The sequence below is a fragment of the Hordeum vulgare genome, chromosome 5H (genome assembly GCF_904849725.1).
Source record: "Hordeum vulgare subsp. vulgare chromosome 5H, MorexV3_pseudomolecules_assembly, whole genome shotgun sequence".
Classification (NCBI taxonomy): Eukaryota; Viridiplantae; Streptophyta; class Magnoliopsida; order Poales; family Poaceae; genus Hordeum; species Hordeum vulgare.
In genome coordinates, this window is record NC_058522.1 from 198,799,926 (window position 1) to 198,872,014 (window position 72,089).

Genomic DNA, 72,089 nt, shown 5'->3' on the forward strand with positions numbered 1-72,089 from the left:
AGAAGCTGTTGCTCATCAAGCTGCTTCTTCAGCTCTTTCAGTTATTCTGGACCCAGTATATACGGCCGCTTGCAGACTAGTTCAATTCTGGGTTCAAGCTCAATTACGAGCTCAACTGCCTGGTGCGGAGGCATTCCTCGCAAGTCTTCTGGAAAGACATCTTCATACTCATAGACCAATGGAACTTGAGAAATTGGAGATATCTCACCCTTCTGATTCAGGGAAAATAGACGGATCGTGTCATCACGACCAGCGAAGATAATCACGTCCTCCGAAGGATGAGTCAGCTTGACTTCTTTTGCTTGACAATCAATATACGCCTTGTTCATCCCTAGCCAATCCATACCAAGGATCAGATCAATATCAGACTTGCCAATGCCAATTGGAGAAACCAGAAATGAATAGTTCACATCTTGACAGAGAAATAAGTTACCACCATGCTAGAATTCATGATTTTACCAAGAGACACGATTGACAGAGGCTTAAGAAAATCACAAGTTGGGAACCCATGCTTAAATGAGAAAGGCCTTGAAATGAATGAATGTGATGCACCAAAATCAAATAAAACCTTTGCAGGAATATCATTAACCAAGAGATTACCCATGATCATGTCTGAGGAGTTTTCTGCTTCAGCTGCATTCACCATGTTGAACCTTGCAGACTTGGTATTGAAGTTCACCATTGCATTGCCTGGAGGCTTGACTGAAGGAGGAGGAAGAAGACGCTGCTGAGTGGTGCACTTGTTAGACTAATGACCCTTCTGCCCACACTTGTGACAAGTCACCTCTTACAACGGACAGAATTGCACTTGAGGATTCCCTTGCTTCTTCTGTTGAAACCTCTGCTGGAAAGTTGGGTCGGGTGGGTGGGAAGAACCACGACCACCTTGAACTGCTGAGTCTGCCGAGGAGGAGGAGACACCCAATATTTCTGTTGCTTCTGAACCACCTGAAGTGAGGAAGAGGAACTAGAATCTCTGAAATGCTTCCTTCAGTTCTCCACTTTGAGAAAAGCCACTTCAGTCATGAGAGCCAAATTGTAGAACTGGTCGAACTCAAGAGGCTCGTTCAAGGCAAGGGCCAGGTACAACTCTTCCTTCAGACCACCTCTGAACTGACAAATCTTGCTCTTCTGATCTGGGATGTCCTGTTTAACATAACGAGCTAGCTCCTGGAACTCCACATTGTACTTGTACACGGATGAACCTCCTTGCTTAAAGCGCTTGAACTTCTCACGCATCTCTTCCACGAAACTTGCTGGAATATAGTGAGCCCTGAAATCCCTGCAGAAATCATCCCAGCTAATCATTCTGTAGCCTCTCGAATCCTTCAATTGTTGTGACCACTCTGCTGGCTGACCCTTGAACTGAAAAGTTGCAAACTTGACGAAGTCCTCTGGTCGCACATTACTGCACTCGAAGTACTTGTTCATGTCACGAATCCAGTCATCTGCATCGAATGGCTGGTCACAGGAAGTGAAGGACTTTGGCTGGTTCCCCAAGAATTGATTCAGAGTTGCAAACTGTTGTCTACCATTGTTGAAATTGCCCTGCTGCTGATGGTTCCTCTCTTGCAACATTTGGAGCAACATCTGAGTGTTTGCATTGGTTGTCGCCAGCAAAGCTTGCCATGCCTCAGGAGGAAGAGGTGGTGGAGGAGGGGGTGGTGGAGGGTCAGCACTCTCATGACCCGGATTCTGACGAGTTGGTGGAGACATCCTAGAGACGGACACCACGTTAGACCAGAGATGAAAATTCAAAGATTAAGCTGAATCGACAGACAGAAATATCTAAACAAGACTACTTAGAAATTGCACTCGAACTATAATTAGTAAGAATGCTTCCTCAAAATAACTGTCGACAACATCTCATTCAAAGCCACTTGTAAACCAAGTATGAGCTAGGATTGCTCAAAACAAAATTCTGACAGATATTCCATCCGATATTTTCGTGGATAGGATCGCACGAGCTCTATCCTATAGTAGCCATCATGTATAAGGCAGTGCACACGACATACCAAGCGTCCCCAAGTCGTAGCAAGCTACAAGGACTCTTTAAGACACAACAAGAACCGCTATAAGATGACCGTGAACAAACGAATCCACTGAATGATGAATCCCAACCTTACATCATGCATCTGTTGGAAGATTGTCCTAGAAGTAAATAATTGAATTCCCACCTAAGAACTCCCGAAATTTCTAGTAATGCAATCTGGTCCACACATACAAGGAGTAATGTATCACTCAACTCCTATACTAACCCGTCTAGTGTATCACATCCATCAACACATAACCAGAGACCTCGGAAACTCATCTATCTCAGATCCGCGCGATCACAACGATACCAAGTATGGCAGTACCCCCGAACTCTCTGCACCAGTACTGGGGATGTCGGGGTTATCTCGCCACTACTAATATTGAAGCAATTTCGAACATCCGCCGTCCTGAGATACTAAGAAATCTGAATGATAACGATGTGCTCAAGAATTCCCTCAAGCTCAACTCCCCGGAATAAAATCAACACAATAGGAGGTACCAAGACAGATCTCCGTCACATCGGTATCATATAGATTCCAAAATAACCGGGTGATCCTAAAATTTTTTGAGCGAGAAGAGGAGTAGAATTGAAGTTTCCTAAGTCGTGAACCTCACCACAACATAGAAGAGGTGAAAAAAGAAACCTACTCTTCGATATAACTAAGACTTGAAATAGTTTTGCTAGACTCGACTCGGCCAAGTTCAATCAACCAGAGGCTCCTATGGTCGTAAGGCTCTGATTACCAACTTGTAATGACTAAGATGCGGCACTTTCCTTATTTGGGGGCGAGGCCTCAAAAGGGGAAAGGGTCACTGCTAAGCGTATCGCAAGCAGTATAACATTGCCATTACATAAATAGAGAGATTAGTATAAGACTCGGTTTACACTTGCCACATGCTAGATTACAATCCACACAAGCATTCATTATTCATACATAAGACAGGGTCCGACTACGGACAAGGTAAACGGCAAAATCATGTTATCCCGCCTTGCTACTCCCACGATCACGACCATGCGCCTCTAATCCTCAGGATACTAACATACAGTCTGCCACTGTCTTCGTCGAACTCCCACCTCAGCTGTGTATCCTCGGGGACGCCTGCATCTGGAGTACCTGTACCTATGGGTGGTCGTATTAATCTGTGAGCCACAAAGGACTCAGCAATCTCATTACCTTGGTATCGAGTCTAACTAAGTTAATATGCGAGGTAGGGTTAAGTGTTTGAGTTTGGAGCATCCTAAGAATTTATGGTGGCTAACTTATGAAGAACATAAATAAGTTATGGTGGTCTACGTAAGGCGTTCGAAAACTAGAATGATCACAATGTGATCCTGAACACCTACTTACGTCATTCATAACCTCACCATGTTCTCAATCAGAGAAAGCGCTCTGAAAGAAATAGTCACGGTTACGCACAAAATTGGCAAGTTTTATTTGAATTACTTTAAGTTATCTAGAACTGGATGTTAACAAAATAACCATATTTGCCACATAACCACGGGCACGGCTTTCAAAAAGATTTAACCCTGCAGGGTTGCTCCAACTAGTCCATCACAAATTACCATAGGCCGCATAGTAATCCTCTAACACGAAACTCGTGATTACGTCAGATTACTTGGTGGAAAACCTCAACTACGGGAAGACACAAAGTCTCACCGGAATCCCAATGCGCAAGATATATCGCTTAGGTAAGACAAGTCCAGCAAGACCACCCGGTGTGTCGACGAACCTAATAGGAGCCGTGTATCTCGTTCTCAGGACACAACCGTATATGCATAGTGGACGATAACCAAACGACTCGAGTTGCCCCGAGGTGGCACTATCGACTGCTAGGTGGGTGCACCAACACTCATGAGGAGCACTGGCCTGGGGTGGGGGGGTTGATGAACTTCCTCGGAGTAGCTATTACCTACGTTTTTTATTAAGTATTAGCAAAATTAAAACCCAAAGTTGGGTCTTGTGAGAGAAGCCTTAACACTAAACGATTTATCAAGGGGGTCCCCATAACAACCCCGAACGTGTTAGGAGCTCTTAGTTATGGAATAAAACACTGGTAGCCGAAACTTAGGCGGCAACAACGGAGCAAATCACCCTGCAAAAGGCTAGGCCTTCCGCTATTTACCAAGTATATAGGTGCATTAATTAAATGTGATGATATCAAATGGCCATGTTATCAAATGGACCAACTGGCGCCTGCAACTAGCAACGCTAATAAATTAATGGTTGAGCAAGCCTAACTAGGCCAAACAATATTTTCTAGGAGGGGAGGTCTTTGAGGTTTCATGGCAATGTTTGATGGCCCATATATCATGTGGTATGCAGCGGAGATGTAACAAAAGAAACATAGCACTAAGCATTGCAAAGCTAGAAACTGTGTCAAGGTCACGACCATCTTGGATGTGATTTCTTCAGAGTGGAATTGTTCCTGATCTTCCTGCACGAACTCACCGGACTCTTCGAACTCATTTCCGGCCCCAGTAGCTATCCAAAAGAAACAAACAAATAATAAACACGATCAAATGATGATGCAACACACAAAATGATGCATGCACAACGTCTAATCATACACACAAACCTCCCTACACAGATAAAAACTAGTGCCACCTCACCACAAGGAGACTTTTCTACAGGAATACTCAAAACTGAATTCCAGTACCACCATTGTATTCCTTGGGATTTTCTAGCCCAAATCCATGTATCATACTGCCATGTTTGCATGCAGAAAAACACCACAAAAAGTAAAGGAAAAGTAGCACAGAACCAAACTACCTGTAGTCAAGAACAGGAGTTGTTCTTGAGCCTGTCCTATTTGGCCTATGCCAGAATAGGCAGTTCCATTTTAGGAACATTCTAGATTTGGAAATTCATCAAACAGATAAAAAACAATCACACATGCATCTATAGCGAGCGTCCCACTGGTCATACCACTAGGGTCCCTAGTGCATGACATGTGGGCCCTGGACCTAGTGTCAGTGACACTCACAGAAACACGTGCACATAAAACAAAATTGGGAGAGAGGGGAATCGAACCATGCACCTCCTTCTCACACACACAACCAACCACCACTGGGCTAGGCTCGGGTAGCTGCTCTACTAGGGGAACAAAACCTCCTAATCTGTCAACTTCAGGTGCAACACAGGGGGAAAATCCCAACACAGAATAAAAAAGGGGCGCGTTGGGACTCGAACCGAGGTCGCGCGTGCATGGCTTGCTCGGTTGCCAGTGGGCTAGGAGTGTTGGATCTGATCCGAGGGGGATCTCTCCCGAGACAAGGTCAAGGAGGTGCCCTCTCTGTTTGACAGAGAGGCGTCGGCGATGATGCGGGTCGCCGATGCACGCTGGCATGCACGCGCCTGCAATACACGGGGGGTGGGGTTTGGAGGCCATGCGCTTGAGCCAACCACTACGGTTGTCACTACCCTTGCAGCCTTGTTGCAGCTGCGCCGAGAAGCATGTTGGTTCTTGCTACTACACGGCTGCTGCTACTGCTTTGCTACTACCTTCATGTGCTACTTCTGCTCTACAACTTAAGAACAGAGCAACAACGGCGAGCTACACGGCGCGAGCGGGGCTGCAAGAAGGAGAGGGCTCGCTGGAGATGCGAACAAGGGTCACCTAGGGTTCACAAGGGAAGATGGCCTTCCGAACTGCTGTTGCTCACGAGCTCACCTAGCTCTGTTCATGGCGACGCCAGCGTCGAGTGGCACGCCCCGATGGTGCTAGGAGGAAGGGAGGGGGAAATGGGTGGAGGAGGAACCCTAGACACGGGGCATGGCCAAATAAGCCGGAGAGGAGCCCTAGGGTCCGTTTGATGAACGGGAAAAGGGATTTGGTGGTGGTGCTCTATTCGTACAGTAGTGACACACGTAAGGACAAAGAAGGGTCGTGGAGGTGGGCTTGTACTGAAAGTAACCTACTAGGCCTCTTCTCTCTCTCACGTAAGGAAAACCTTTTGCAAAAAAATGATAAAGCTGGTTTTTGAAATAATGTCATAGCTAAAAGAAAAGGAGAAAACAGAAAATAAAAATATAGTTGGGCTTGTAAAATCATGCTCCAATTTACAAAAATAAATTGGGCATTATTTAAAGAGTTCAAATAAAACCTTTTTATTTAGCATAGGCGCTGTTTTAAAATAAAACCAAAATGAATAAACACAAAATAAAACCAGAGGGCTGCCTCCACATTCAATAGAAGATATTTAGGAAAGGATGAAAATTTTGTTTGGGGAAAACAAAAGCTTTTAAATCTACCACAAAAATAAAATAGAGAAAAGAGAAGTGGTTTTATCCTATGGTGCAACTTGTGGTTTTTGACATGCACTTGTTGCACTCCACACCTCAACAAAACAAAGGCACAACCACCTAACACTTGCACATCCCAATAAGTTCACCCACATCAACACAACACAACAAAAGAAAGAAAATGCAATGCATGAGTGCATGATGCACATGAAATGATGACACAATGTTGGGCTCACACCACATCTCATTAACATGCCAAAGTTTCCATACAAAGAAATATTACGAAGGGGAGAAGAATTGCATTAGGGTTGTTACACATTCCGGCCCTGCTATGGGTTTTTTCACCAAGACATGAGCTACCTGCTGGATAGCAGCGTTGTTGGCTTGGTGTTCCTCTCGAAGAGCCTAGAGGAATTGAGCCATGGTCAGGTTCTCCGGAGGAGGCGGTGGTGGGGTAATGTCTCCTTGTGGCTGCTCCTGGTGAGCTCCAGCTTAAGTAGACCCACCGACTCCTGGCTCCTTGCTAGAGTCGTTAGTGCCGGGTGGTCAAAGATACTCGCGCGGGTAGTAGTCACCATCCTGTTTGGAGTAGCCAAGTCAATATACTGGAATGGTCGAGAGAATAGCATAAGGGATTAATGTTCCTATATAAGGGGGTTGGTATGGTGCAAGCGTGTCAAACAAAAGGGTCGAATAAACCTATGCAAATTCATTAAATAGGATAAGTGATGTAGTCGTCTACATGTTTCCTAGGAAAAAAATGTGGCTTGCATCGAGGTACACAAGAAGCACACATCGTTTCATATGAACTATTACACAAACTCGATTGCGCATGGGACTCATAGCCTGTCCTATCTTAAGGTTCTTGGACTTAAGTGGAAAATTGCTAGGTCTCGTACTCTTGCTCCTCGGGGTCTTCCTCCTCATCATCATCTGTGCGGGCATCACCTCCCAACAAGGTTGTGGGGAAATGTGGAGCTTACTCACGACGACACTTCATCGGAGCAGCGGTGAATACATTTCATTATACCTTGGCGCTCATGCGACGACTCCAAATAGGTGATCTAAAGTGGTGGTTTTTTTCCTCTGTATATGACAGCAGGTCATCCTCCCGGTGCTCCATACTTCTTGATCTTGCTCGTCTTCATCTTTGTTTGGTGTAGTAGTTCCTGAACATGATGGAGTTCTTGTGTCACACCCTGTTTTCTCTACCACTTTTTCTGTAATTCAAAAATCTGAGTTTATTAAAACTTTTTCAAAACTAGTGTTGTGAGTGCCATGAATGCCATTTTATGTTGGTATGCTTGATCATGTGATGTCACAAACCACATTTCTCATGACTTACTTAATTTCAAAACCCTTTTTATTATTTCTGGTTAAAGTAAAACCCTCATTTGGCATTGCACTACAAGTCCCCGATGGCAAGAAGTGTTCTTACCCAAGGTTGGTGATTTGGTTCTAGCACCATTTTAGTGCGCCAAAACCACAAAATAATTATTTTGTGAATTATTTTACTAATTTATTTGCATGTCCATTTCTAAGGCCAAAAATGGTAATCCTATATGGAAAAATACTTTTCTGCATTGGAAAAATCTGAGAAAATTTGGAGATAATCAGAAGGACATATATTTTCCATACATAAGATTTGTAACAACTATTTATATTATTATTAATTGAGTAAAACCCTGAAAACCATTTCTGTCTGTTTTGGCCTTTTGAAATATTTCTAAAGTAAATATTCTCAATAAATTCCTAGAAAATTCCACTCGTATCCCTAAGCCATATTTGGTGTACATATAAAGTTTCACCTTGATCCAAGAATATTAAGGACACCAAATAACTGCAAAACCCCTTCTGTCGAGATTGAAGTTAGATAACCTCTACATAGCAAAGTTTGTCCAATGGAGTTGAAACTTTGCAGGAGTGCCTAATACCTCAAATGAGGGTACCATACCAAAAATGGGATTTGTGGGACTTAATTTGCCCACACTCTCTTTGGAAGGAACAAATCTTGTTATTTGGTGAAGTTTTCAAGTTTACAAAGCTAAACTTGTCCAATGGAGTTCAAACTTGGTGAACCACTTGTTTTAGCACCAAACGCAATCGTGTTAGGTTGCACAGCTAGTGGTGGGGTGCAACCACCCCAAACCACTGTCGAGCACCTTCTGAGAGATGGGTAGAACCCCTCCTAACCTTAGCTAAACCCCAACCCTTTCTCCCGAACTCTTAGATTAGGTGGCCAGCATCAATGCCAAGCCCGAGTTAACTAGCCCCTCTCTGGTTCAAAATAGAAATGCCAAAATCTCCAATCTAAGCTTCAGCTCAAGGCTAACAGCACCTGTTTCTCTTGTCCCCCTTGACCGGCCGAAGCTCCCACGGGTCTCCAACGACTAGGCATCTCTCAGCCAGTGCCCAGGACATGCTAGACACGTCCAAGGGACCCAGAGCGCGCCAGCATGCCGTGGCATGCCAAAACTGCGCTCTGGGCACGCTACAGAGAACACCGAGTTGGGGGCGACGCTCTTGGCCAGTTTCAGCCTCCCCCGAAGTGTCTAACCTCTTCCCCGACAGCCCCTCTGCATCAGGCGACCATTAGTGCCCCTCCTCTCCGGCACTAAGAGCTGGTGCGACGCTTGCCCGCGTGCACCAGAAGCAGCCAGAGATGCACGGCCATGGGTGTTCGCCTCTCCTCTCTCTCCCTTCCTCGCACTCCAAAACCACGTCCTGAAACTGTGGTTTCGACCACAGTTCCTCTCAACACCCCTATGCGCGCCGCGGTGAATCACCGGCGCTCCCGAGTCGGTTCACCGTCGCGGGCCTATATATAGCCTCCCTCTACCCGCAAACCACTCCCCGTGACACTAGGGATATTTACCCTCTCTGCCTCGAGAAAATCCGTGCCCCTAGCTACCACCTCCACCTTCGCCCGAAACCCCTCCGCCGCGGCTTCCTCGTCGGTGAACCTGAGCCTCTTCGTCATTTTCTCGACCACCATCAGGTAGGCGACGACGAGTCGGACCCATTCCCGTCGTCGTTAGGGCCCGATGACGTCTATAGCCACGCCGGCGTGCTCCTCCTCCTCTCTGGCCAGAGGTAGGAGACGACCCGACACGTGAACCCCACCTGTCGGTGGCCCATGTCTCTCTCCCTCGCTGCCCCAGCTACTAACCGCAGGCGCTCGCGCGTCAATTTCAAACCTGACGACGCACGCGCCTGGGCAGGCTAGCTGGCTGGCCTCTGGGGCGGCCCAGTGCTACGCCAAGCCAGGCCAGGGGCTGTAGCCCTTTTCTGTTTTTTTAAAACTTGATTTTGAATGATTTTTATAAAAAGATTTAACCAGTGAAATAATATGATTTTTCCACTGTTATTTTCCTAAAAACATGTAGTATTAATCAGAACCCTTCAAGTAATTTTTGTAGCAACTATTATGTCTTATAATAATAAAAAGGATTAAATTGGAATAGTTTTGCTTCCGCTAAGTTGATTTTAAAAATATTCCTTCAATAAAATAGAAGCAATTATTTTAAAATAACAACCTGGATTTATCAGAAATAACCAACATTTTTAAAATGACCTTGTGATCTGTTTTGGATTGAGCTACTTATTAGTTTTACCTTATTACGACGATAGAAAACCCGTGTGACGAAGGAGTCGAAGCGGAAGACCTCGAAGACCCCGGATACCTAGCTGACCAAGGCAAGCAGGCCTTTGACCATGTGTGATCATATGCTATGATGCATACTAGTGTAGCAAATATTTCCGTTGCATATGATCATAAGTACCAGTGAATCATTGAAGTGATGTTAACGATGGCTCCTCCGGAGCACATGCATTGAGCTTGATCCTACCACCTATGAGGGTCATGTTAATATCATGTTGACAAGTAAAGCTAGAATAGGAGTAGCACGAACATTTTGTTGGTACAAATCAAAGGTTTATGAAAACTCCGTCGGGTGCCACTAATGCCCGAGGGTGATAATGAGTTAGGTGGCCACTTTTGGTGAAGTGGTGCACTGGGTATTTTGAGTGAGCATGGTTTCAGAAATGGGAATAGATTTATGATGTGTCGACCGTACCAACCTTACATGTACGACCACATTACCCCTTTATGGGACGGGGTTGTGTTGATTACTCTCGTCGGTGCTAGCAAAGAGCCACATTACTAGTGGCGGGAATGATGTGTCGTCACTCTCGTGCTGGGGTCATGCCAGCTAGGGCGGCTATGCCGTTTTTACGTGTTCCAGGCACACAGTTGGTCCCCGCATGGTTTATACTATCCAGAGTTGGTGCTCATAAGACGTACAACATGTGGGCTAGGTACCAATCGAGTGGGCCTCTTTGTCTAGTATCATTAGGGGAAAGGCATAGATCTGGTACTTACCTCGGGTATGTTATATACCGCGAGTCGTGGATGACATGGAAGCTTCCCGGATCTCGTGGGTCCAGCGTACTACCTCTTCAGAATGTAAAACTATTCGAATAGTCGTGCCCACGTTCAAGGACATTTGGGTGGTGCTTCTTAAACTACGTCCAATCGTTTCCACAACCAAGTGTGTGTGTGAATATGGAGTTAATATAAAAGAGTTGATATGACCATGTTTGGTGACTTGGCATATAGGGTGAACCCGGAGTGTTAAGTCCTCGACAGATATATTGATATTTGTAACTTTTTCTTCAAATTCAACATTTAGCTTATGTTGCATACACATGATCATGTTTATTACAACAAGTTGTTGTCCACCAGATGCATATTATTGTTATCCTTCACTTGCATTGCTCATATCATGGGTTGTTTGCGAGTACATTCAAAAGTACTCATTGGCTTTCCACTGGTTATATTATTGACCAGACATGGAGGGACCAGAGTTTGGAGAAGAGTACATCTTCGGAGACGCCCCTGCAAACTAGTAAGCTTCTAAGTAAGAATGCATGTTGGTGTAGGCCGATGCCATGGGCACCCGCTTAGCCCCAAGATTTCCGCTACTAATTTTATCCGTGTGATTTGGCCTTATAGGCCCTACCTTGTGAACTTGACCATTCGGTCACGTGATGTATTAATTCGGTATTCGGGATCACTGAGGACGATCATTCGGCAATCTCGAATCGTAAGTCGGGGTCCCGACAGAGCTGGTATCAGAGCCATCCTGACTATAGGAAGCCTTAGGTAGCATAGACGATAGCCAAGACAATTAGTGCACCTAGACCTTAACCTGAGATTCTGCACTAAAAACTTTCTAACCCTCTCTCCTACATCTTGTAGATGGCCACCGTACCTGAGATGCTTCTGGAGACGGGCTTTCCCCTACTTTTAGGTGATAGCCTCGAGAAGTGCCAAGTACGCCGCACACCCATCTTCCTCTACCACGAGCACTGGGTCAACGCCGACACCAAAGAATATCACATGGATGTGATAGTGAAGGCTAATGACTCCCCGACTAGTTAGTTATTCGAAAGACCACAAATGGAGGATCTGATGCTGGCAGTGGAGACAAACGCACGAGAGGAGCTCGTGCGTCTCTGCAATGTCCTTCCCGAGATGGCTAATGATCCAGCTACTCGTCACCTACCTTTTGTTAAGGATGGGATAGACGGGAGTTGGACACTCAACCCATCTTCAGAGGAAGGGACGCCACCAAGGTTTCATACCTACTTCAGCCTCTCCTCTGACACCTTGACGCACCTTTTGATCAAGGAGTCAATGAAGATTCGCCAAGAACTGCATCAAGTCAAGGATCTGCTCCGCATGGAGAAGATGAAGACCCACAAGGTGAAGAATGAAGGAGCACCCGAAGGACGATCAGGCGTTGCTTTCCGAGGAGGAGTACCACCGTTGTAGGCCACTCCTATTCAGAGTCGTCGCCTGACTGCGGAAGAGTACACTAAGCTCTTCGCTGCCTCGCCAACCAAGAGACACCGAGACGGACCACTTCCTTCACCCACTCCTCTAAAGGAAGAAGGTTCTGATGAAGATGAAGACGAAGACCCTGCATAACCCACCTATGAGACCGAGCAGTCCGCTGCTTAGGACCATGACGTAGGCAATTAGGAGTTCACCAAGCATAGAAAATCCATGTATCGGTTCATGTGAACCATGGGTGTTGTGTAAGCATGTTTGGATGCAAGCCGCATTTCTGCCTTAGGCAGATTCTAAGCGACTACATCACTTGTTTTAATCTAATGCATTAGCTTTTGGAAAAATCTTTGGCTTAAAAATATCACACAAGCACAGCACCAGACCCCCTTTTTACTAGAACATCATCCCTTACGATTCTGGCCAGTTCGGCAAATTGACCTGTCTACTCCCGTGACAGGATGGTGATTGCAACTCGCACCAGCACCTTCGACAACCCCAGCTCTGCCTCTTCAGGTCAGCAGCAGGGAATCAGAGGGGATGCTCAAGCTGGAGATCACCACGAGCAGCAGCAAGACGGTGTTCCACGGCCACCGCCTCCTCCTCAAAGCTTGACTATGGCTCAGTTCATTAAAGCTATCCGCGAGGAACGCCAAGCCAACAATGCCACTATTCAGCATCTGGCTCAAGTCTTGGTGAACCACCCACCGCAGAACGGGAATGGCAATGGTCGCTCTACTCTCTCTGAGTTCATGCGAACTACGCCACCCATATTCACGGAGACCACTGAACCATTGGATGCCGATGACTGGATCCGTACTATCGAAGACCTCCTCGCGCTGGTCAAATGCACTGATGATCGTGAGAAAGTCCTCTATGCTTCTCATTGTCTCGGAGGCATAGCCAGAGCTTGGTGGGGTGGGTTTCAGATCATGCGAGCCAGGCAGGTCATCACTTGGGCTATGTTCAAAGAGGGATTCCGCGCTGCTCACAATCCTCCCGGAATGATGACCATTAAGAAGTGTGAATTCAGAGCCTTAAGGCAAGGCAGTGGATTCGTCAAGGAGTATTTACGGAAGTTTAACCTCCTGTCAAGATATGCACCAGAGGATGTCAACACCGAGGCCGCTAAAGTGGAACGCTTTATGAAAGGGTTGCAGCAGTCACTCCAGTATCAACTGGTTGTTTGTGAATGTCGGACATTCAGCGATCTGGTTAATAAGGCCCTTATGTTGGAGGATAAGCGTCGTCCAATGGACGACACCCGTAAGCACAAGCTGATGGGTAGTGGAGGACCTAGTAATCCGTAGCCATGCCCGTGGCAGTCAGCTCCAACAAGACCCAATTATCAATAGCAACAGTACAAGTCTCCAACCTTTCGCAAGAACTACCATCCTCAGTAGCAAGTCAACACCAAGCCGGCATTCAACCCACCTAACAACAGTGGAGTCAAGACCACCCTTCCATCACAAGTTACCTGTTTTGGATGTGGACAGACATGGCACTATTCCAGGTAGTGTCCCAACAAGAAGCCCGACGCACCGTGCCCCAATGCGCCAAACCAAGGCCAAGGAGCACCAGGCAGAAAGCAAGCACCCCGCAACCAGCAGTATCACAACAGGGGGCGGATCAACCATATCTCCGCAGAAGAGGCACCGAAAGACCCGGACTGGATTCTGGGTACATTCCTCGTCAACTCCACCCCAGCAACAATATTGTTTGATTGTGGTTCTTCGCATTCTTTTGTTACACAAAGATTTGCGGAAAAATGTGATTTAAAGACTACTCTGCTTAACGGGCAAATGGCAATACAAACCCCAGGAGCAGTGTTAAGGACCAACCTAGGATGTAGGAAAGTTGGGATTGTTATCAATGGGATAAGCTTCTCAGTAGACCTCATTTTCATTAAGTCGCAAGGCCTAGAAGTAATTCTCAGCATGGATTGGTTGGCCAAACACCAGATCATCTTGGACTGGCCAACAGGGCTATTACCATGACAAGCGACCAAGGGGTCAAAGTCAAGTATTTCTCTGAGCCATTAACCACTCTTGTACCGTAGGTTAACAACCTGTTAGGAGAAGAGCTGGACCGAGTGTCGATAGTGTGTGAGTACCCGGACGTCGTTCCTGATGAGCTACCATGGATGCCTTCCAACCGACACATCGAGTTCATCATTGAGCTCATGCCGGGTCAAGGCCTATCTATAAGAAGCCTTACAGGATGGGATCCGAAGAACTAGCGGAGCTGAAGAAGCAGTTGGATGAGCAACTCAGGAAAGGGTTCATTCGTCCGAGTGCATCACCTTGGGGATCACCTGTTTTGTTCGTGTCTAAGAAGGATGGAACTATCAAACTCTGCGTCGATTACCGTTCTCTCAATGAAGTCATGATCAAGAACAAGTATCCACTCCCCAAGATTAAGGACTTGTTTGACCAGTTGAATGGAGCTAAGATATTCTCGAAGATCGATCTTCGATCTGGATATTACCAACTGAAGATCCGACCTGAAGACATACCCAAGACGGCGTTCGTGACCCAGTACGGTCCATATGAATGCACTGTCATGTCTTTCGGGTTGACTAATGCCCCAACTTACTTCATGTACCTCATGAACAAGGTCTTCATGGAATACCTGGATAAGTTTGTCGTCGTATTTATTGATGACATATTAATCTTCTCCAAGTCCGAAGAAGAGCATGAGCAACACTTGAGGTTAGTGTTGGAAAAGCTCCGAGAGAACAACTTTATGCCAAGTGCAGTAAATGCCAATTCTGGCTGAATGAAGTTGGATTCTTGGGTCATACCATGATAGCAAGTGGATTGGCAGTTGATCCCTCCAAGATTACTACGGTGACCAACTGGGAGTCGCCAATTGATGTGAAGGAAGTCAGGAGGTTCCTCGGGCCCGCGGGATACTACCGCAAGTTCGTAGAAGGATTCTCCCGCATTGCTCGACCCATGACTCAGCTCTTGAAGAAAGGCAAGAAGTTCGATTGGACGTCGGAGTGTGAAGCAAGCTTCCAGGAGTTGAAGAAGAGATTAACTACCGCCCCGGTATTGGCCACTCCAGATATCAGCAAGGAGTTTGTGATATATTGTGATGCCTCCAGAACGGGGCTCGATGGAGTCCTAATGCAAGATGGCAGAGTCGTGGCATATCTGTCACGGCAATTGCATCTGCATGAGGAGAATTATTCCACCCTTGATCTCGAATTAGCAGCCGTAGTGCATGCTCTAAAGACATGGCGACATTACCTTCTTGGGAAGCGATGTGAAATATACACCGACCACAAAAGTCTGAAGTATATCTTCACTCAAAGGGAATTGAATATGAGTCAACGAAGATGGTTGGAGTTAATCAAGGACTACGACCTCAGCATTCAATATCACCCCGGTAAGGCCAATGTAGTGGCTGATGCCTTAAGCAGGAAGACCAACACCTTGAACATCATGCTCAAGGAAAGGCTACTGCCTTATATGAAGAAATGGAGGACTTCGGGTTGGAGCTAGTGGAATCAGGATTCCTAGCTAACCTCGAAGTCAAACCAACGCTGGATGATGATATCAAGGAGGCCCAGAATGGGCACAAGAGAATTGAAGGCATCAAGAAGAAGATACAAGAAGGAAAGGCCCTAGAATTCTTAGTGGATGGACAAGGAGTAGTGTGGTTTGGGAAATATTTATGCGTACCCAACAAGGCAGAACTCGAGGATTTGATCCTACATGAAGCACATGATACACCCTACTCTATTCACACCGGTGGTAACAAGATGTATCAAGATCTCCGGGAAAAATTCTGGTGGCATGGCATGAAAAGGGAAATATCATGTTATGTTACCAAGTGCGATGTGTACCAACGAGTCAAGGCTGAGGATCAGCGACCCGCTGGATTGCTACAACCACTTCAAGTGCCAAAATGGAAGTGGGACAAGGTCGGCATGGACTTCATCACTGGATTGCCCAAGTCAAGCAAGGGGCATAACTCCATATGTGTCATTGTCGACCATCTGACCAAGGTGGCCCATTTCATTCCAGTCAACACCACTTACGATGGAAGCCAATTGGCTAGTCTGTACATCCATTGTATAGTCAGTATCCATGGAGTTCCCAAGGAGATTGTATTGGACCGAGGCACGCATTTCACCTCAAGATTCTCGAAGAACTTCCAAGAAGCCCTCAGAACCAAACTCTCTTTTAGCACCGCTTTCCACCCGCAAACGGGAGAACAGACGGAGAGAGTAAATCAGATACACGAAGATATGCTCCGCGCTTGTGTCTTGGTGCATGGTGCCAAATGGGAAGACTGTCTGCTGTTCTCTGAGTTCTCATACAACAATAGCTATCAGTCCAGTCTCCACATGGCCCCATTTGAAGTGTTGTACGGACGAAAGTGCCGCACCCCGCTCAACTGGTTCGAAACCGGTGATGGGTTGATTTTCGGGCCGGAAGTTCTGCAAGAAGCAGAAGACAAGGTGCAACTTGTTCGAGAAAACCTAAAAGCATCCAAGTCGCGACATAAGAGCTATGCGGATTCTCACCGTAGGGAATTGGAGTTTAACCTTGAAGACTAGGTGTACCTCCGTGTCACACCTCTCAAGGGAACCAAGCGTTTCCACGTCAAAGGGAAACTTCCTCCGAGGTTCATTGGACCTTTTAAGATCACGGCAAGGCGTGGAGAAGTTGCTTACCAGTTGGAGCTACCTCCGGAACTTTTGGGTGTGCAAGACGTCTTCCACGTGTCACAACTTCGGAAGTGTCTTCAAGCGCCAAACCGACCCGATCTTTACAAGGACATTGACCAGCAGGCCATTGACCTTCAACCAGATCTCACTTACCACGAGAAGCCGATCCGCATCCTGGATGAACCAGAGTGTTGCACCAGAAGCCGCACCATCAAGTATTTCAAGGTTTAGTGGAGCAACCACACTGAAGAAGAAGCAACATGGGAATGTGAAGACTGTCTCTGATGTGAGTTTCCGTATCTTTTTAGCGCCTAGCTTAGGAATCTCGAGGACGAGATTCTTGTAAGGGGGATAGGTCTGTCACATCGTGTTTTCTCTACCACTTTTTTTGTAATTCAAAAATCTGAGTTTATTAAAACTTTTCGAAAACTAGTGTTGTGAGTGCCATGAATGCCATTGTATGTTGGTATGCTTGATCATGCGATGTCACAAACCACATTTCTCATGACTTACTTATTTTCAAAAACCTTTTTATTATTTCTGGTTAAAGTAAAACCCTGCTTCGGGATTGCACTACAAGTCCTCGAAGGCAAGAAGTGTTCTTACCCAAGGTTGGTGATTTGGTTCTAGCACCATTTTAGTGCACCAAAACCACATACTAATTTTTTTGGTGAATTTTTTTCCTAATTTATTTGCATGTCCATTTCTGAGGCGAGAAATGGTAATCCTATATGGAAAAATACTTTTCTGCCTTGGAAAAATCTGAGAAAATTTGGAGATAATCAAAAGGACATATATTTTCCATACATAAGATTTTGAACCCCTATTTATATTAAAATTAATTGAGTAAAACCATGAAAACAATTTTTGTTTGTTTTGACCTTATGAAATATTTCCAAAAGAAATATTCTCAATAAATTCCTAGAAAATTCCAGTGGTATCCCTAAGCCATATTTGGTGTCCATATAAAGTTTCACCTTGATCCAAGGAGATTAAGGACACCAAATAACTGCAAATCCCCTTTTGTCGAGATTGAAGTTAGAGCAACTCTACATAGCAAAGTTTTCCCAATGGAGTTGAAACATTGCAGGAGTGCCTAATACCTCAAATGAGGGTTCCATACAAAAAATGGGATTTATGGGACTTAATTTGCCCACACTCTCTTTGGAAGGAATAAATCTGGTCATTTGGTGAAGTTTTAAAGTTTACAAAGCTAAACTTGTCCAATGGAGCTCAAACATCGTGAATCCCCTTATTTTAGCACCAAACCCAATCCTATTAAGTTGCAGAGCCACTCGTGTGGTGCAACCACCCCAAACCACTATCGAGCACCTTCTGACAGATGGGTAAAACCCCTCCTAACCTTAGCGAAACCCCAACCCTTTCTCCCAAACTCTCAGATTAGGTGGCCAGCATCAATGCCAAGCCCCAGTCAACTGGCCCCTCTCTGGTTCAAAGTAGAAATGCCAAAATCCCCAATCTAAGCTTCAGCTCAAGGCTCATAGCACCTGTTTCTCTTGTCCCCCTTGACCAGCCAATGCTCCCACGAGTCTCCAACGGCTAGGCATCTCTCAGCCAGTGTCCAGGACATGCTAGACACGTCCAAGGCACCCCAGAGCGCGCAAGCATGCTGTGGCATGCCAGAACTGCGCTCTGGGAGCGCTACAGAGAACACCGAGGTGGGGGCGACGCTCGCGGCCAGTTCCAGCCTCCCACGATGTGTCTAACCTCTTCCCCGACAGCCCCTCTGCATCAGGCGACCATTAGTGGCCCTCCTCTCTCGCGCTAAGAGCTGGTGCGACGTGAGCCTGCACGCACCAGAAGCAGCCAGAGATGCACGGCCATGAGTGTTCGCCTCTCCTCGCTCTCTGTTCCTCGTAGTGAGCCCTAGTAGTCCAAAACCACGTCCTGACACCGTGTTTCGACCCAAGTCCTCTCTGCACCCCCATGCATGCCGTGGTGAATGATCGGCACTCCCGAGTCGGCTCACCGTCGCGGGCCTATATATAGCCTCCCACCTTGCTCAAGCACCCTCAAACCTCATCGCAGCAACCTCTGGCACCTAACTAGCCACCCCAGTAAGCCAGCAAAGCCCCGGTGCTCGAGATCGACCGAGGCCCCTCCGCCTCGGAGCTTCGGTCGATCTCCGGCTACACGTCGGCTCCTGCATCCCTCTGCCCCCCAAACCACTCCCCGTGACACCAGGGATCTTTCCCCTCTCTTCCCCGAGCAAATCCGTGCCCCTAGCTACCACCTACACCTTTGCCCAGAACCCCTCCGCCGTGGCTTCCTCGTCGCCGGTGAACCTGAGCCTCTCCACCGTTGACTACGAGCCGGACCCATTCCCGTCGTCATTAGGGCCCGAGGACGTCGGTAGCCACGCCGGCATGCTCCTCCTCCCTCGATGTCGGTGGCCCATCACTCTCTCCCTCGCTGCCCGCAGCCACTGACTGCAGGGGCCCGCGCATTAGGTTCAAACCTGACGGCGCGCGCGCCTGGACAGGCTAAGAGCTGGTGCGACCATCACTGCCCCTCCTCCCCCGCGCTAAGAGTTGGTGCAACTTGTGCGCGCGTGCACCAGAAGAAGTCAGAGATGCGCGGCCAGGGGTGTTCGCCTCTCCTCTCTCTCCCTTCCTCGCAGTCCAAATCCACGTCCTAAGACCGTGGTTTCGACCACAGCTCCGCTCTGCACCCCCATGCATGTCGTGGTGATTCACCGGTGCTCCCGGGTCGGTTCACCGTCGCGGGCCTATATATAGCCTCTCCCTACCCCCCCCAAACCACTCCACGTGACATTAGGGATCTTTCCCCTCCCTGCCCCGAGCAAATCCGTGCCCCTAGCTACCACCTCCACCTTCGCCCGAAAAACCTCCGCCGCGGCTTCCTCGTCGCCGGTGAAGCTGAGCCTCTCCGCCATTGTGTCGACCACCATCAGGGAGTTGACGACGATCCGGACCCATTCCCATCGTCCTTAGGGCCCGAAAACGTCAGTAGCCAGGCCGGCGTGCTCCTCCTCCTCTCTGGCAACAAGTAGGAGACGACCCGACACGTGAGCCCCACCTGTCGGCCGCCATCTCTCTCTCCCTCGCTGCCCCAGCTACTGACCGCAGGGGCCCACGCCTCAGTTTCAAACCTAACAGCGCGCGCGCCTGGGCAGGCTAGCTGGCTGGCCTCTGGGCCAGCCCAGTCCCGGGCCAAGCCAGGCCAGGGACTGTAGCCCTTCTCTGTTTTTTTTAAAACTTGATTTTCAATGATTTTTATAAAAAGATTTAACCAGTGAAATAATATAATTTTGCCACCGTTATTTTCCTACTCTTGATGATCTTAAGGGTATTAGTCCTACTCTATGTCAGCACAAGATTAAAACTGATCCTGACTTTCAACCAGTTGCTGATCATCAAAGGAGATTAAATCCTAAGATGAAAGAGGTCGTTAGAAAAGAAATATTAAAGCTTCTGGAAGCAGGAATCATTTATCCTGTTGCTCATAGTGATTGGGTAAGCCCAGTACATTGCGTACCTAAGAAGGGAGGTATCACCGTCGTTCCTAATGATAAGGATGAACTAATCCCACAAAGGATTATTACCGGCTATAGAATGGTGATAGACTTCCGGAAACTGAACAAGGCAACCAGGAAAGATCATTATCCTTTGTCGTTCATCAACCAAATGCTAGAAAGGCTAACGAAGGACACACACTTCTGCTTTCTAGACAGTTATTCAGGTTTCTCGGAGATACCTGTTGCACAAGCTGATCAAGAGAAAACCACTTTCACCTGCCCTTTCGGTACCTTTGCCTATAGACGTATTCCTTTTGTCTTATGTAATGCACCTGCCACCTTCCAAAGATGTATGATGGCTATATTCTCTGACTTTTGTGAAAAGATCGTCGAGGATTTCATGGATGACTTCTCCATTTACGGGTCTTCCTTTGATGATTGCCTCAGCAACCTTGATCGAGTCTTACAGAGATGCAAAGAAACCAACCTCGTCTTGAATTGGGAGAGGTGCCACTTTATGGTTAATGAAGGTATTGTCTTAGGACACAAAATCTCTGAAAGAGGCATTGAAGTTGATAAGGCTAAGGTTGATGCAATTGAGAAAATGCCTTGCCCCACAGATATCAGAGGTATACGAAGTTTCTTAGGTCATGTTGGTTTCTACAGAAGGTTCATTAAAGACTTCTCTAAGATTTCTAGGCCTCTTACCAACTTCTTGCAGAAGGATGCTCCTTTTGTTTTTGACGAGGATTGTGAGGAAGCTTTCGAAATACTTTAGAAGGCTTTGATAACCGCACCTATTGTTCAGCCACCTGACTGGAACTTTCCCTTTGAAATCATGTGTGACACTAGTGATTATGCTGTTGGTGCTGTTCTAGGACAAAGAGTTGACAAGAAGTTGAGTGTCATTCACTACACTAGTAAAACTCTAGACAGTGCCCAAAGAAACTATGCCACTACGGAGAAGGAATTTTTAGCAGTCGTGTTTGCATGTGAAAAGTTCAGATCTTACATAGTTGACTCCAAAGTCACTATTCACTCTGATCATGCTGCTATTAAGTACCTCATGGAGAAGAAGGATGCTAAACCTAGGCTGATCAGATGGGTTCTCCTGCTACAGGAATTTGATTTGCACGTCGTTGACCGAAAGGGTGCTGATAACCCTGTAGCAGATAACTTGTCTAGGCTAGAGAATGTCCTTGATGACCCACTACCTATTGATGGCAGCTTTCCTGATGAGCCATTAAATGTCATCCGCACTTCACTTAGTGCAGCGTCGTATGCCGATTATGCAAACTATATCGTAGCCAAATACATACCACCCAGTTTCACCTATCAACAAAAGAAGAAATTCTTCTTTGATTTGAGACACTACTTTTGGGATGATCCTCACCTTTATAAGGAAGGAGTAGATGGTGTTATTAGACGTTGTGTGCCTAAACATGAACAGGGACAGATCCTGCAGAAGTGTCATTCCGAAGCCTACGGAGGACACCATGCTGGAGATAGAACTGCCCATAAGGTATTGCAATCAGGTTTCTATTGGCCCACTCTCTTCAAGGATGCTCGTAAGTTTGTCTTGTCTTGTGACGAATGCCAAAGGATAGGGAACATCAGTAAGCGTCAAGAGATGCCTATGAACTATTCACTTGTCATTGAACCATTTGATGTTTGGGGCTTTGATTATATGGGACCCTTCCCGAGTTCCAATGGGTACACTCACATCTTAGTTGCTGTGGATTATGTTACTAAGTGGGTAGAAGCTATCCCCACTAAAAATGTTGATCACCACACCTCTATTAAGATGCTTAAAGAAGTCATATTCACAAGATTTAGAGTCCCTAGATACTTGATGACTGATGGCGATTCACACTTCATTCATGGTGTTTTCCGCAAGATGCTAGCTAAGTATGATGTCAACCATAGAGTTGCATCTCCTTATCATCCTCAGTCTAGTGGTCAAGTGGAGTTGAGTAATAGGGAGATCAAGTTGATCTTACAAAAGACCATCAATAGATCTCGAAAGAACTAGTCTAGCAAACTTGATGATGCACTATGGGCTTATAGGACTGCTTATAAGAATCCCATGGGAATGTCACCGTATAAAATGGTTTACGGTAAGGCCTGTCATTTACCTCTTGAGATGGAACACAAAGCTTATTGGGCAATCAAAGAGCTCAACTTTGATTTCAAACTTGCCGGTGAGAAGCGGTTGTTTTATATCAGCTCGTTAGATGAATGAAGAGCCCAGGCATACGAGAATGCCAGGTTGTTCAAGGAAAAGGTTAAGAGATGGCACGACAAACGAATATAGAAACGAGAGTTCAATGTAGGTGATTATGTCTTGCTATACAATTCTCGTTTCAGAATCTTTGCAGGCAAGCTTCTCTCTAAATGGGAAGGTCCCTATGTTGTCGAGGAAGTATATCATTCCGGTGCCATCAAAATCAATAACACGGAATGAAGTTTTCCTAGAGTGGTAAATGGGCAAAGAATCAAGCATTACATCTCTGGTCCTCCCATAAATGTTCAGACCAATATCATCAATGTCATAACTCTAGAGGAGTACATAAGGGATGTTTATCAGCCTGTTTCAGACCTTGAAAATGAAGATGTATCTGTTTCGGCAAGAAATTGGACTCTGATACTTTTCCAATAGGAAATTTCACCCGTTTTGGAATTTTTGGAAAATTAGAAAAATAAAAAGGAGTCCGAAGAGCGAACGAGGCAGCCACAAGCCCCCACTCCGCCACCACCCCCCTGGTGGCGGTGGGCAAGCTTGTGGGCACCTCGTGTGCCTCGCGGATTCCGTTTTCTTGCGGAGGACTCCTTCTGGCCCAGAAAAAATCAATATATAATCGCCCGAAGGTTTTGATCTCTGTATCGCGCAGTTTTCCTCTGTTTTCGTTTCGAGCCTGTTTCTGTGACAGATCTAGATCACCATGACTTCCCCAAACGCTCCTAAGGACAAGTCCTTCGAGAAGGTCATCAATCCCTACCTCACGGATGTGCTGAAACACCCTCAATCTATCAAGATGAGCGAGGGGATGTTGCACATCCGTGATGTTGAGGGTCCTAAGAAGACCGGAAGCGTGGAGACGAGGCTCGAAGCAATGGAGAAACAAGTCTTTAAGTTCCAAGGGACGGTGGAGCGTGGACTCAACGCCAACCACACGATGATCACGGAGTTCACTAGCAATCACAAGATAGATGCCATTGATATTGGGAAACACCTCTCCAGGCTCTACGATAGGGTTGATCAACTTCAGGGCCACATCTATGACCTGCAGAATCAAAACTGTGAGTATGAGTACAGATTTAAATCAATAAGGTTGGCTGCAGATTTGAGGATTCCGGCGACTCGTTCATCCAGCCATGATGGAGCACCTATTCCTTGGAAGACGGAGGATCAGACCGCTCCAACAACACCACCATCACCACCAAAGGAAGACAACTAAGCATCGGTATGGGAAATCCCCTTGGCTTCTACCAAGCTTGGGGGAGTTGCCCTGGTATCGTATCACCTTTATATCTTTTGCTTTTACCTTTGTTTTAGTTCTTTCCTTTTCAGTTTTTATTTCTTCTCTTAGAGGAATAAGTCTTTAGTTTTTAGTATGAGTCTTTTGCTTTTGTCTCTCCCCCGATGTATTCGAACTTACGAGCTATATAATAAAGAGTGTCTTAGTCAAGGGCTTTACTTCGTGCCATGATCAAAAGTATGAAAAGAACGATAGCATGAAAGATCATGAGACGATCTTATGGAAAGTGATAATTTCACATATGACACGTATGATGATTGAAACTTGTTGAGAATAAATCAACATAGACCTCATCGTTGTAGCAATTAATAAGAAGTAATAAGGAAAGAGAGGTTCCCATACAAATATATCATCTTAGACACTTTTTACAACTGTGAGCACTCACTAAACTATTACATGCCTAGGAGTAGATGTTGGACAAGGAAGACAACATAATGAATTGTGTTTGCTTGGTTCCAAACAATGCTATATGATTAGAGATCCCTTAGCATGTGACGATTGCTTCCACCTCATATTAGCCAAAACTCCCGCACCAAGTAGAGATACTACTTGTGCATCCATAAACCTCCAACCCAGTTTTCCATGAGAGTCCACCATACCTACCTATGGATTGAATAAGATCCTTCAAGTAAGTTGTCATCAGTGCAAGCAATAAAAATTGCTCTCTAATATGTATGATCTATTAGTGTGTGGAAAATAAGCTTTGTACGAACCTGTGATGAGGAAGACATAAAAGCGACAGACTGCATAATAAAGTTCTTTATCACAGGAGGCAATATAAAGTGATGTTCCTCCGCACTAAGAGGACACACATTCAAACCTCAAAAGCGCATGACAACCTCTGCTTCCCTCTGCGAAGGGCCTATCTTGTACCTTTACTTTTTACCCTTGTAAGAGTCATGGTGATATTCACCAATTCCCTATTTTTGCCTTCGTCTTGGCTACCGTCACATGCTTTGGAAAGATCTATATTCATATATCAACTTGGAGTTGAGTACTTATGCTTTATTGTTGTTGACTTTACCCTTGAGTTAAAACGTTGGGAGGCAAAACTATAAGCCCCTATCTTCCCCTGTGTCCAGCTGAAACTTTGACACCATGAGTACCACGTGAGTTGTAACAATTGTGGAAAACAAAAGAGATGATTAAGTATGTGGGTTTGCCTTACAAGCTCTTATTTGACTCTTTCTGATGTTGTGATAAATTGTAATTGCTTCAATGACTATGGATTATTGTTGGTTACTTCTCGGTAAGGTTTTTGCTTCATGCTTTGCTTTGTGAAGGAATTGTTACTTTACCAAAAGAATCTTTATGATGTATTGATGTCCTATGTGTGATCATGATGCCCTCATGTCCGTATTATGTTTTATCGACACCTTCGTCCCTCAACATGTGGACATGTTTATGGAACTTGGTTTTCGCTTGAGGACAAGCGAGGTCTAAGCTTGGGGGAGTTGATACGTCCATTTTGCATCATGGTTTCATGTTGATATTTATTGCTTTTTGGGCTGTTATATTACTTGTGGTACCATATGTATGCCTTTTCTCTCTTATTTTGCAAGGTTTATTTGAAGAGGGAGAATTCAGGCAGCTGGAATTCTGGACTGGAAAAAGAGCAAATCCTAGTCCACTATTCTGCATATCTCCAAATGCCCTGAAAAGATACATGGATTTTTTCTGGTATATATAAAAAATACTGGGCGAAAGAACTACCGGAGGGGGGCCACCAGGGCTCCACAAGCCTGCCCACCACGACCACCCCCCTGGTGGCGCAGGGCAAGCTTGTGGGCTGCCTGACGGCCCACTAGCCCCCCTCTTTTGCAATATGAAGCGTCCTGGTCTGGAAAAAATCAAGAGGGAGCTTTTTTGTGGTTTCGCCGCCGCCACGAGGCGAAACTTGAGCAGATCCAATCTAGAGCTCCAGTAGGACGATCCTACCGGGGAAACTTCCCTCCCAGAGGGGGGAATCGTCGCCATCGTCATCACCAACACTCCTGTCGTCGGAGGGGAGGCATCTTCATCAACATCTTCATCAACACCATCTCCTCTCCAATCCCTAGTTCATCTCTTGTAACCAATCTCCATCTCACGACTCCAATTGGTACTTGTAAGGTTGCTAGTAGTGTTGATTACTCTTTGTAGTTGATTCTAGTTGGATTACTTGGTGGAAGAGTTTATGTTCAGATCCTTGATGCTATTCATTACACCTCTGATCATGATTATGATTATGTCTTGTGAGTAGTTACTTTTGTTCCTCGGGACATGGGATAAGTCATGCTGATAATAGTCATGTGAATTTGATATTCATTCAGTATTTTGATATGTTGTATGTTGTTTTCCTCTAGTGGTGTTATGTGAACGTCGACTACATAACACTTCACCATATTTGAGCCTATAGGAAGGCATTGGGAAGTAGTAAGTAGATGACGGGTTGCTGGAGTGACAGAAGCTTAAACCCCAGTCTATTTGCTTCGTGAGGGGCTAATTTGGATCCACTAGTTTAATGCTATGGTAAGACTTTGTCTTAATTCTTCTTTTGTAGTTGCGGATGCTTCCGAGAGAGGTTAATCCTAAGTGGGATGCTTGTCCAAGTAAGGGCACTACCCAAGCACCGGTCCACCCACATATCAAACTATCAAAGTAATGAACGTGAATCATATGAACATGATGAAACTAGCATGATAGAAATTCCCGTGTGTCCTCGGGAGCGTTTTTCCTCCTATAAGACTTTGCTCGGGCTTGTGCCTTGCTGCAAAAGGGATTGGGCCACTTGCTGCACCGTTGCTACTACTTGTTACTTGTTACTCTTTGCTTGCTACGGTTCACCTCGCTACACAATCACTTGTTGCCGCTACTTTCAGTGCTTGCAGTTATTACCTTGCTGAAATCCGTTTATCAGAGCCTTCTGCTCCTCGTTAGGTTCGACACTCTTAGTTACCAAAAGGACTACGATTGATCCCCTATACTTGTGGGTCATCAGCCTCCTGCTTGTCCTTCTCCAATTCAGCCTTGAATTTCTCAAACTCCACATCCATAGCTGCTTACATAATCGAAATCAAGATGTTATATACCAAAGCCAGCAGGTACTAAACTATTAAGTACGACAAAAGTCTTAGAGGCACGCATTAAGCTTAGCCTGCTTCTCATCGAGTCAACTTTTAAGATGGCTTAGCTCTTTATCGAAAATGTTGAGTTCCTGATTCAGCTCGACAAGTTCAAGGGCGTTGATGGCCACAATCAAGGACGAGGCGTGCGATACAAGTTATGGATTAAGAAGCATCCTAGCTATTGGGACTCGGACATTCGACCAAAGTACACATCTGGTTTGTTATAGTTCATGTGTCGCCGAACTGTTTTTGTTCTTGACTGTAAGTTCTTTTGAGTCATGGTAACTTTTTCAACCCACCCATGTCTAGGGGCTATTATACCTACAAGGAAGGGAAAACCTTATAAATAAATCTAACACTACATGGTTTACCTTGAAGCCCTGCAGCAAACCGCTGAAGGCTCCCTTCAGTTTGCTATCAATGGACTGGATGCTCTATAGAATCGCACACATAAGGGTGCGATGTTCATCGGCAATGTATGAGCCGGATAAAGCATCCTCCATCAATACAAGCCACTCGGCCGCAGCCCGTTCTGTAATGGGAGGCACCGAAGGCAACGTTGAAGACGTGGAGGATCTGAGGCCCGTGGAGTTGTCTCCGAGGGAAGCTCGGACGAATCGCGTCCCCCCTCTCAAATCGACGGGAGCGGATCAACCTCCAGCATCTCAGTGACCGAGGCATCAACCTCGGTCAGGACCTCCTGGTCTTTGTTGGCCGACGTAAGAACCTCGGCAATCACCACCTCGTCCCCCGTATTCAGAGGGGACTAGCGGGATATTACCTCCACGGCCTCGTCCGAGGCCTGAGGGAGAGTAGTATGGGGCACATTCCCGGTCTCTGCTAGCTCGGCTGGTGGTGAACCCCCCTTGGAGACCTGGTCCGTCGGGATATTTCGGGTAGGGTTGCATGAGGGGAAGGGGAACATATGTTTATTAATAAAAGATTAGTACAACTCTATTAAATAAAGTTTTGATCTCATACCTTTGGGCACGGGGCTTGATCCTGGGGGTCCTTTCGGGAACCCTGTCAAAGGCCCAGAGTCCTCATCATAATCCGAGCTATCGTCGGGCAGGACGACCTTGATCGTGCAGGGTCTCTTTAGGTCCCGAGGAGGCAATCTCTCCTTGGGCTCCTCCGGTGCTGCCCTCTTTCTTGTATGCAGGGAGTCTTTCTCCTCTCAGTCCTCCGCATCCTCTTCCTTGTAGGCACAGGAAGCGTGGGTGTCTCTGGACATGTTATCCAAAGGAACCCTCGAGCGGAGACCTCCGTGGGTGTCGCTTTTCTTCTTCTCTTTTTTCCTCAGGCGTCGTGTATGGCACACCACCAGCATCACGGTCAACAATGGCGACATGGGTTCCTTAGGTACGGGGCTGGGCTGTTTATTTTCACGGCCTTGTTCAGCCAGCCCAAAAAGGACGATGGGGGAAAGGATAAGATCCTTGCTAAATATTAAAGCTTTAAATAAGAATAGAAGGTCGATCATCGGCCAGCCATTCCTATTGAGGTTTTAACAACACCCTCCATAATTTCTCGTGGGTTGTGTGATAAAACTGGTGCACAGTGTCGGGGTTGCCAAGCTTGTAGGACCACATTGGAGTGTCCCGGCGCTGGCAGGGAAGGACGCGGCGATGGAGCATGACCAGAACCACGCTGGTTAGCTCGATATTCGCCTCCACCATCTCCGTGATGTGCTTCTACAGCGTCTTCACCTCCGAGGCGATCCCTAGTCAAGACCCTTTCTAACCCACAAGGTTACCCTCTAGGGGGGTTTGGATCTGAACTCGGCAGGCGTCGACCAGTTTGCTTACCGAGGTTCAGTGATGTAAAACCAGTCCTTTTGCCAGGCTTTGATGGTATCAATAAAAGTACCCTCCCACAAATTCAAGATGAAGGATGGTGAAGGAGTCGCCGAGATGTACCGTAGGCTAGCTCTCGTCACAAATGAGATTGCCGGCTTAGGAAGCGAAGATATGACCAACAAATTCGTCATCAAAAAGATACATAGAGCCTTGGATGGAAGATACGACACTGTGTGCACATTGATCCAAATGATGCTAAACTACAAGGATCTCAAGCCAACTGAAGTCATTGCAAGGATTGTTGCTCATGAAATGTCACTCAAGGACAAAGATGAGTTGCACAACAAGTCAAGCGGTGCTTACAAAGCTTCAAGTGGTGCTACCGCTACTACAAATGACAACCTTGTTAGCAATAAAAAGATCAGCCTCATGGTCATCAAATTCAACAAGTTCTGTAAGAGTAGAGGTAAAGAGAAAACCACAAGCTCAAGATATTATGAGAAGCGTTCATCTAGTCGTGGCAAAAGCTTCTATAATTGTGGAAAGCCCACGCACTATTCCAATGATTATTCGGATCCCCATGAACGAAGAGAAGAGTCACCTAGAAGATGATTCTCAAGAGATGAGTAATCTCGCAGAGAGAGAAGGAGTAGAGAAGATCTTTATGAAGGAATACAGTCACGGAGAGGCAAGGAATCAAAGAAGAAGGACAAGTACACCAAGAAAAGATCAAGAAGAAGACATCAAGCTCACGTTGGTGAATGGGTTTCTCGCTCCGAGTCCGACAACCAGTCCAAGAGAAGTTACCACTCTGACTCCGACTGTAGTCAAGATCAAGGTGTTGTCGGTCTTTCACTCGTTTCCTCCAACTCCTACGACTTATTTGATACACCAAATGAAGGGATTGGAAATTGCTTCATGGAAAATGGTGTAATGCCCCAAGAGTGTATCTTGCCATATATGGAACCTTCTCTGTGTGGGTCCACCTTGTCATTGCAATGAGAGCCTATGCATGTGTTATTTCATGTGTCACCTTGTCTTTCCTTTGCATGCATGCATCCATTCCATTCATCCATGTCTTTGTGTTGTTGCCTTGTGATCATATGTATGAGGTGTGATGTCATGTGATGATGTGTGTTGTTAGGTGTTGCTATGTGAGATGATGTGGAGTGGGTGTTGCTTGTAGTAAGTAGCTATGTGAATTTAACTAGGTTTTAAAACCTCCCCTCTCTCTTTTATACCAAGGTCAAGATTCAATTGTTCCATCCCTATTTCAAAAATGCCCATGATTTAGTTTGTTTTGTGGTGGATGTGACGAGGTGTATTTGCTGTTTTGTAACTTAGTTTTAAAAGTGCAAATATTCACAAAACAGACCTAATAAATACTTTTTGTAAATATTTAATTGTTACAAATATTTCTTATCTATTTTATTCAAATAGGTTATAATTTCTTATGACCAGGGCTATTTTTATTTTTATTTTTATTTTTGGTGCCATAGATTTCCTCGGAGTTTAATTGTATTTCTGGAGTTGGATTTATATAGAAAACCCCCAGGGTTTCTTTTCTGTCTTACCAGGCGCCAGATGGGCCACCTTCTCCCTCCCGAGGCCCATCACTCCTCGCTGTTTCCCCAGCTAGAGCCCACGCGCGCTCCTTCTTCTTTCTTCAGACGGCGTATACCCCGTGCGTCGCTTTCCGTCAGGCTGCAGAGAGAGACCGAGAGGTTTGACGCCGTCCGTCCCATCCGCGGCCCCATAAAGCCTTGGCGTTCGTGCCTCCTTGGCCTAGGATTCCTCCATCCCCTCCTTGCGCCGCCACTTCCTCCCTCCATTTCTTCCTTTCGCCAAGGTAAGCTCCTGTAGTTCCAGTTGTAGAGAGAGAGGTAGTGCGCCGCCGTCGATCCCGTGCTTCCCTCACCTCCGGCGCCGGCCAGCATGTCCGGGGGCTCGGGGAGGACGCCCGCGCTCCATTCCCACCATCGTTGAGGTTGGGGAGCGACCACAGCGACGGGCAGGAGCTCGTCTCCGGCGCGTTCCCAGCGAACTCCCTCCCTGCTTCTGTTCTGCAGCATGCCATCTTCTTCAGGTCATCTTCATCATCTTTAGGCGCTTCTTCTTCGATCGGATCGCCCTCTCTTCTTCCCCAGGGTGAGACCAGCTCCTCCTCCCTTCCCCCTCGGTAGGCGCACGTAGGAGATCGAGGCGAGCCTCTCTGTCCCGAGAGGAGAGCACGTAGTGCAGGTGCTGTGGTGTGTAGATGTGTTGTTCCTTGTGTGTGGCTCTGCTAGTCGAGGCTCACAGAGATGGCTTCCCTCGCAGTGCAGTAGAGGTAGCATAGGTGATCCCCCTTGTGCAGAAGTAGAGGAGACCGCCCCGGTGATCGTCTCTGTCGCCGGCATCTCTGTGCAGGCAGAGCAGGGCGATCTTGATGTATGTGTGTGTTACTTTGGAGAGTTCCTCTGTTCTATCGAGATCGGAAACATAGCGTAGTGGTTTGCAGTGTGGCCTGATGTTCACTGGTGTTGGGTTCGAGTCCCCGCGGTGCCACCCCCTTTCTGTGAATATTTTCGCACAGTAGCTTCAGTAGCACCTTATCCTTTTAAACTTCCTTGTTTTGTCGAGCTAGTGCCTGGTAGCAGAGTGGTATGGTTCAGTGGGGTGAACCAGGAAGTCCTGGGTTCGAATCACCCCACTCCTTTTTATTTTTCTGTGCTATCCCTTTACTGTTTTGCATTCTGCTTGCTTGAACAAGTGTTGTGGTAGGCTTGGCCACTTCATGTAGTTATTTTTCTTGCCTCATAGCAGCATGTTGTTCCTATTATTTGTTGCTAGCAGGTGATGGAGTGCATATGTGGGTTTGTGTGCTAGTGTAGGTGGAGCTATATGCATGTGTAGTGATATGTGTGTAGTATGCATGTGTAGGTTTGAGTGCAAGCGTATTGTGAGCTTGATGCCATGTATGTGTGTGTAGGAACTAGGTTGTTTGTGTAGTGCTAGTCACCATGGTGATGTGGTGTGTCACCTCTAGGTGATTCGATGAGCTTGGGCACTAATGGGTGCAAGAGTTGTGTGTGTGTGTGTGGGTTTCCCCCCCCCCACACACACACACTTGTGATTCTAGTTGTGCTTGGTGTATGTATGTGAGTGGTGTTGCTTGAGGATGTGTGTGTGTGGTGGTGTGCTAAGGCACATGAGCATGAGGTCTACCCCTCAAGTGCACCATGTATATGTGAGAGTGTGCAAGTGCTTGTGTATGTGGTGTTCTAGTGGAAGCACATGTGATGATGCACTATTCACTCTATGTGATTCCATGTTAATCTTCTTCTTAGCTTTGTTCCCAATTATTCTATGCAAGTGCCTATGTATTATATATGATTTTGTGGTAGAATCATCCTAGGAATCCAATGGTGGGTTTAGATTCCACTTTGGAACACTTTCTGGGATATTTCTGTTTTGTTCAATGTTTAGAGCTTGGTTCCATGTGATGTGATGAGCCCAAGAGGTTGATTCTTTGTTGTGGCTGTAGAGGTTGAACCCCTCTACCACATGTTGGTTTTGTTTCATGATTAGGAGTTCATATGTGCAAGTGGTGCTTAGTCAAAGTAGGCATCTGGCTGAAATTCCAGTTTAGTGAAAATCTGTGATTTTCACAAAGTCTGAGAATCTGCTTATATTTTCTTCTCCTCTTGTTGGGCTTGTAGAGGTCCATGTGTTGGGAATCAGCCTTTTCTATCAACTGGAAAGTTGTAGCTTTTGGATTCCTGTAGATATTGTTTTGGTTGCTGTCAAAATGCTTCAGAGCATAAACAGCTAGTGAGAATCTGGAATTTTCACTAAGTCCCTGAAAACTAATATTTTTGTCCAAGTTAGCAGCTGTGTAACTTTCTGTGTGAAAATCCTTTGAATTAGTTTTTTGCTCATGCTTGTAGTACTCTTGCATAACTTCTGCCACACATCTTATTTGGCATATTTGGGTGGATGTAGGTGCTTTGCATGTATCCCTCAAAACTCCTATGATGCTGTTTATGACATCATGTATAGTTTTGATGTTTTGATGCTTGTGAGTGCATAAATGATGTGGTGGTGATATTTATTTGCACCACCCCATCCATTCTTGTTGTTTTGTGATTTGGCAACCTGGGAATACCAGAAGTATGCCATCGGAGTGTGATGTGATCATTTTGATACGTAGGACTTCATTTCTTGTTTCGTTGTTTCCCGTTGATCCGTAGCTCCGATCCTTACGTTCTTTATATGTTTTTGCTTCGTTTTCGCGTGACACATCTGTTAGTGTCATCCTCGTGCGTGTCAAGATAGCTTAGAGTGCAGTTCTATCCAGAAACTTCTATTTACTTCTCATGCTTGTGCTAGTAGCTAGGATAGAGATGCATGTTCATTTTCATCTCATGTATCATGTGCTTGTTGCATCTTGTTGTGCTATTGTTCATTGGATTCTATTTTTATGTTGGGTAGCACCAGGATCAGAGAATGAGTACGTGGATCCGGGAGAGTACATGCAGGACGAACAAGAGCAGTTCCAAGCTGAGGACATAACAGGCAAGATGATATGACCTTGATTCCATCTCTAGACTTGTTATGCTAGATTCACGTTTCTCCGTCATATGCTCGCTGCCTACCACTGAAATAGTTGCCTCCTGATATTGCCATGAAACCCAAACACTTTTCCCCTCCTAGCAAATATTGAATGGCTAAGTAGGCTTTGCTCAGCTTCTTATGTTAGCATTGCAAGTTGTAGGTGCTTTGTCTCATGTGATAACATGAGCTTGATATCACTATGTTAAATCTAATATTTTAATTAATGCGCCTATATACTTGGTAAATAACGGAAGGCCTAGCCTTTTGTCGGGTGTTTTGTTCCGTTATTGTCGCCATAGTTTCCGGCTACCGGTGTTTGATTCCATAATTGATCGCTCCTAACACGTTCGGGGTTGTTATGGGGACCCCCTTGATAAATCGTGTAGTGTTAAGACTTGAACGGCAGGACCCAACATTGGAGTTAATTTGCTAATCACTTCATAATCTGCATAGGGAATGATCACACCTAGTAACTTTAATCAACAACCCGGGCCAGTGCTCCTCATGAGTGCTAGTCCAACCTGGTCTGCCTGCGGGGCCACCAGAAGGAAACTTGAGGTTTGGTTCTCGTAGCTAGTTCCATCGCTCGTGTCCTGAGACTGAGATACGCGGATCTTATCGGGGTCGTCGACACGACGGGAGGTCCTGCTAGTCTTGTCTTACCTTAGCGATATATCTTGCGTATAGGAATCCAGGTGAAGCTTTGGTTCTCCCCAGAGTTGAGGTTTTCCTCTACGGAATCCGACGATATCACGAGTTTCGTGATAGAGGATTACTTTACGGCCCGTGAATGTTTTTGATGGACTAGTTGGAGCACCCCTGCAGGGTTCAATCTTTCAGAATGCCGTGTCCGCGGTTATGTGGCAACTCGGAATATTTGTTAACATCCGGTTATAGATAACTTGAACATAATATAATAAAATTGCCAACTGAGTGCATAACCGTGACTGTCCCCTTTGAAGATCTCTCTTCGATCGGGAACACGGTGGGGTTATGATTGACGTAATTAGTTGTTCAGGATCACTTAGCGATCAGCTAGTAATCGATCGCTAGTATAGACCACCTTCAATTCATGTTCTACATAAGTTAGCCACCATAAAGCTTAGGATGCTCCAACCTAAACACTGAACCTTCCTTACCTAATAACTTGACTAGTTCTGGCACTGAGGTCATAGATTGTTGAGTCCCCGTGGCTCACAGATTCCTTCAACACACAAACAGGTACAGGTACGCCCGACACAGGTGATCCCGACGGCACGCAGCTGGCGTGGCAGTCTGATGAGGAGAACGACCGCCTGTACGTGAACTATCCAGAAGAGTGAGGCGTGGTCGTGATCATGGGCAAGCATGTAGGGTAGCATAGCCATTTCTGATGTTTTGTAGTCCGTAGCGGAACTACCTTGTTTGAATGCATGATGTAACTCTGATATTATTTATTAGATGGCAGTTGAATCCCTTATTGTCATTCTATTATTATGTATGTGCTATGTTACCATGCTTACGAAAACGCTTAGATGCGCTTCTTTCCTCTTTGGGGCCTCATTCCTCTAAACCGGAAAGGATCGCATCTTAGTCGTTACAAGTTGGTAATCAGAGCCTTACGACCATAGGAGCCTTTGTGTGATCGTACTTGGCCGAGTCGAGTCTAGTATAATGTTTTGAGTCTTAGTTATATCAGAGAGTAGGATTCTTTTTTCTCCTCTTCCATGATCTGGTGAGGTTCCCGACTTAGGAAATCTTAATTCTACTCCTCTTCTTGCTCAAAAAGAATTTAGGATCACGCGGGTATTTTCGAAATCTATATGATATCGATGTGACGGAGTTCTGTCTTGGTGCCTCATGTCTACCCTGATTTCTTCCGGGGAGTTGAGCTCCAGGGGATTCTTTCGCACATCGCCATCATTCAGATTTCTGACTCTGAGTATCTAAGAACGAAGGATGTTCGTAATTGCTTCAATACTAGTAGTGGCAAGATAACCCCGATGTCCCCAGTACTGGTGCAAATTGATCGGGAGTACTGCCATACTTTGTATCGTTGTGATCACGAGGGTCTGTTGTAGATGAAGGTATGAGATTCTGGTTATGTGTTGACGGATCTGATAAAGTGGACGGGTTAGTATAGGAGTTGTGTGAATATTACTCCTTGTATCCGTGTACCAGATTGCATGACCAGATATTTCGGGAATTCATAGGTGGGATATCAACTAATAACTTATAGGACAATCTTCCTACAGATGCATGATGAGAGGTTGGGATTCGATATTCAGTGGATTTGTTATTTCACGGTCGTCTTACAGCGGTTCTCATTGTGTCTTAAAGAGTCCTTGTAACTCGCTACGACTTGGGGATACTTCGTAAGTCGTGTGCACTATCTTGCATAGGATGGCTACTGTAAATTCGAGCCCGTGCGATCTTATCCACGACGATATCGGATCAAATCTTGATCATATGTTTGTTCGGAGCAATTCTAGCTCATACTTGTTTGCAGTGGTCTTAATCAGGATTTTGTCGACCATTACTTTGAGGAAGCATTCTTACTATTTTGTTCGAGTGCAATGCTAATATTCTTGTTCGGATATTCGTGCATTTTGATTCAGCTTTACCGTCAATTTATTCTGTGGGCAAATGTGTTTTCTGTCTTGAGGATGGCTCCACCAACTCGTCAGAATCCAGGGCGTGCGGATGTGCCGCCACCACCTCCTCCACCGGAGAATGCTCCTCTGCCGCCGCCTCCTCCTGTAGAGGCTTGGCAAGTGGTGACGGCTGCTACAAATGCAAACACTCAGATGCTGCTCCACTTGTTGCAAGAGAGGGCTAATCAGCAGTAAGGCAATTTCCACCATGGTGGCAATCACTTTGCTAATCTGAGTCAGTTCCTGTCAAATTAGCCGAAGACTTTCACTTCCTGTGACCAGCCGTTTGATGCTGAGGATTGGATCCGTGACATGAACAAGCACTTTGAATGCGGCAATGTTCGTCCTGAGGATTTCGTCAAGTTTGCAACATTCCAGCTGAAGGGGCAAGCATCTATCTAGTGGCAACAGTTGAAGGATTCCAGGGGTGCTAGAGTGATCACATCGGATGAGTTCTGCCGTGACTTCAGTTCTCACTACATTCCATCAAGCTTCGTGGAGGAAATGCGTGAGAAGTTCAGGCGCTTGAAGCAAGGTGGTAACTCCGTGTACAAGTACAACATCAAGTTCCGCGAGCTAGCCCGATACGCCTTGCAGGATATCCCTGATCAGAAGAGCAAGATTTATCAGTTCAGAGGTGGCCTGAAAGAAGATTTGCAGTTAGCTCTCGCTTTGCACGATCCTGAGGAGTTCGATAAGTTCTACAACTTAGCTCTCAGGGCTGAGGCAGCTTTGCTCAGGGTGGAGAATTCTAAGAAGCGCTTCAGAGATTCCATCTCGTCGTCTACTCAGGTGGTTCAGAAGCAACAGAAGTTTTGGGTGTCTCCTCCTCCTCCTCGGCACACGCAGCAGTTCAAGCATTCTGGTGGCCGTGGTTCTTCCCACCCACCCAACGGAGCTTTCCAGCAGGGATTCCAGCAACAGAAGCAAGGGCCTCCTCAGACAAAGTACCATCAGCCAGCAGATGTTACTTGTCAGAAGTGTGGGCAGAAGGGTCACTATGCCAACAAGTGCACTTCTCAGCTCCGTCTTCCGCCTCCTCCACCAGGCAAACCTCCAAGCAATGCTATCGTGAAGTTCAACCCCACGTTTGCTCGAGTCAACATGGTGAATGCGGCTGAGGCAGAAAACTCGTCAGATGTGATCATGGGTAACCTCCTCGTTAATGATATTCCTGCTAAAGTGTTGTTCGATTCTGGCGCATCGCATTCTTTCATGTCATATCCTTTGGCATCTGGTAATAATATTGCGACTGAGTTTCTACCCAAGTCATTGCAAGTTATGTCTCCGGGTATGCGGATGAGCTCTCAATTGTTCGTTCCGGGTGCTTCTGTCAAGATAGGCACTTATTCTTTTCTGGTGTCTCCTATTGTCTTGGGCAATTCTGACATTGATTTGATCCTTGGTATGGACTGGTTGGCCATGAACAAGGCATCGATTATTGTGAAGCTAAAGAAGTGAAGCTTACTCACTCTTTGGAGGACGTGATTATATTCGCGGCGCGCGAAGATACAATCCGTCTGTTCTCTTTGAATGAAAAGGGTGAGATTAATCCTATTTCGCAAGTCCGAGTGGTCTGCGAATATGAAGATGTGTTTCCAGAAGAGCTGCCAGGAATGCCTCCGCAACGAGAAGTTGAATTTGTTATTGAGCTTGAACCAGGTACTTAGCCTGTGTGCAAACGGCCATACAAATTGGGTCCAGAAGATTTGAAGGAACTTAAGAGGCAACTCGATGAGCGGGAGCGTTTCGGTCTGATTAGACCGAGCTCGTCTCCGTGGGGCTGTGTAGTTCTGTTTGTCAAGAAGAAGGATGGCATGGACCGACTGTGTGTCGATTACCGTCCATTGAACAAGAAGACAATCAGGAACAAATATCCTCTTCCGAACATAACTGAGTTGTTCGAATAGTTGAAAGGTGCTAAAGTCTTCTCCAAGCTTGATCTCAGAATGCGCTATCATCAAATTCACATTCGCGAGGAAGATATTCCGAAGACTGCTTTCAGGACTAGTTTTGGCTCGTATGAGTATACGGTCATGTCTCTTGGTGTGGCAAATGCTACTCCTACATTTTGTCGACTGATGAACTACATATTCTCTCCGTTGAAGAATGAGTTTGTCTTGCTTTATCTCGATGATATTCTGGTCTTTTCTGAAACTGAGGAAGAACATGAAGAACATCTCGGGTTGGTGCTTGATAAGCTGAGAGAGTACAAATTATATGCCAAGTTTTCCAAGATTGAGTTCTGGTTGAAAGAAGTCGTCTATCTTGGGCACATCATCTCTGACGAGGGCATCAAAGTTGATCCATCGAAGGTGCAGGCCATTGTTGAATGGGAGCCTCCGCAGAATGTGAAGCAGCTTCGAAGCTTTCTCGGGCTTGCAAGCTATTGTAGAAGGCTCGTTGAGAACTCCTCCAAGATTGCTAAGCCGCTCTCAAATCTTCTTCAGAAAGGTGTGAAGTATGTTTGGTCTCCAGAGTGTAAGTTGGCCTTCGACACACTCAAAGAGAAGCTCGCCTCTACTCCATTCTTGGTTCCTCCGGATGATTGCAAGCCTTACTAGGTGTTCTGCGATACCTCCCTTCAAGATCTTGGCGCAGTTCTGATGCAAGAGAAGAAAGTGGTTGCTTATACCTCCAGGCAGTTGAAGCCAGCGGAGAAGAATTATTCTGTGCATGATCTTGAGCTAGCAGTTGTGGTACATGCTGTGATGACTTGGAGACACCTCTTGTTGGAACAAAAGGTTGAAGTGTTCACCGATCACAAGAGTCTCAAGTACATATTCACTCAGCCTAACCTAAATCTCCGGCAAACTCGTTGGGTGGAAATGCTCCAAGATTTTAATCCGAGTGTTGAGTACACGCCAGGCAAAGCTAATGTCGTGGAAGATGCTTTGAGCAGGAAGGCTTACTGCAACAGTCTCATTCTGAAGCCTCTCCAGCCTGACCTTTGTGAGTCTTCCAGGAAGCTCAACCTTCAGTTAGTACCTCAGGGATTTCTTGCAAATCTTCATATCTCTCCTACCTTGGAAGATCGGGTCTGAGCAGCACAACTTCTTGATGCAATGGTGAAGAAAGTCAAGATTGGCGTGGCAAAGGGTCTTCCGAAATATAAGTGCTTCAGTGTTGATGCCAGAGACACGTTGTTCTTTGAGGATCGTCTTGTCGTTCCGAAAGGTGATCTCAGAAAGGTAATCATGGAAGAAGCTCATAACTCCTTGCTCTCAATACATCCAGGAAGCTCCAAAATGTATCAGGACTTGAAACAGACCTTCTGGTGGACTCGCATGAAGCGTGAGATTGCTCAGTTCGTAAATGAATGTGATGTATGTCGAAGGGTGAAAGCAGAGCATCAACGTCCAGCAGGCCTTTTGCATCCATTTCCCATTCCCGAGTGGAAGTTAGGTCATATTGAGATGGATTTCGTCACCGGGTTTCCGAAGTCCAAGAAGGGTAATGATGCCATCTTCGTCGTCATCGACAAGCTGAGTATAGTGGCTCATTTTCTTCCAGACAAGAAATCCATTTCGGCAGCTCAGCTTGCAGAGTTGTACACTTCCAGGATAGTGTCTTTGCACGACGTGCCTATGATGATTTCTTCGGATTCCAGAAGTATCTTCACTTCCAAGTTCTAGGATTCTTTTCAGCCTGCGATGGGTACGAAGATACGCTTCAGTACAGCTTTTCATCCTTAGACTAGTGGTCAAGTGGAGAGAGTCAATCAAGTTCTTGAGGATATGCTGAGAGCCTGTGTTATCTCTTTTTGCAAGAAGTGGGAACATTTCCTGCCTTTCGTTGAGTTCTTGTATAACAACATTTATCAAGCTAGTTCAGGCAAAGCTCCGTTTGGAATTCTCTATGGCGGGAAGTGTCGTACCCCGCTCAACTGGTCCGAGACCGGCGAGCGTCAGATTCTTGGGAATGACTTGATAGAAGAAGCTCAAGAGATGTGTCGGGTCATTCAGAATAATCTCATAGCAGCTCAGTCCCGTCAGAAGAGCTATTATGATAGCAAGCATCGTGACATGTCTTATGAGCTTGATGACTTCGTCTATCTCAAGGTGTCCCCTATGAAGGGTACACAACGCTTTGGCATCAAAGGCAAGCTTGCGCCTCGTTTCGTTGGTCCTTTCAGAGTTGTTGGAAAGAGAGGCGACCTTGCGTACCAGCTCAAACTTCCGTCAAACTTTGCAAATGTGCATGACGTGTTCCATGTCTCTCAGCTCTGGAGATGCTTCAAGACTCCCGAGCGCACTGTTCATCTTCAAGACATCGACTTCCAACCCGACCTATCCTATCATGAGCATCCAGTTGTGGTTCTCGAGGCGACTGAGCGCAAGACCCGCAACAAGACTGTCAAATTTCTCAAAGTGCAGTGGTCACACCATTCCGATAAAGAGGCTACTTGGGAACGTGAGGATCACCTCCATTCTGAATTTCCGGAGTTCTTTCAGTCTTAGATCTCGGGGCGAGATCTTTTTGTAGTGTGGGAGAGTTTGTAATGCCCCAAGAGTGTATCTTGCCATATATGGAACCTTCTCTATGTGGGTCCACCTTGTCATTGCAATGAAAGCCTATGCATGTGTTATTTCATGTGTCACCTTGTCTTTCCTTTGCATGCATGCATCCATTCCATTCATCCATGTCTTTGTGTTGTTGCCTTGTGATCATATGTATGAGGTGTTATGTCATGTGATGATGTGTGTTGTTAGGTGTTATTATGTGAGATGATGTGGAGTGGGTTTTGCTTGTAGTAAGTAGCTATGTGAATTCAAATAGGTTTTAAAACCTTCCCTATCTCTTTTATACCAAGGTCAAGATTCAATTTCTCCATCCCTATTTCAAAAATGCCCATGATTTAGTTTGTTTTGTGGTGGATGTGAAGAAGTGACTTGTTGTTTTGTAACTTAGTTTCAAAGGTGCAAATATTCACAAAACAGACCCAATAAATTATGTTTTGTAAATATTTAATTTCTCCAAATATTTATTTTCTATTTTATTAAAATAGGTCATAATTTCTTATGACCAAGGTTATTTTTATTTTTATTTTTGGTGCCATAGATTTCCTGGGAGTTTAATTGTTTTTCTGGTGTTGGATTTATGTAGAAAACCCCCAGGGTTTCTTTTCTCTCTTACCAGGCGCTAGATGAGCCACCTTCTCCCTCTCGAGGCCCAATACTCCTCGTTGTTTCCCCAGCTAGAGCCCAGGTGCACTCCTTCTTCTTTCTTCAGACGGCGTCTACCCCGTGCGTCGCTTTCTGTCACGCTGCAGAGAGAGACCGATAGGTTTGACGCCATCCATCCCATCCGCGGACCCATAAAGCCTTGGCGTCCGTGACCCCTTGGCCTAGGGTTCCTCCATCCCCTCCTTGCACCGCCACTTCCTCCCTCCATCTCCTCCTTTCCCCAAGGTAAGCTCATGTAGTTCCAGTTGCAGAGAGAGAGGTAGTGCGCCGCCGTCGATCCCGTACTTCCCTTGCCTCCACCGCTGGCCAGCATGTCCGGGGGCTCGGGGACGATGCCCGCGCTCCATTCCCGCCGTCGTTGAGGTCGGGGAGCGACCACAGCGATGAGCAGGAGCTCGTCTCCGGCGTGTACCCGGCGAACTCCCTCCCTGCTTCGGTTCTGCGGGAGGCCATCTTCTTCAGGTCGTCTTCGTCGTCTTCAAGAGCTTCTTCTCTGATCGGATCGCCCTCTCTTCTTCCCTAGGGTGAGACCAGCTCCTCCTCCCTTCCCCCTCGGTAGGCGCACGTAGGAGATCGAGGCGAGCCTCTCTGTCCCGAGAGGAGAGCACGTAGTGCAGGTGCTGTGGTGTGTAGATGTGGTGTTCCTTGTGTGTGGCTCTTCTTGTCGAGGCTTAGAGGGATGGCTTCCCTCGCAGTGCAGTAGAGGTAGCGTAGGTGATCCCCCTCGAGCAGCAGTAGAGGAGACCATCCCGGTGATCGTCTTTGTCGTCGGCATCTCTGTGCAGGCAGAGCAGGGCGATCTTGATGTATGTGTGTGTTACTTTGGAGAGTTCCTCTGTTCTCTCGAGATCTGAAGCATAGCATAGTGGTTTGCAGTGTGGCCTAATGTTCAGTGGTGCTGGGTTCGAGTCCCCGCGGTGCCACCCCCTTTTTGTGAATATTTTCGCACGGTAGCTTCAGTAGCACCTTATCCTGTTAAACTTCCTTGTTCTGTCGAGCTAGTGCGTGGTAGCAGAGTGGTATGGTTCTGTGGGGTGAACCAGGAAGTCCTGGGTTCGAATCCCCCCACTCCTTTTTATTTTTCTGTGCTATCCCTTTAATGTTTTGCATTCTGCTTGCTTGAACAAGTGTTGTGGTAGGCTTGGCCACCTCATGTAGTTATTTTTCTTGCCTCATAGCAGCATGTTGTTCCTAGTATTTGTTGCTAGCAGGTGATGGAGTGCATATGTGGATTTGTGTGCTAGTGTAGTTGGAGCTATATGCATGTGTAGTGATATGTGTGTAGTATGCGTGTGTAGGTTTGAGTGCAAGTGTATTGTGAGCTTGATGCCATGTATGTGTGTCTGTAGGCACTAGGTTTTTTGTGTAGTGCTAGTCACCATGGTGATGTGGTGTGTCACCTCTAGGTGATTTGATGAGCTTGGGCACTAGTGGGTGCAAGACTTGTGGGTGTGTGTGTGTGCGTTTTCCACCACACACTTGTGATTCTAGTTGTGCTTGGTGTATGTATGTGAGTGGTGTTGCTTGAGGATGTATATGTGTGGTGGTGTGCTAAGGCACATGAGCATGAGGTCTACCCCTCAAGTGCACCATGTATATGTGAGAGTATGCAAGTGCTTGTGTAGAAGGTGTTCTAGTGGAAGCACATGTGATGATGCACTATTCACTCTATGTGATTCCATGTTAATCTTATTCTTAGCTTTGTGCCCAATTATTCCATGCAAGTGCCTACGTATTATATATGCTTTTGGGGTAGAATCATCCCACGAATCCAATGGTGGGTTCAGATTCCACTTTGGAACACTTCCTGGAATGTCATGTTTCTGTTTTGTTCAATGTTTAATGTGCCCAAGAGGTTGATTCTTTGTTGTGGCAGTAGAGGGTGAACCCCTCTACCACATGTTGGTTTTGTTTCATGCTTAGGAGTTCATATGTGCAAGTGGTGCCTAGTCAAAGTAGGCATGTGGCTGAAATTCCACTTTTGTGAAAATCTATGATTTTCACAAAGTCTGAGAAGTTGCTTATATTTTCTTCTCCTGTTGTTGGAATTGTAGAGGTCCATGTGTTGGGAATCAGCCTTTGCTATCAACTGGAAAGTTGTAGCTTTTGTATTTGTCTAACTCTCTATCAATTTTCATTCCATTTGGATTCCCGTAGATATTGTTTTGGGTGCTGTCAAAATGCTTCAGAGCATAAACAGCTAGTGAGAATCTGGAATTTTCACTATGTCCGTGAAACTGATGTTTTTGTCCAAGTTAGCAGCTGTGTAACTTTCTGTGTGAAACTACTTTGAATTAGCTTTTTGCTCGTGCTTGTAGTACTCTTGGATAGCTTCTGCCACATGAGCTTGATATCACTATGTTAAATCTAATATTTTAATTAATGCGCCTATATACTTGGTAAATAACGGAAGGCCTAGCCTTTTGTCGGGTGTTTTGTTCCATTATTGTCGCCATAGTTTCCGGCTAACGGTGTTTGATTCCATAATTGATCGCTCCTAACACGTTCGGGGTTGTTATGGGGACCCCCTTGATAAATCGCGTAGTGTTAAGACTTGTCCGGCAGGACCCAACATTGGTGTTAATTTGCTAATCACTTCATAATCTGCATAGGGAATGATCACACCTAGGAACTTTAATCAACAACCCGGGCCAGTGCTCCTCATGAGTGTTGGTCCAACCTGGTCTGCCTGCGGGGCCACCACAAGGAAACTTGAGGTTTGGTTCTCGTAGCTAGTTCCATCGCTCGTGTCCTGAGACTGAGATACGCGGATCTTATCGGGGTCGCCGACACGACGGGAGGTCCTGCTAGTCTTGTCTTACCTTAGCGATATATCTTGCGTATAGGAATCCCGTTGAAGCTTTGGTTCTCCCCAGAGTTGAGGTTTTCCTCTAAGGAATCCGACGAGATCACGAGTTTCGTGATAGAGGATTACTTTGCGGCCCGTGAACGTTTGTGATGGACTAGTTGGAGCACCCCTGCAGGGTTCAATCTTTCAGAACGTCGTGCCCGCGGTTATGTGGTAACTTGGAATATTTGTTAACATCCGGTTATAGATAACTTGAACATAATATAATAAAATTGCCAACTGAGTGCGTAACCGTGACTGTCCCCTTCGAAGATCTCTCTTCGATTGGGAACACGGTGGGGTTATGATTGACATAAGTAGTTGTTCAGGATCACTTAGCGATCAACTAGTAATCGATCGCTAGTATAGACCACCTTCAATTCATGTTCTATGTAAGTTAGCCACCATAAAGCTTAGGATGCTCCAACCTAAACACTAAACCTTCCTTACCTAATAACTTGACTAGTTCTGGCACCGAGGTCATAGATTGTTGAGTCCCCGTGGCTCACAGATTCCTTCAACACACCAACAGGTACAAGTACGCCCGACACAGGTGATCCCGACGGCACGCAGCTGGTGTGGCAGTGCGATGAGGAGAACGACTGCCTATACATGAACTATCCAGAAGACTGAGGCGTGGTCGTGATCATGGGCAAGCATGCAGGGTAGCATAGCCATTTCTCATGTTTTCTAGTCCGTAGCGGAACTACCTTGTTTGAATGCATGATGTAACTCCGATATTATTTATTAGATGGCATTTGAATCCCTTATTGCCATTCTATTATTATGTATGTGCTATGTTACCGTGCTTGCGAAAACACTTAGATGCGCTTCTTTCCTCTTTGGGGCCTCGTTCCTCTAAACCGGAAAGGATCGCATCTTAGTCGTTACAAAAGGCCACAAGGTATCACACCTCAAATATATTGTGTTTGATAGTGATGAGGATAACTTGTTAGGATAGGATGACTTGCTCTTTGATAAGACTAGCGATAACATTGAACATAAACTTGATAATATTCATGCTACTCAAGAGAGGTCGAATGATGATGATAAGAAAGAGATTGAATGACTAAATATAGAATTAAACACTCTTAAGTTAGCTCATGAAACTACTCTAGAAGATCATAGAGATCTTGCAAGAACTCATGAGAAGCTACGCTTCGAGAAGCTAAATTTAGAGCAAGAGCATGAGTTTGTAAAAGCAATCAACGATGATCTTCAAAACAAGTGTTCTTCTTATCTAGCCAAATGATTACTCGTGTCTACTTTTGTCCCACAAGTTAAACCTAAGAACACTCGTAACAAAGGCAAGAAAGTTTCTACATCCAGTAACAATAATGGTAAAGCTAAATCAAATGAAATTGTTTCTAGTAGCTCTCTTGATTCCACTAATGATTCTCTTAGCCAAGTTACACTTGAGCAAGAAAATGATTTATTGAAAGTAATTATAGAGAGTGGTGTCTTCAAGACTCTTGTCGGAAGTAAACAATTCGAGGAAATTGTGTGCAAGCAAGGAGGACATCAGAAGAAGCAAGGTGTTGTCTACTTCAATACCAACGGAGTTGAATGGGAAGAAGGTCAATATCCCATCCAGAAGTTTGTTCCCCAAAGGGAGAAGTATGATCCTACTCTACCCAAGGGAACAACCTCTCAAGATGACCTTCTACCATAAGACAACAAGGGCAAGGGAAAGCTTCAAGAGGAGATTGACTCATTTGAGGAAGAACCCCAAGCCGAGGTCAAGTGGACTCCCAAGGACTCTTCTAGCACCACTTCATCTAGTGCTACCACAACTCCAAGGATCCCCCATCAAGTTAATGTGTGTCCCCAAGAAGAAGAACTAGAGAAGTTCTTGAGGGGTGACTCCGCCAATGAAATTCACCCTTATTCATTTTGGCAAGAACCATATGCAATTAACTCCAACCATATGCATTAGTTCAAGTAGTCACACATTCCCTCATAGGTAAGTAAGGGACTAGGTAATTAATGTATCTGTTATTGTTTTCTCACAACAGATGCCACGAGGTGGCTAATTGAGGTGAGAGAAAAGCTATGGTGGAAGATCCGGGATGGGATAGGGTAGTAGCACACGATGGTTTACCTAGGTTCACGGTCCTCGCGTAAAGGTAACACCCCTAGTCCTGCATGTCTAATCATATATATGTATTGTATCTGGTTGCAGTACAGAGTTGCTCCTGGAGCTATATTTGTGAAGAAAGAGGGAGATGTGAGTGCTTTCCTCTTCCCTCATGTGTGTGTGAATATGAGAGAGTGAGCTCGTGAGAGAGCTTGTCCCTGAGTGAGTGGGCATGGTGCATTTTATATAGTCATGAGTGGGTGGCTTGAGATGTAAGCTACAGTGGGTAGCTTACATGCCAAGTTGTAAGTAGCTTGAGAGCTAGGCTATAGTGTCTTCACGTTGTGTTTGACGGGACATTGTGGTTGACTTCTCATAGCCAGTGAGTTGGAGGAAATAGACGAGGAGCCAGTCAAAGAGCTAGACGGGGAGCTAGCTGGAGCAGCCGAATCGGGGAGACGGCCAACTCGGGGGCCGGCCAATCCTAGAGTCGGCCAAGTAGGAGCCAATCGGACCAGGGAGCCAGCCGAAGCGGGGAGCCAGTCGGACCGAGCCGCCAGCCGGACCTGGGAGCCAACCGGAGCAGTCGGACCAGGGTCATGGAGCCAACCAACCTTGGAGCCAGCCGTAGCGGGGAGCCAGCCGGACAGAGGAGCCAACCGGACCGAGGAGACAACCGGAGCAGCCGGACCTGGGGTCATGGAGATGGCCGACCCTAGATCCGACCAACCTTGGAGCTGGCCAACCTTAGAGTTGGCCCACTGGGAGCCAGCCGAGCGGGGAGCCAGCCGGAGCAGCAGGACCAAGGGGTGTTAGCCACCCCGATGTTTTGAAATATTGAGTCGTCTCGTTGAGCCTACCCGGGCTTTATCCCCCTCACAGTAGCGTCCGAGCCTCCGGGTGACTTGGAAAGTCGGGCGGAGGGTTTCCGCTATTGTCATAGCAGAGTTTGTTGGTGACGGTCGATAGCGGGCCGCGGTGAACGTGGGTTGCTTATAGTGCGACTTGAAGAGTCGAGCGATGGGTCTTCATAGTTGCCAAAGCAGACACGGCATCGAGGATGTCGGGCACGGACACGGAGTCCGTCGTCTGGTGTGTGCGGAGCCCTGTCGTCCACTGTTGCGGAGTCTGCGGGGTGATGGGCACGGAGTTGTGCCGGTCGGGAATGCGGGGGTCCACTGACTGGTGGGTGCGGGGCCCTGCCGTGCGTGGACGCGGAGGCCGCTGGCTTGTAGTTTCCAGCAGGGGCGCACAATCACACCCATTGGGTGTAGCCTCCGGGCGACTCGAAGAGTTGGGCGGAGGGTCTTCGCTATTTTTGAAGAAGAAGGTGGCATTGAAGATGTCGGGTGCACACGCGGAGTCCACCGACTAGTCTACATGGGGCCGTGCCGGGGGCGGACATAGGATCCGCAGGCTGGTGGGCACGGAGCCCTGCTGGGTGGGGACACGCAGGTCCACTGGTTGGTGGGCACAGGGCCCTACTGGGCGTGGACATATAATCCACCGATTGGCTATTTCAAGCGGGGGCGCGCAAGGCTCCGAGCCTCCGGGTGACTCAAATAGTCGGGTGGAGGTTCTTTAATGTTGGTAAAGCAGATGGTGCCATCGAAGATGTCGGGCGCAAACACGGAGTCCTCCTTCTCATGGGCACGGAGCCCTGCATGGTGCGGACGCGGGTCCGGGGGGCTGGTGGGCACGGAGCCCTATCGGGTGGGGATGCACGGGTCCGCCGGCTGGTGGCGTGGGGCCCTACCAAGCGTGGACGCGGAGTCCGCTGGCTGATGGGCGGAAGGTGCTGCCGGGCACGGACACGGAGTCCGCCGGCTGATGGGCACGGGGCTCTACCGGACATGGACGCGAAGTCCGCGAGCTGATGGGCGCATGGCGCTGCCGGACGCGGACGTGGAGTCCCCAGGCTGATGGCCGCGGGGCCCTGTCGAACGAGGACGCGAAGTCCGCTAGCTGATGGGCGTGTGGCACTGCCGGACATGGAGTCCCCGGGACTCCGTGTACCTGGCGAACTGTAGGAGCCGGACAGGGAGCCAGTTGGAGCAGTCGGACCGGGAAGCTGGCCAAACTAGGGAGCCGGTCAACCTTGGAGGCGTCCAACCTTGGAGTCGGCCAACAAGGAGCCAGCCCGACCGAGGCCTACTCGGGGCAACCAGACCGGGGGGCTTGGAGCCGGTCAACCCTGGAGTCGGCCAAGTAGGAGCTAGATGGACCAGGGAACTAACCAGACCGACGCCTACCCGGGGGTTATCCCCCCGACAGTAGCCTCTGGGTGAGGGTGTTCCCCATGGAAATGGTCGTGCAAAAGACATACTTAGTTGGCACGGATATACCAAATGTTTGGTTTCTCATAGTGCAAGCTTTATGCAAAGGGTGCTGACTCGGTTTCGTCTGATCCCCTTGTGTCTTTTTCATGTTTTCTCCGCTCTTTGGCTTTTGCTCTTGCCAACCGAAAAACCGGGAGCCAGTATGTAGCTAGGGAGAAGAGCGGGCTGCGGAATGGACCGTACAGTATTCAGACTGTGGGAGCAAACTCGACCAAGTAGAAACTCGCGAATGAAACGATCGTCGCCCGAGCTATTTTCTCACGGCACGTTGTTCGCGCGTGGTGACCTCCAGCTTGTGATCTTGCTACCTCGACAGCCGCAGTGCGGTTTGTAGCTGAAACAAAGAGTGGGCCATCGGTACCGTAGAAGCTACTAAGCCATCTCGTGGGAACGAACATGTAGGGTCAAATGGCCAGCCTTTGGCCAAGACTAGCTCGCACTGGGGCGACTAGTAGGGTAGCTGAAACAAATGCAGGGATGGTCACCGAGGGACGCTCGAAGTATTTATTTTTTGTGTCCGGCACGAGGATATGCGGATGAAAATCTTAAATTAATTTTTGACGCCGGCGAGGCGGTTGTTGTCGATGACAGCCGACGTGGCTTTTTGCCAGCGTAGCACGCCGGCGGACCCGCTGAGTGTGGCCGTGGATCCTTTGATGGTCGATGGTGTGCGAGCCGGCCGGGCCCGACCAGCCGGGTGCTGAAGCAAATGGGCGGTCAGACCCGCTCTCTAGCTGTCCCATTGACAAAGCAGGTGGGCGGGCCAACCAGCAGGTAGCGACACAGGTCGGGTGATGGAGGGGTTAGAGCAAGTACAATAGTACAGCCGGCAGCCGGCTGTAAGCTCATGCCATGTCACCTATAGCCCATCTTATAGCTAACATGTACAATAGTTGGTTAGAAGAGTGTACTATTTATTTATTATATGACCCACCTTTCATTCTCATAAAGTGCCTAGGAGCACGTGCTAGAGCTGGCTCTTAACTAAGAGCCCGCTTACCTTCTCTCTCCTCTTCTTTCTCCTCCAACTAAGAAAAAATATACTACTTTATTCTTTATAGCCAGCTGACTCAGCTCTATTGTACTTGCTCTTATGCAAACAAGAGAACAGTGTGCCTTTTTTTGGAGCTGGCCTCCCACTGTTCTTTTTTCCTTGGGCAGCTGACCATATTTCTTTTTCGCAGCAGCCAGCCATGTTTCTTTTTCTTCTCTCCTCGGGGCAACCGGCACGGGAGCGAACGAGATGCGGCCGGTGTGAGGCAGAGCCGGCGCTCGCACGGTACGGCCACGGGCACGCGGGACGAGACAAGTCGACCGGGGAGCGGGAGGCTCGGCGGCCAGACAGGAGCGTGTCAGGACCCAGTAGGGTGATCAGCTGAGTATTTGAACAATGATGTTGGCGCGAAGCAACAGGAGCCCTCCATCCAAGATCCAACGCGCCAGAAGACTCCATACCGCTTCGCTTTCAGGGAGTCGGCGGCTACCGTGGATGCTCGACCGGACGACGATCCGCGTGCCGGGCGTCCCTGTTGCTAATCCAGCACGCCACCTTTCTTCTTCTACTACTTTTTGCTTTTCCTTTCGTTCCACCTTTGTAAGGCTATATAAGCCACGGATCAGGCTCATTTGAGCTCATCTTTTTGCTAGGGTTTACCCCATTGCGCCGCCAGTGTTCCTATCCAGCTACTATGTACTCGAACCTCATAATTCCTCCCCGATTTGCCGACTAAAGTGGCTAGTTCGATTGAAATTCGACCCTGTTCTTGTTCTTCAGTTAGCAGAGTCTAACAATGGTATTTAGAGCCAGTCTTTCGTCGAAGAAGCTCTAGATCTTCTGGTGGCGTGAATTGGGGAAGAGCAGGGAAAATCCTCCCTCCCTCCCGATCCAGTCGGCGGCGAGCTGACGGTGGCGCTGGTGGCGGCGATCATTTGGTACAGATCTGGTCAGGTTAGTGGTTGCAAAAGCTCATTGCTTGCGTAGTAAAATCCCACCACCCTCCCGGATCCGGTGTACTTGGTGGCGCGGCGATGGCGGCGGTGTTGGCGGCGGCAGAACTAACAACAGCAGTTCGGGTTGCAACTGCGGCTGTGGTAAAATTCCTCTCTTGTGTTGTCTAGTTTCAGTGGGGTTTTAGACACTCTGTCAGAACCCTCTCTGCTCCTCTCATGGCTAAGGTGGTTGCCCCCGCAGACTCCACCTCCACTGAACAGTTGGAGTTTTCCTCCCTCCAACTTGATGTCCAACTTCTGCAGAAAAATAGGGAACAGGACAGAGTGGAGTTTCATGAGTTCAGGGACTATGTGCATGACAACTTCCACAACTTGCAGAAATCTCTGGGTGACTTGCAGGGCACACTGTCTACTTTTATCTCTGGGTTTCCTAAACTAAGAGAGGTGCATCCCAACCCTCAAGATGTTCCTCAAGCCAGTGTTATTGCTCATACACCACAGGGCCCTGTGAACAAGTTCCAAGATGCTCAACAATCCCCTGTAACTGTGGGTTCTGCAACCTTGGTGGACAAGAACTCTGGAAAGGAATTAAACCTAGTGGTACACTAAAATTACCCTACGGACATCCCCATTTTGCAGACAACAAGCATGCCACTACTGAAGCTAAGAACCCAGTTGTTGCTCACCAAGTGCCCCCTGGCCAGCAAGTTACTAACTTGGAGCAGGATCAAGGTGAGGGACAAAATGCTCATTTGGACAGAAGGTTTGGCACTGCAAACAGAGACTGGCCTCGAGAGATCAGAAGAGTGCACACTCTGGTAAAACCTGTCAAGTACAACATCCCTGAGTTTGATGGCACCAACACTGACTCCTGGATCAGACAACTGAAATGTATTTTGAAGCTGCCAGAACTCCCCTGGAACAAAAGACTGAAATTGTTGTAACTTACTTGACATGACCTGCAATTGAGTGGTGGAGAGGCACATGTATCATTGCTAATACATTGCATTGGTACAGGTTCTGCAGACTGATAGGTGACAGGTTCTCTGAAACTTCAGTTTGTGACAATGTCAGAACATTCCATGCCCTTACCCAGACTGGAACTGTCAATGACTATGTACTACACTTTGAGAAATCCATGAACCTAATCAGAAGGGATAACCCAGCATTGCCCCAGGAGTACTAGAAAACAAGCTTCATTGCTGGCCTGTCTGACAACATTCAACACCATGTCCAATGTCATGAACCTCCTGACTTACACAAAGCTATTTGGCTAGCTAGAAGAATGGAGCAATCTCAGCCAGCTAAGAAAGTACAACAACCATTCTTTAGTCACACTGTCAAAAGACAAATTCAGTTTGACCCTGGAAAACAACCTCCCAATTCCACTGCCACTGTTATTCAACAAGCAAGGTTGAAGGGCATTTGCTATAAGTGCAAGGACCCATGGTTCCCAGGGCACAAAAAGGTCTGTAAACTAGCAAATCAAATGCAAATCCAGGCACTACAAGAGAGTTAACCTAAGGATGCAGAGTTAGTATATTATACTGCTGAGAGTGATGATGCTGACACACCACCTCCTGTGGATAGTGATGACACTCCATTACAAATATCAATGCATGCCTTGATGGGAATGAGAGCTACTAGGAAACTAAGCTTCACTGTGACTGTGCTGTTAGGAAATATCCCTGCCACAGCCCTCATTGACAGTGGTAGCACTGCTACATTCATCACACCATCCTTAGCTCAGAAAGAAAAATGTACTATAACCCCAACCAAGAAGAGACAAGTGATTGTGGCTAATGGTGCTACACTCTGGTCAGAGTTCATTGCACTTAACTGCCCCTTCTCTCTACAAGGAACTAACTTCTCCACATATTTCAGAGTGTTGCAACTACAGGGTTATGATGTAATCCTAGGGGCTGATTAGATGGCTGCATTTAGTCCTATGGAACTTGACTTTGATGAGATGCCTGTCAGAGTCACATTACCTGGAGGTGAAAAGAAAATATTCCAAGATGAGAGTCTACCCACTGTACCAGTTCAAGAAATTCTTCCCAGTGAAACCATTCCTAGTGAACCAGTGTGTGGAGCTGTTCTTTTGCTTCACAGAATTATAGTGAAAGAACCTGTGGATCTAACTGTGCATGAACCAGTACAGAAGATTCTCAATGAATATTCCCCTGTTTTTAGCACACCAACAACTTTACCCCCCAAAAGGGCTATTGATCATGTTATCACACTCACCCCCCAAGCTAAGGTCATTAACCAGAGACCTTATAGATTCCCTCACCACCAGAAAGATGCAATGGAAAACATAGTACAAGAGATGATCAATTCTAAAGTTATCAGGGACAGTAACAGTCCTTATTCTTCCCCTGCACTTTTGGTGAAAAAGAAGGACATGACATGGAGGCTGGTCAATGATTTCAGAAAAGTGAATGAGCAGACTGTGAAAAACAAATATCCCATCCCAGTTATTGAAGACCTCTTGGATGAACTAAAAGGTGCAACAGTCTTCTCCAAGTTGGATCTGAGAAGTGGTTATCACCAAATCAGAATGAAAGAGGAAGACATTGAGAAAACTGCTTTGAGCACACACTATGGACACTATGAATACTTGGTGATACCCTTTGGACTCACCAATGCTCCTGCCACATTCCAGCTCCTCATGAACACTATCTTAGCCCCTTACCTAAGAAAGTTTGTATTGGTCTTCTTTGATGATATCCTTGTCTATAGCAAAAATATGAAGGAACACCTGCAACACCTCAAACTTGTTCTAGAAGCACTACAGTCAAATCAGTTATTTGCAAAGCTTAGCAAGTGCTCTTTTGCTCAACCACAAGTGGAATACTTGGGTCATGTGATCAGGGGTGATGGGGTTGGTACTGATCCTACAAAAATTGAAGCCGTTACTCAGTGGCCAGCACCTGAGAATGTAACTCAGTTAAGAAGTTTCTTGGGCCTAACTGGTTACTACAGGAGATTTATTCAACACTATGGGTTTATCTGTAAACCTCTGTTCAACTCCTTGAGAAAAGACAATTTCCAGTGGGGGTCTGACCAAATGGAGGCTTTCAACATACTAAAACACAAAATGACTCAAGCCCCAGTCTTGGCACTTCCATACTTTTCTCAGCCTTTTATATTGGAAACTCATGCTTGTGCATATGGCATTGGTGCTGTGTTGATGCAAGAGGGTAGACCACTCTCTTACTTCAGTAAAACTATTGGCCCAAAAGCTGCAGCAATGTCCACTTATGATAAAGAAGCTTTAGCAATTATTGCAGCACTGAAGCACTGGAAACATTTCTTTGCTGCATCAACACTAGTAATCAGAACTGACCAGCAAAGCTTGAGATACATTCAGGACCAAACGCTAACACAGGGGATCCAACATAAATTGTTAATCAAGTTGCTGGGATATAATTTCATAATTGAATACAAGCAAGGGAAGAACAACAAAGTTGTTGATGCCTTATCAAGAGTCCAATATAGATTACACTCATTAATTGCTAGCCAAGCTCAGCCCAGCTGGTTAACTGAAGTTGTTGCTAGTTATGCTCAGGACCAAAAGTGCAAAGATCTCCAAGCACAACTGGCCATCTCTGCAACTGTTGTCCCTAACTTTACCTTGCAACAAGGACTGTTGAGATACAAAAACAAATTTGTCATTGGTTTGAACAATGCCCTTAGAACCAAACTAGTGTCAGCAATGCACAACTCACAACTAGGGGGCCACTCTGGACACAGAGAAACTTACCAAAGAATGAAACTCCTTTTCCACTGGCCAGGCATGAAGAAATTTATTGTGGAATTCATCAAACAGTGCCCAACTTGCCAGATCAACAAACCTGAGCACTGCAAGTACCCAGGATTACTGCAGCCCCTCCCAGTTCCTGACTTTGCTTCGTGTCACATTAACATGGATTTCATTGAAGGTCTCCCTACCTCCCAAGCCAAGGACATGATTCTTGTAGTGGTGGACAGATTCACCAAGTACAATCACTTTATTCCAATGAAACACCCCATTACTATCAGTACTGTTGCAAAGAGCGTTTGTTGAAAATATATTCAAGTTGCATGGACTCCCTTCAGTTATTGTCACTGACAGAGACAGAATCTTCACCAGCAACCTCTGGCGAGAACTGTTCAAGAAACTTGGCATCAAACTGCACATGAGCACTTCCTACCACCCTCAGTCTGATGGTCAAACAAAGAGGGTTAATCAATGTCTGGAGAACTACTTAAGGTGCATGGCTTTCCTCCAACCTCAAAAGTGGCTGCAGTGGCTTCCCCTAGCTAAGTGGTGGTATAACACTAGTTACCATACATCACTCCAGCTCACACCTTTCCAAGCTTTGTACAACAGGCCACCTAACATGCTTTCTGAAGCTGCTCTTTATCCTGCTGACATGATTCAGGAATTCTCCTCCATCCTAAATGCAGAACAACTGGCAGCTCAGATCAAGGGTAACCTTCTCAAGGCACAGCAAAGGATGAAGCTATATGCTGACAGAAAGAAATCTGAAAGAACACTGGAAGTTGGAGACATGGTCTATCTGAAGCTTCAACCTTACAGGCACACCACCCTAACCTTGCATAGATGCCTTAAGCTACATTCCAAGTAATATGGACCCTTCAGAATTATCCAGAAAATGGGGCATGTAGCTTACAAAATGTTATTGCCTGATCATTGCAAGCTTCACCCTACATTCCGTGTCAGCCAACTTAAAAGGTACCTGGGCCCACAGGCCATACCCAACCCTCACCTCCCTCTACTCCATACAGATGGAACCATCTTATTGGAACCTGTGAAGATACTGGAAAAAAAACTCATTCCTAGGGTGCAGGGAGATATTCAAATTCCAGTGGTCAGATGGCTCATTAAGTGGACCAACCTTGCTAAACAAGATGCTACCTGGGAGGATGCCTCTTTTATCCAAAAAGTATTCCCGGCATTCCAGCCCTAAGGACAGGTCTGAAGTTACTGGGGGAATTTTCAGGACCCAGTAGGGTGATCAGCCGAGTATTTGAACAATGATGTTGGCACGAAGCAACAGGAGCCCTCCATCCAAGATCCAACGCGCCAGAAGACTCCATACCGCTGCGCTTTAAGGGAGTCGGCGGCTACCGTGGATGCTCGATAGGACGGCGATCCGCGTGCCGGGCGTCCGTGTCGCTAATCCGGCACGCCACCTTTCTTCTTCTACTACTTTTTGCTTTTCCTTTCGTTCCACCTTTGTAAGGCTATATAAGCCACGGATCAGGCTCATTTGAGCTCATCTTTTTGCTAGGGTTTACCCCATTGCGCCGCCAGTGTTCCTAGCCGGTTACTATGTACTCGAACCTCATAATTCCTCCCCGATTTGCCCAGTAAAGTGGCTAGTTCGAGTGAAGTTCGACCCTGTTCTTGTTCTTCAGTTAGCAGAGTCTGACAGAGCGGCGCGAGTCAGTGGCCGGCTATGGGAGGCGCGGGGTGGTGCAGCAGCCCGCACAGGGTGCAGCCTGACCGGCACGGAGCCGACAAAGGAACCGGTGCGGTGAGGTACAGCGAGGCGGACGGGGAGGCGCGACCCTGGAAGTCGAGGCACTAACCGGTGCGGAGCCGACAAACGGAGCAGCATCGGGAGTGAGGCCGTGGTGCAGCGCATGGAGGGACGAGCGACGTGAGGCAAGCACACTGACGGGGGAAGCGTGTGGACTTGGGCTGGAGCAGAGGCAAGCGGGGCCGGCTAGCTGGGGATCCGGCAGAAGCGGGCGGAGCCAGCTGATGGCAAGGGAGATAGCCCGCCCAGCGGCGAGCACGACACGAAGGAGCATGCGGTGGGGCGCTGCAGGCAGCCGGCCGAAGGCTCGGACGGAGGCGAGCGATCGGAACACAGTCGGGCACGGTGAGCCGGAGCGGGGGCTCGGGCGATGCAGACCGGCGAGCGTGTAGTAATTAACCTAGTTGTAGTCTAAACGTACACGTGTGTACTAATTTGGTTAGTATTGCAAACCGAGTAGGATTAGTAGTAGTATTGCAAACCGAGTCGGTTTCTAGTAGACCTAGTTTAGCAATATATATACGTATACCCCTGTGTAGTTTTTGTATCAGATCAGAAAGATCAAAACGCAATAAAGCAATAGATTCGAGCCTGTAGCAGCCACCGACGCCGAGTTCCGTTGATCGATCCGCCGAAGTGCATTGGCTCGGTACGTACTCCGCGGTAGCACGCGCAAAATACTAGACTAACAAGCAATCCATTAAGCTGCTTGCTTGGTTGCTTCTTCGTTGATTGCTAGCTCCACGTACAGATTGTTGGGTATACAACCTAGCGGTTCAAAAGTCAAGAATTGGTATCCAGAGCCTCGACGATCTACGATCTACGATGACGGACAGCAACGCTGAGTCGGTCAAGTCCGGCAGCGGCGGTGCCAAGGCGAACAAGAACGGCGACAAGGTGAAGAAGGGCGTCAAGTCAGCAACCAGTGGTGGAGGAACGAGCGGCGCCAACGTCCAGGCGCATCACAACATCCCCATCCAGTACCCGATGCTCACCGACGCCAACTACAGCGTGTGGGCGGTGAAGATGAAGATTATTCTCCGATCTCTTGGAGTGTGGGAGGCCATCACGGACGATGACGTCGACGAGGAGCACGACGAAGGTGCCATGGCCGCCATAGCCCAGTCTGTGCCGGATTCCGTGCTAATGACATTGGCGGAGTTCGAGTCGGCAAGAGAGGCGTGGAACGCACTCAAGGAGATGAGGATCGGAGAATATCGCGTCACCATGGCTCGGGCACAAGTGCTGAAGCGCCAATTTCACAAGTTGCAGATGGAGGAAACTGAAGCGGTGAACGACTACGCCATGCGTCTTACTACTCTGGTGGGAGAGATCCGCGTGCTTGGTTCAAAACTCGAGGAGACCGAGATCGTGGACAAGTTTTTCAGTTTAGTGACTGATAACTTCACATACATCATCGTCACGCTCGAGCAGCTTTACGACATCGACGACATGACCATAACGGAGGCGATCGGACGCTTGCGGACATGGGAAGAGAATGCTCGTGGTTGTCGGAAAGGCAAAGGAGGAGGTAGTGACCAACTCATGTACTCGCGCAGATTGGGAGGCCCCAAGTAGCAAAGGAAGGCGTGACGGTGGCGAAGGCTCGAGCAACACGAAGGGCGATGGACAAACCGGAAAAGGCAAAGGAAAAGGCAAGCCACAAGGTCGTGGTAAGGCAGACCGATCTAAAGGGCGGAAGCAACGAAACTTGGATATGTCCGAGGTCAAGTGCTATAACTGCAACGAGATGGGTCACTTTGCAAAGGCTTGTCCAAAGCCTAACAAGCGGGAGATCAAGGCAAATTTGGCAAAGTAGGAAGATGAAGGTCCAAGTCTTCTGATGGCCGAAGTTTGTGATCTCGCTGAAACGGTGGTTGTGAAACCAAGCCGGAAGGTGCTACTAAATGAGGAAAAAGTGACACCAAAGTTATCCGGTGATCAGAACGTGTCGTGGTATCTCGACACGGGTGCCAGTAACCACATGACGGGGTGCAAGGAGAAATTCCTCGAGCTGGAATACGATGTTGAAGGCTCGGTCAAGTTCGGTGATGGTTCAGCGGTGGAGATTTGCGGGCAAGGATCTATCCTATTCGAGGGTCTCACAGGCGAACATCGCATACTAACCGGAGTGTACTACATCCCACGGCTTCGCAACAACATCATCTCTATTGGGAAGCTTGACGAGAATGGATGCAAGGTGAATATCGAGAACGGAGTGATGACGATCTTCGACAACCTCCGAAACGTGCTAGATCGTGTTAATCACACACGGAAGAGGCTCTATATACTCAACCTTGATCAATCTCAACCGGAGTGTTGGCTCGCCAAGAGTGATGATGATTCGTGGTTATGGCATGCTAGATTTGGACACGTTAACTTCTACGCCTTGAAGAAGATGTAAAAGATGGAGATGGTATCCGGGATGCCAGTTATCGACCATGTTGATCGAGTATGTGACGGGTGCTTGGTTGGAAAACAGCACCACAGGCCATTCCCTGCTCAGTCTACCTATCGTGCAAGTGATGCACTCGAGATGCTCCATGGTGATCTATGTGGCCCTATCACCCCAGCAACTCATGCTGGAAAGAAGTATTTATTCCTTGTGGTAGACGACTACTCGAGATATATGTGGGTCGTTCTCCTACGGTCTAAAGATGAGGCGTTTGAAGCATTCAAGAAGCTGAAGGCTACAACAGAGATGGAACACAAGCTGAAGGTTCGCACTCTACGGACAGATCGCGGCAGAGAGTTTACGTCGAATGAGTTCAACGACTACTGCGAGAAGATTGGCATAAAGAGGTTCCTCACGGCACCTTACACGCCGCAGCAGAATGGGGTCATTGAAAGCCGCAATCGAACCGTCGTTGACATGGCAAGGAGTTTACTCAAGAGCAAGAACCTGCCGGGGACTTTTTGGGGAGAAGTTGTCTCGACGGCGGTCTATCTTCTCAATCGGACTCCAACAAAGGCGGTGATCGGCAAGACTCCGTAGGAAGCAATTTACGGACGTAAGCCGAATGTGTCTCATCTACGGACATTCGGGTGCGTGGCACATGTGAAGACGGCGGAGCCGCACCTCTCAAAGCTTGCCGATCGTAGCACCAAGATGATGTTCATCGGATACGAGAGAAGTTCCGGCACCAAGTCATACCGCTTCTATGATCCACAAACCAAGCGTCTACGGATTTCATGCGACGTCGTGTTTGAAGAAAACAAAGCGTGGAATTGGAGTGCAGCAGCCGACGGTGCTCCAAACGGTAACATATTCACGGTTGAATTTCCAACTGATGATGATGCAGGGGAGGATGTCCAGGTGGTTGGCAAGACGCCCAACCAAGGTGACCACAATGGTAGTTATCATCATGGTGCCGACACCGACGACGACACGCATAGGTCGCAAGGAGATAGCGACAACGCCGCGCACGACACAGGCGGAGATCTCGACGACAACATCGACAACGAGGCGCATAGTGACGACGACAATCAAGATGATGGTCACGGTCGCGACGACTACGCCGACGATGCGGATGTCGATGACTCACCAGGGTCTCAGCCGTCTTCCTCAAGTGCATCAACACCGACACAATTTGTGTCACCTCCTTCGCAAGCCACAATAGATTCCTCAGGGCCTCGTCGCTACAAGACCCTCAAGAAAGTCTACAAGTACACAAAGCCAGTTACGCTCGAGTACTCTGGACTATGTCTGTTCGGAGTTGAGGAGCCGGCGAACTTCGTAGAGGCGAGCAAAAGTCCTAGCTGGACGCACGCCATGGACGAGGAGATGAAGGCGATTGAGAGCAATGGCACGTGGACTTTGGTAACCGACCTCCAAACCAAAAGACGATAGGTTTGAAGTGGGTTTACAAGTTAAAGGAGGACACGGAGGGTGCCATTGTGAAGTACAAGGCAAGACTCGTTGCAAAGGGCTACGTTCAACGTCAAGGAGTTGACTATGATGAGGTGTTTGCACCGGTTGCTCGAATCGAGACGGTGAGAGTGCTCCTATCTTTGGCAGCACAAGAGGATTGGAAGGTTCATCATATGGATGTTAAATCCGCTTTCCTCAACGGTGATCTCACAGAAGAAGTGTACGTGTAACAACCCCTCGGCTATGAGAAGAAAGGCGAAGAAGGGAAAGTTTACAAGCTCAAGAAGGCACTTTACGGGTTGAAGCAAGCGCCAAGAGCTTGGAACTCAAAGTTAAATCGAAGTCTGGTCTCGCTCGGGTTCAAGAGATGTCCCCTCGAGCACGCAGTCTATACAAAGAACTCCAAAGGCTCAAACCTGCTAGTTGGAGTTTATGTCGACGATCTGATTATCACCGGAGATAGCATACAAGAAATTGAACGTTTCAAGGCGCAAATGAAGAGCAAGTTTAGCATCAGTGATCTGGGATTACTCAGCTATCACTTGGGCATCGAAGTGAAGCAAAGCTCCAGAGAGATTTCCCTATGTCAATCGGCCTACGCGGTCAAGTTATTGGAAAAGTGTGGCATGTCAGATTGCTACGAGACACAAGTTCCAATGGACCAACGTCACAAGTTGAGCAAGCGTAGCGCAAATCCGCCGGTGGACACCACAATGTATCGAAGCGTTGTCCGCAGCCTAAGATACTTGGTGCATACCCGACCTGACTTGGCTTATTCAGTCGGGATCGTGAGTCGTTTCATGGAGAATCCGACAACCGAGCACATGAGCGCGGTCAATCAAATTCTACGCTATGTGAAAGGCACCATTAATCTTGGTTGCACGTACAAAAGGGAAAGGAAGGATTGATCCTTCGTGGATATTCAGATAGCGACATGGCAGGTGATGTTGTTGACCGAAAGAGCACAACGGGCATGGTTTTCTACCTTGGCCCGAATCCGATTAGCTGGAATTCTCAGAAGAAAAAGGTGGTGGCACTGTCTTCATGCGAGGCAGAATAAATAGCGGCAAGCACGGCGGCTTGTCAAGCAGTTTGGCTGAGAAGACTCCTAGCTATTCTTGCAAAGCGGGAGGTGCAGAAGGTGTCATTGAAGATCGACAACCAAGCTGCAATCTCATTGTGCAAAAATACGGTTCATCACGAAAGGAGCAAGCACATAGATACTCGGTTCCACCACATCCGGGAGTGCGTTGAGGAAGGGATGATAGAAGTTCTGCACGTGAATACGAAGGACCAGCTTGCCGATATTTTCACCAAGTCCCTCTGTCGATAGAAGTTCATTGAGATGAGGAAGAAAATCGGAGTGCAAGCAATGAAGACACATCAACAAGGTTAAGGAGGTGAATGTAGTAATTAACCTACTTGTAGTCTGAACGTACACGTGTGTTCTAATTTAATTAGTATTGCAAACCGAGTAGGATTAGTAGTAGTATTGCAAACTGAGTCGGTTTGCAGTAGACCTAGTTTAGCAATATATATACGTATACCCTTGTGTAGTTTTTTATCAAATCAGAAAGATCAAAACGCAATAAAGCAATAGATTCGAGCATGTAGCAGCCACCGATGCCAAGAGTTCCGTTGATCGATCCGCCGAAGTGCATTGGCTCGGTACGTACTCCACGGCAGCACGCGCAAAATACTAGACTAACAAGCAATCCATTAAGCTGCTTGCTTAGTTGCTTGTTCGTTGATTGCTAGCTTCACGTACAGATCGTTGGGTATACAAGCTAGCCGTTCAAAAGCCAACAGAGCGGAGCGCGGCGCAACCAGCACGGGTGTGTTGGGACAAATAAGCCACGGCTAGCATGAGGCGTTCGCGCGCCGGAGAGTGCGTCGAGGGTGCGCGTGCGTGCGCGAGCCGGGAGGCGTGACACAGCCCAGCCGGGCGGACTAGGGCGTGTGCGTGCGCGTCGTAGGGGGTGCGTGTGTGCGTGGGTCTGTTAGAGAGTAACCAGGAAGACCGCGTGTGGCGCTGGAGTGGCCATGGCGATCGCGTTAGAGCCCGTCGTGTGCACGAGCCGTAGCGCACGGATCGTGAGGGAGTGGGAGGTGGGCGCGTCAGTGCTCGACCCAGCGTGTCCGAGCGCGCGGGTATAAGACCCTCTTCATGTCTGTGTACTCCTGGTGGAGTTTGGGTTCGTGCTCAAGAAAATACAAAGCGTGCCGTAGCTGGCGGTGAAGGTGTTTGTGCGCCTGCAAAACCTCTGTGTTCATCTTCCTCCCCTCCGAGCGTGTCTCCGGCGATCATCGTCGGCTAAAGGTTCCATTTTTGCCGTCAGGGTGGAGCCGACAGAGCCCGTTGTGGTGGGCACACAGAGCAGGCTGGGAGCCGCGGGCGGCAGGTGGAGGTGACGCCGACTGGAGAGCGGAAGCGCGACCCTGTGGCGGGGAAGTGCACGCGGGAGGCGCGGACGCGCCGCTTGGAGCGACACCGTGCGCGGAGACTGGCACAGAGGAGAGGGGGCTGAGGGGCGAGGCTGAGCCAGCGCACGCTAACGGGGCTGAGGGCAGCACGTCGCGCAACAACAGCAGCAACAGCGTGGCGAGGGAAGCCATGACAAACGCGCCAAGCAGCACGAGTGGGGGGAGGTGCCTCCAGGGTTGACCATGCACCGGCAGGCACCGAGCGGAGCGGAGAAAACGCGTCAACCGGGGCGTGCCGTCCTGGTGCGGGAGACGAGATGACGAGGCGGGGAGAGCGTGCGGCTGTGCGAGCAAAGCTGGGGAGCAGTGGGGAAGCGAGAGGGCAGCGGGGCCGGCGCCGACGGAGGTGGAGACGGGACCGGAGCGCGGATGCGGGGCCATGCCCATTAAGCGCCACAGCTCTCGGCATGAACTCCTCCTCGGCCAGCGACTGCCATGGCTGGCGCCACTTCTTGGGGCACTTGTAACTATGCGCGTCGGGCGCCAGTACAAGGAGTGTAGAAAAAATATTTTGGTAAAGAAAGTGGAGAATAAGGGAGCAGGGAGTCTCCACGGTTGATTATGCAGTTGGGGAATTTCCTTGGCTTGCTGGTGAAAGCGGGAGCGGCCGTAGGAACGGGCATCCATGGTGATGGGGTACGGGGGCGGCCACGGCCTGCCTAAGAGAGGCGAGCAAGGCGACGGCATGCTGCACGAAGAGTGGTGGCAGGGAGCAGCTCGAGGCCGGGCGCAATGCGCGGTGACGGGCGGAGCAGAGCTGCGCGGCAACCCACAACACTTGGAGATGAGGAGAGGCCGGAGAGGAACGAGGCCAACGGTAAAGACGCGCTGACCTGCATAGTCGCCCCGGTGGCGTGTTGGAGCAAGCTGGAACATGACAAGACCGACGACAGGGACACGCCGACCTGCATGGTCGCCCTGGAGACACATTGGTGTCGAGCCCTCGAGCACTGCCGGTGAGACGATGATGGCGGTGGTGATGACAGACAGGGTCCGCCCTGACCGCAGTTCCAGTAGCAGCTAGCCTCATGTTGGGTGCCAACTATTTTTTATTTTCTCATAACACATGTCATGCGGTGGCTAATAGAGATAAGAGTAAGGCTGTTGTGGAAGATCCGGGATGTGATAGGGTAGTACTTCCTCCGTTTCTAAATATAAGATCATTTAGAGATTGCATTATAAACTACATACGGATGTACATAGACATATTTTAGAGTATAGATTCATTCATTTTGCTTCGTATGTAGTCTTCTAGTAAAATCTCTAAAAGGTCTTATATTTTGAAACAGAGGGAGTAGCAGACAATAGTTTACCCAGATTCGGGGCCCTCGCATGGAGGTAACACCCCTAGTCATGCGTGTGTGATGATATATATGAAGTGTATCTAGTTGCAGTACACACTTGCTCTTGGAGTTGTATTTGCGAAGAAAGAGGGAGTTGTGGGTGCTTTCCCCTTGCCGCATATGTGTCAATATGAGAGAGTGAGCTCGTGAGAGAGCATGTCCCTGAGTGAGTGGGCATGGTGCCTTTTATATAGGCATGAGTGCATGGCTTGAGATGTAAATTAAAGTGGGTAGCTTACATGCCAAGTTGTAGGTAGCTTGAGAGCTAGGCTATAGTGTCTTCATGTCGTGTCTGACAGGACGTGTGCTTGACTTCTCGTAGCCGGCCAGTTGGAGGAGTTAGACAAGGGGGGGGGGGGCAGACGGGGAGCCAGCTGGATCAGCCGGACCAGGAAGCCGGCCAACCGGGGAGCCGGCCAAACTAGGGAGTCGGCCAACATTGGAGCCGACAAACCATGGAGCCAACCAACTAGGACCTAGCCCGACTTGGGAGCTAGCCAGAGGGGTGAGCTAGCCGGACCGAGGAGCCAGCCGGACCGGGGAGCCAACCGGAGCAGCCGGACCGAGGGTCGTGGAGCCGGCCAACCTAGGAGCCAGCCGGACTAGGGTGCCAGCCGGAGCAGGGAGCCAGTAGGGCCGAGAAGCTAGCGCGATCGTGGAACCAACCAAAGCAGCCGGACCGAGGGTCGTGGGCCAACCCTGGAGCCGGCCAACCTTGGATCCGGCCAACCTTGGAGCTGGCCAACTGGGAGCTAGTCGAACTGGGGAGCCAGCTGGAGCGGGTAGTAAGCCGGAGCAACACGACCAAGGGGCGTTAGCGACCCCGATGTTTTGAAATGTTGATTCGTATCCTTAAGCCTACCAGGGGTTATCTCAAGGAAGTTTCTAGGGCCTCCGAGTCATCTCCAGGGGGTTTTATTTCGCTTTCTATTTTATTTGGCCAATTGGATATACAAGAATCCCTAAGTACCTCTCTCTAACTATGTTTGGACATCATATCTCGTGCATTTTATTCCATGTTCATAGATATTCTTGCATATGTTCCTTATGCTTTGGGACTAACCCATGTAGGTGAGAAGAGTAAGAAACAACAAGGATTGCTCCCAACTCAAGATGATCTTCATCCACAATGAGCATTCACCACTACTACACCTACTTCAAGTCTTCTATGGCAAAACCCATGGTTAGTTTATCTCTCACAGTCCCAATGCAATTCTTCCCCCTTTTGTTATTATTTCCTTGTTTGGCAACATTGTGATGGTAATGAGTTCGTGGTTGATCCTAAGTGCATCATCATTTAGTTTGAATCATGGCATCTTGCATCATCTATTGCGTGTGTGTGTTCTGAGTTGTGAGTGCTTCAAATGCTCTCGGAGTCTTTAGTGCAATAGGGAACTCTCCTCTCCTCTCCTAATTCTTTTGAGGGAATTCCAGTTTCTTATTTTTGCCTAAAGAAAATGTTCCTCCTCTTTTAAAAATACTCCTATTATTTTAGGTCAACCCTCTGGTTTTAACTTTGTGTTTTTTCTCCTTTTATTTTATTTAAAACCAGCGCCTAATTTTATATAAAAGGGTTTTATTTTATTTTCATTCTTTAAAAAATGCCCAATCTATTTTTATTAATTGGAGCTTGTTTTAAGGAGCCCAAAAGTATTTTTGTTTTAGTTAAAATTCTTTTTCTTTTGGTTGTGGTATTTTCTTTTTATAGCCGGCTATTTTATTTTGTGCAAGGCTTTTGTTTGGTGTGAGAGAGAGAAGCCCAGCCGAAGCCAAGTTGGGCCAAGGCCCAACCGAGTCCCTCCTAGCCCTAGCACCATGGAGACCAGCCTCTTCCCCCGATCCCCCCCTCGGTCTATTTTCCTCGATCTCCTCTCCCTCCTCTCGACAGCGCCGCCTCCATGCCCAAAAATCCCTCGCGCTCAACCTCTCCTCCTGATCCCCTCCTCGATCCCGTCATCATTTCGCTTCCGCGGTTGCGGCCCGCAACGGCATGCAGCGCGCCTCCCCCCTGTTGCCCTCCAACTGCAGCGCCAGAAGCGGCTCTCGCTCCTCCTCCTCGTCGTCGGGAACCGGTCCACAAGCATGAAGCTTCCCCCGCTCCCCTCTTTCATCTTCCTCGTCGCGGAGAGACGAAAGCGGCGGGCGGATCGTCGTCGTCGGGGTTCCCGTCGGCGGTACCGGCACGCAAGCCTGGGCTGAAATTTCAGCATCGATGCACCAAGTACTACTCCCTCCGTTCCGAAATATAAGACCTTTTAGAGTTTTGACTATAGACTACATACGGAATAAAATGAGTGAATCTACACTCTAGAATATGACTACATACATCCGTATGTAGTATATAGTGTAATCTCTAAAAGGTCTTATATTTAGGAACGGAGGGAGTAGTTGAGATTTCAGAAGGAAGGCTTCATGCAGGTTTGTGGCGTTCAGTTGAGCTCTGCAACAGCTCGCTGGCGAGAATCATGTCCGCCATTTGGTGGATCCTACGAGTGTACTGGAAATAGTTGTTGCATCTTTGGGAGTCAAAGACCGTTATGTAGAGTACAATGCTGTCAGGTGCCACGTTCTACTGGAAATGTAGCTCATCCTCAGGAGGACGAAAAATATTCTTGTGTTGATAGGTCAACTTCTGATCTGCACGTGCAAACTCTTAGGAATTTTCCAGTTGAAAAACTTTATGGAGAGGTGGTCTTGGTGCAACTTGATTCTGTACTTTTATTGGATTCTCTTGGGTTATGTAGTTTGTCACTCAAAAGGACACTGTGAACTATCAAATACATGTACGAAGCAGGAGGGAAAGTTCCTCTAGTTACTAGTTGGGATCTAGTCCGCCAATCTGTTAATCCTGTGCTCGAGTCAATTGAATCTTTTGCAGGGGAGAGAATGCAAACTGCAATGACTTTTCTCAGAAGCTAGCTTCACGTGCAGCAATCTTTGTCAATGATTCTTTCTCGTTGTCTCATAAGATTCGCGCATCAGTGGTTGGCATCACTCGTTTCTGCTATGCGTCTATTGCTGGTTTCCATTTTGAGGAGGAGCTTATGCATTTGGTAAAGTTCAATGACACCACAAGGCGCCCATATATTGCCATAATTGGAGGCAGTAACTTCTTGAGAAAGGCACCTACACCGCATCAACTCGAACCGCTCCGATATGCACGCGTCGAAGGTATACCGTTGGAACGTTGTCGAGAACCGAGTGCATGTGATGTATGAGATGAACCGTATGCTTGCACCATATTGTGGCAACACATGCTTATTTTCCTTCTTGCCAGTGTTGTTGTAAGCTTGCATGCATGACGCATTCATGGCATAATATCTTGTGTTGCATGTTTCTTGTAACCGTAGCGACATTCGAAGTCCCGTGTGTTAAGCGACTAGGATGACATGTAGAATAACCTGCTTCACATCTTGCCATGTGAAACAACATTGTAATATTGTCGTGTTCCTAAATGGGAGTGAAACTAAACAATTAAATGTGGAGTTTTGTCGATATGAAACTCGTAGCATATCGAGCTTCACTTAATCTATAGTGTTTGTGTGAGGTGAACTATCATGCCATGCCTTGCATTTTGAACTGATCATGCATCATATGTGGATTGCATCTTGTTGTGCATATGCCGTGGTGTATCTCGTGTGTTGATTCTTGTTTCCGGTTTGCTTCGTTTCGTTAGAGTTCCGCAAGTGTGTCGGATTGTGAGGACCCGTAGGACTACGTCGGTTCATCTGCTTCACGGAGTCATCCTTCTTCCAAGTGGGATCTCAGGCAAGATGACCATTTCCCCAGAAACCATTACTACCATTGCCATGCTAGTATTGTCGTTTCTATCGATTATGTCTCGGTGCCTACAACATGTTAATATCAGCCTCTCAACAATGCCATGAAAACCTTCAATCTGTTCACAACCTAGCAAACCACTGATTGGCTATGTTACCGCTTGCTTAACCATGTGTTAGCGTTGCTAGTTGCAGGTGCATCTGCTTCCATGTGAAAACATGGGTTCCTTGTTAGATCACCATATTAATTGCTATTTAATTTAATGCACCTATATACTTGGTAAAAGGTGGAAGGCTCGGCCTTTCTAGCCTGGTGTTTTGTTCCACCTTTGCCCCCTTAGTTTCGTCTACCGGTGTTATGTTCCATAATTGAGTGCTCCTAACACGATCGGGGTTGTTATGGGGACCCCCTTGATAATTCGTTTTAGATTAAGCTGGTCTGGCAAGGCCCAACATTGGTACTACATTTGGCCAACATAATAATTTTGTTAATACTGAAAGCATAGGGCGTCATGAACCCGAGGAGTAATTCTACATAATACAGGGAGGGCCAGTGCTGATGGTGCTGGTCCAAAACAGAGCACCATGCGGGGCCAACCCGGGGCAACTCGGGAGGTTTCTATCAGGGCATCGTACGCTTCGCTTATCCGTCGTGTCCTGAGAACGAGATACGCGGCTCCTATTGGGATCATCGACATGCCGGGCGGCCTTGCTGGATCAATTTTACCTTTGACGAGATATCTTGTGCATCGGGATTCTGGTGTTGCTTTGGGTAATCTCAGAGTTGAGGTTTTCCAATAAGGAGAACGACGAGATCGCGAGTTTCGTGGTCGAGGATTTCTATGCGGCTTTTGGTAATTTGTGATGGATTAGTTGGAGCACCCCTGCAGGGTTAAATCTTTTGGAAACCCGTGCCCGCGGTTATGTGGCAACGTGGAAACTTTGTTTAACAATGGTTCTAGATAACTTGAAGTAACGTAATTAAAATAAGCCAACTGAGTGCGCAACCGTGATTGTCTCTTTCGTGAGCTCCTTCTCCGATCGAGGACACGGTGGGGTTATGTCTGAAGTAGGTAGGTGTTCAGGATCATTCTTTTGATCATCAGAAGTCACGACCGCTATGTGTAGATCTTCCCCCCTCTTTATTTCTTGTACTCGTAAGTTAGCCACCAAATACATGCTTAGCCGCTGCTGCAACCTCACCACTTAACCTTACCTCACCCATTAACCTTTACTAGTCTTGATACCTTTGGAAATGAGATTGTTGAGTCCCCTGTGGCTCACAGATTACTACAACACCAGTTGCAGGTACAGGTAAAGGTTACTTGACGCGAGAGCGTTGATTGTTCATTTGGAGTTGCTTCTTCTTCTTCATCATCATCGATCTAGGATGGGTTCCAGGCCGGCAACCTGGAATAGCAAGGATGGACGTCGTTCTTCTTTTCTTGTTTGTTTTCGTCCATAATCGGACCCTGCTCTTCTTCATGATGATCATGTATTGTACTGAAGTGACTCTGATGTAGCTTGTGGCGAGTGTAAACCAATTCTTTATATATCTCATCTTTTCAGTACATGTACTTGTAACGATATCCATTCATGCAAAACGACGAGATGCGCTTCTATCACTGTCGCGGCCCTTGTTCCAAATTGAGGATAGGATCGCATCTTGGGCGTGACATTATCCCTCTTAAATTTGGATGTCACGTCAATGGGGAGCATTACTCTAAGACTAGAGTATAAGCATGTCTTAAATATGTGAACACATTGAAAGCTTTATGTAAAAGTGGTAACCCCACTTGTGCTTAAACAATGAGTATGACCTATGATCAATTATTCTTGCTTGGCTCCTAAGTCAATATACCGAGTCATATATAGATGACCTCGTCATCGCCAAAGTGCTTGGTAGTTACTAGAGTGTTTGTGCATGTTCACCAAGTTTTATTTAATATCTTCTTGTGTGAGCATATTGGTATGCATATTTGGCTCATTCGTAGGATATCCAATTGTTATTATTTGGCTTTCTATTTTATTTGGCCAATTGGATATACAAGAATGCCTAAGTACCTCTCTCTAGCTATCTATGCTTTCTCGTCTCAAATTATATTCATGCTACATCACAAAATTTGAGCAAGCACTTTAGGGACACTCTGTGTGAGGAGCACTCAAAGATTCGTCTCGACAACCGTTGACTTCCAGAACTTCCGAAAAACATCTCGGTATGACCAACCTCCAAACCTCGGTCCCACCAAAGCCTAGGGTTGATTATATTTTCTTATCTCGGAACCATGGATTTGGTTTTTTTTTTGCCTCATCGAGTTTCACTATCTGCTGATAGTTATGGAACTCAGTGGCACCGAAAATTCTAACTCGGTGTCATCGACAGCTAGGGCGTATATTATCTGTTGAACCCGATGTTTGAAATACATCTTTAAACTTTGCCTCCCGCACCTCCTTGCTGCCGAGCCCAAGTTCTTAGGACGCCGCCTTGACTCTCCCATGTGCCCTCGCCACCTGAGTGTTCGTCGTCGACGGAAATCATTACTGACGTCATCATCGTTGAGGATCCGTCACCAAGCTTGGGTATGGATCTGGCCCCTCTTTGCGCTCCCATCACCAATTCATGCGCAAATAGGTTTTATTCGAATTTTGTCCACGATTGCAAAACTCTATCCAGAAGATACTTCCTATAGATTAGATAACAAAGAAGAACTTATGGTTAACTGTCCACAAAACAGAATCTTGGTGTCACTGATTCAGAAAAGTTGGTCTTACCAATTTTCTTTTAGGGCTACTAAGAACATTCTCGATGAAACCGAGTCTCCCTCTCTCCCTTTTCGGTGGAACCAAAAAGGGTTGACAAGTTTCTGTTTAGGAGAATGTCAGTCTCGGTGGCTCCGTAAATTTTGACACGGTAGAACTGAAATCCCTTTTTTCTTACTGTTAAACCTAATTTTTCAGAGTTCAAATCTTTCACAACTTCTGATTTTTATGATGCTCATCCATTCCAGCTCTCCTATATCTTTTCACATGGTCTGCTTGCCTGCTTGGTTGTCTGTAGGTATGTCAGGATCAGAGGATAGTCGGAACAACATTAGTGAGCCCAGTGCTAACATGGATTCAAGCTCTAGTCCTGAGAGGACAGCTTCTGCCCATGTACTCCTGGCTCCCATGGTTTGCCCAAGGGAGCTACCAGGTCCGGGAAGAAGCTAAATTGAGATGATGAAGATGTTGATTTAATCCTAGAGCAGATTTCTTCTCAGAAGCATAAGGAGAAGACCATAGTCAGGAAGACTGCTAGGAAGGAATATGCCAGACCTGCTGATGTGAGAGCTCCAGAGGCCAATCAGAGAGGATTGAATATCTCTCTTGGAGCCCCTTCTTCCAGGCTTACTAAGAAGCTAGGTCAGAAAAGAGCCAGGAAGAGAGTAGTGCATGTTGTTGGAAGGCCAACTTCTATGTATGAAGACCCAACAGAAGTTGTTGAGGAAGATGAGGAATAAATTCTAGCTGATGCCCCTCCTTCTAAGAACATAAAGTTTATGGTTGATGTTATGCCAACGAAGTCTGCACCCAAGCCTTCAGCTCCTAAGAAGCCAGTAGCTCGCAATAGGACTACCAAGGATATTCGTGCAGCAGAGAAGAACAAAGTCTCTGCATCCATAGAGTTTGATTCAGAGGAAGAAGGAGAAGCACCATGAAACTTGGGCCCCGTATGCCATTGCACAATGCTACTCATCCTATTGGTGAGGATATGAAGAAGAGAAGGGATCAAGGTTTGAGGCAATGGATATCTGCATATCCATATGCAATCAAGAGAAGAACTGATGTTGATCCTTGTTTTCATACTAAGGAGCAACAAGATTTTTATGAGACGGTGTTGCTTCACAAGAGTCTTGCAGTCATTGACATGCAATATGATGATTGGGAATATATCAAGGCCAATGAGGACTACTTTCCTCATGTGAGAGAAAATTTCACGCTAGTTGATATTGAAGATTTTGTTGGTAGAGAGATGACTACGTGGTACGATGAGATGATCATGCAATTCTATTCAATTGCTCATTTTTATCCTGATGGAAGGATTGTTTGGATGACAGAAGGTCACCGGTATGAGTCTACCATGGATGAGTTGGCCATTATCATTGGTGCCCCAATGGCATAAGAGGGAAATTTGGATGTGTACTCAGAGTCCAAGATGAATCATAACTCCATGTCAAACATGTACAATCCAGTGCCCCATAAGTATGTGAAGACACATAAGTTTGGCTATGTCTATTTTCTGCAAGCAAGAATACCTACTATGAACAGCATTTTGAGACACACCCTGATGCCCAAGTCAGGAGATGAGAAGATGATGAGAGGTTATTCCATTGTTGAGCAGCTGTTGAGACACTTCTTCTTCTGCTTCTCCCTCCCACCCATGATTCCGCATAGAATCAACCTCAGGACCAGAGAGGAGTAGATGTCTTTTCTTGTCAGAACCATCCAAGGGATGGAGAAGAAAATTTTTGAGATCTTGATGAACCACAAGAGCCTTGAGAGGATTGTGGAAACAAAATTCCATGACCTGGATGTTAACATGATGGAGTTGACTACCACTGTTGTGCAGCTCCATCATGAAGTTGATTCTCTATGGATTCGCCATTGCAGCAGTGATAAAAAAGAGTCGCCTATTCC